Below are 72,089 nucleotides of genomic sequence, written 5' to 3'. Positions count from 1 at the left end.
TCCATATGGCGCCTGACGGAGCCTCGTGACCTTCACGCACGCTGTGCGGCGAACAGTGCCAGTATTTGCTGAAGGAGACCTTGTACATTAGAGAAATCACATCACATTCAAGCGCAGTCTTTTTCAATTCCAAACAAAAAGAAATAAACATAAGTAATAAAAGCAAAAACAGAGCATCGACAAGAAAAAGCCAACAAGACAATCAAAACAAAAGAAAGAAATATACATAATAAAAGCAGAAACAGAGTATCGACAAGAAAAAGCTAACAGCACAAAACAGTTTCTCACATTCTTTGGTGACGTCTCAGGTAACATCAGGTTGAAAACGTTATCAGGGTATAACTCGCCAACAACCACGATTGAAGGCCAGTCCTGGTTCTGAGTTAACATTCGATATGAGCCAGCTCGTATTGGTTGCCTTTTTTGTTTTTTATTTCTGGTTTTTCTTTTGAGGTCACGATAAAATGAAAATATTATCGCGACATTTGATAATAATCTGTAGCCTTTAGCAGTACTGCTTCTTTCACTTGTTTTTTAATAGAAAAGCGTGTTTTGGAATCATTTGCGATGGAATGCAGTTCTGGAAACGTGTTTAGTAATAACGGTAGCTGATAATCTATGGACTCCTCACCGCAGGTTGTTCTAGCTCGTAGTTTCACGTATTTTTCCTCTCTTAACTTATGACCACAGTCTGGTCTTCTATATCTCGTAAAGAAATTTCCGTGTGATTTAATTTTTAAATACAGGTAGTTTGCCAGACTCTGCTGGAACACATAAGTAATGGGCAATACTTTATATTTTAAAAACAAAGGGAATGCATGTTCATATCGCGATTTATTTGCTATAAATCTAATACAGTTCTTTTGCAGGCCGTACAGTTTTTCTAAGTTACCCTTGCTAGTGCTGCCCCAAACTAGTATGCAGTAGTATAGGCGGGAGAAAATCATTGCGTAATAGAGTTTCTGCTTAAACCAAGCTGGCAAAATAAACCTTAACCTGCTGAGGAGGCCAAGCGTTTTTGAAACGTTTATCCGCAGTTTTGATACGTGATGTGTCCAGCTCAGATGTTCATGGAAGTACACGTCTAGGAACTTATGTATATCCACTCTATTAATTTGATGGCCCTGAAATGTTAACCTTATATTATTGTGAATTAACTTAATCCTTGCTCGGAATATTATATAATTGGTTTATTCTACATTAAGCGCTAGTTTGTTTGAGGATAACCATGTCGACAGAATACAAAGCCACTCATTTGCCGTATCCATTACTTCCACAAGATCGGGACCACTAAAAAATACATTTGTGTCATCTGCGTAAAAGTTAATTTTAGGTGTCTGCGGTATCATTACAATATCGTTTATATAGAGAAGGAACAGTAATGGTCCTAAAATTGAACCCTGTGGCACACCATATTTTATAACTTGCAAACTAGATTTATCGTTACCAAACCCAACGTACTGGAGTCGATTCTGCAAATAACTCTTGATTAAACGTAGCGAAGTTCCACGAACACCGTATCTTTCCAGCTTATAGAATGAATGTCATGCTTTATGGAGTAGAAGGCCTTCTTGAAATCTAAGAATATGCCTACTGTGTAAAGTTTATTTTCAATGTTTGAAATGATTTTTTCTTTTATGTTTAACAAAGCAGACTCTACTGATTTACTTTTCTGGAACCCGTACTGTTGCGGTTTGACAACGTCCTTGCTGTATAAGTAGCTACCCAATTTACTGCTGATTACGTGCTCCGCTATCTTTGAAAACATCGGAAGCACGGAAATAGGACGGTAGTTCCCGAGAACGTTCTTGTCGCCTCCCTTGTGTACCGCGCAGACGCGGGCAATTTTCATTTTTTCAGGAAACAAACCATCACGCAAGATACAGTTACAGATGTGTGAAAGAGGTAAGCTTAGCAGGTTAGCCACCGCTTTCACTGGACGAGCTGCTATTTCATCGTACCCGATAGCACAGTTGTCCTTGAGACCTTTCAGCACAGATTCAACTTCATACGGCGTAGCTGGAGATAAAAACATTGTATCTGCCAACCGATCATCAAAATACAATTCAGAGTGGGCGCTATCGCAATTATGCGTAATGCCCGACGTTAGAAATAGAGTATTTAATTTTTCAGCCAATGTGGAGCCTGAATAAGCAATGCCATCAATTATGAGTTCTTGTGGGGCAGTATGCGCATTTTGCGAAAGAAGGGATTTCATTAGAGGCCAAGCTTTTTCAGGGCAGCCGTAAACCGTCGTAAACTTGTTAACATAATACTCTTTACGGGCTTTTTTCAGGTCAGTATTAAGCTTGTTTCTAATCTTCTTATACTGCAGAAGTTTACTTACATCTTTAGCCGCCGCGGTGGCTGAGCGGTTATGGTGCTCGGCTGCTGACCCAAAAGACGCAGGTTCGATCCCGGCCGCGGCGGCTAGAATTTCTTTGGAGGAGAAATTCTAGAGGCCGGTGTACTGTGCGATGTCAGTGCACGTTAAAGAACCCCAGGTGGTCGAAATTTCCGGAGCCCTCCACTACGGCGTCTCTCATAGCCTTAGTCGCTTTGGGACGTTAAACCCCATAAACCAAACTTACGTCTTTAGTCCTGATAAATTCCTGAAATAACCCGTCTCGATTATTTATTCTTTCCAAAAGTTCCCTTGTAATCCATGGCTTTCTTCCTTTGCGACATTTAACGACTTTTTCAACAGGAAATGCTGCTTCATAGAATTTAATTACTTTGTCAACAAAAGCATTGTACGCATCATTGGCATTCTGAATGCTTAACACTTCACTCCAATCTGTATTTGATAGCATGCTACCGAAAAGGATCATTCCATTTTCGCTGATGCGTCGTCGATGAAGCTGAGTTCGAGGCGTCTGATTTTCAATAGGGTGGAAAGAGAAAAAAGGCATGTGGTCACTAATACCAGTTCCTAGGACACCTGCACAGACATCTTTTAAACAGCTAGTAAAACACAGGTCAATGAGTGTTTCACTTCTGGTGGTCATACAAGTGGGTGCATCAATAACATTTTTCAGTCCAGCTAAATGCGCTGATTCAAGAAGTGCAACTCATGATGAGTCTTTGCACAGTACATTAATGTTGAAGTCCCCCACAATAATGACGGGAAGACCTTTCGATGTGAGATATTCCGTGAAATGTTCAAAAAAGTTTAAGAACACGGGAAGGGATCCGGAAGGCGGGCGGTATAACACTATTATAATAAAACCTTTGGAATTGATTGTAAGCACTTCGTAGTCAATGGCGACCACAGAGTATTCTTCCAAGACAGTATAACTGAATGTATTACAAATGTATAGTGCCACACCACCACCCCTTTGGCGGTCGCGACAGAGGGCTTCACATCTGTAACCATCAAATTGGACAGCATCATGTTTGTCAGTAAACATGTTTCCGTAAAGCACAAAACGCTAAATACATGTTTCAGGGATATTAAATAGCTAATTACTTCTAGTTGTTTGCTACGCAAGCTTTGCGTGTTCAGGTGAAAAACTGAAAGGAATCTACGCAGTGGGTGTAGATGGATGAGAGCATCAGCGAATGCCTGTCCGTCATAGTAGCCGTATTGCGGAAGGCTGTGACATGGGTAAAAGCCACTAACAGGGAATTCGCGTCTTTCAGTTGATCTTGCAGAGATCATCTTCAGTCTTTATCAGGATGGCCAGTCACCTGCCCTTTTCCTAACATAGATTCTTCCGTTCCTCTGCCAAGAAAATTCATACGACTTCTCGGTCGCCCTTGTTTTGACAAGCCAAAAGAGCTTCTTATTTTGCGGGCTCAAGTTATCGAACAGTCTGATGCCTGGTACTTTTGTCCTCAAGAGTGATCGTTTATCATCCCATTGGTTTTTCAGCGTACGGGAAGAAAACCGCACTAGCACTGGAGGGACTTAGTCAGGTTTGCAAGGGAGTCTGTGAATTGCCTCTACGTCTCGCGTTGTTACTTCCGGGATTTCCAGTTTCCGTGCGATAGGGTTTAGTTTTGCCAGCAAATTTTCATCTTCGGTATAATCCATCCCATGAATTTCCAGGTTCTGTCTACGGCTATACTGATCCAGGTCGTTTATCTCTCTTTTCAGTTCTTTATTTTCTTGAAGCGATGCATCCGACTCGACTTTGTCTACCCTTTCCCTCAGTTCAGTTATCTCTGTTTGTTGGGCTGTGACGAGCTCTACTACGCTATCATATTTGTCCGATAAGAACTTGACATTCGTTTCAGTTGCTTCCACAGTTTCTTTCATGGTCATAAGTTTCTCGATTTTGCTCAGGAGGGGGAGAAGGGCTCCAATTTTCTTGTTCATATTGGCTAGCCTCGCCACAATGTCAACATCATAGTCATGTTTAGACTTTCCAGTGTTCTGGCTACCTCTTAACTTCGAGGCTTTGCAAGTTGGACACAGCCATGACTTCCCTATGTCAGGCTTGGCCTTTACGGCTGCCTCTCCCACTCCTGCGCAACTCCCGGCATGGTATGTGAAAGCACACTCAGAACAGCTTATGGCAGTGGAATCTTTCTCGATGGCTACGTGACATGCCAGACAGATATCAGCAATGTCCTCATCAGACATCACGCCAAGTACACCACTAACAATAGCAACAGCAGCAGCAGCGGCAAAAAAAACTATTGTTTGAATTCTTACGGTAGACAAAAATACAACTAACATGTAACAGCAAGAGGAGGGATTAAACGATGGAAGGAACTGCCGCCACTGCAGCGTGCTATGTGGCCGCGCCGGGGGCAGAGCTGCATTCTTACAGTCTTGTCCGGTGGGGACGTAGCGCTTGCTTCCCTTGTAGTGCAGCTATTTGTCGATGGCGTGCCAGCTGATCATGCGTGCACGTGGTCAGAAGTCTGTAACAGCAAGACGAAGGATTAAACGATGGAAGGAACTGCCGCCACTGCTGCATGCTATGTGCTGCGTGCTATTTCAGAGCTGTCCGTTGATGCTTTCGCATATCTGGTTCCATTGTTGGATTTGGAGAGTAAGTGTATGTTCCTCGATTCGCCTCTCGATTTCAGCGATCTTTTTGCGGAGTCGCTAGTTGTGTTTTTGCTTCTTCCAGCGTTTTTGGAGGCCTTTTTGTGCCTTCCACAGGTGTAAGAGTTTTCAGTCTGCAATCTGCTCCTCTTTCTCAGCTGGCACCGCAACGCCAGTGGAGCTGACATCCTCGTTCAGGGAGATAACCCAGTCGCTAAGGGTAGAGCTCTCCTTTGGAGCTGTTTTGTTGCGAAGTTCCCTGAACTTGTCCCAATCCATGGTTCGTATTTCTTTAGCTTTATTTTTGAGTTTTTTCTTGGGGAAAGTGATGCTAAGGTTGGAATGATCACTACCAAGATTTTGCCCGGTGTTAATCCACTTTGCGTTCTTGACGTTTTTAGAGACGGATAAGTCTGGAGATATGTCTACACGTACACTGTAACCCATGCGTGTGTGGTCGCTCCGTTTGTTTAGCGTTGTGAACCCTAGTGACTGTATGATTTGCCAGAGCAGGTTTCCTTTCGGAGTTGCTTTGGTATATCTCATGCTGGGCGTTGAGAGTTCAAGCCTCGCACAATTATTAGCTAAGCTCAAGCAGCCAGCTTTATTGCGTTTATCAGCAACTGTGGGAGTCCATTGCCTTTGTTTCTGGGAGGTTTGTACACATTAACGATGAAGAGATTTGAGTCTGCTTTTTGCCTTGACACTATTTCTTCAAGTAGGATGTATTCCTCTTCCGAATCGTTTACAAAATGTTGAATCGCGGTAATATTTATATGCACCAGAGTGGCTGTGAAGGAGCCGGCTGCGTTACTAGTGTGATAATCGGGTGGAATATAAGCTTTATAGCCTGGCAGCGTAGCCCTGCCGCTAGCTTCTTGCAATGCAATGCACCGGAATTGAGCAAGGCATGGCAGCTGTTTAAATAGCCCAATATCATGTGACAAGATACGCGGATATCCGGCCGTGAAGCCACAATCCTCCCATGGTGCTGTGGTCACGTCGAGACAAGGCATACGAGGCCATACAGCACATCAGTCACTGCGGAAGGGCGTCTGCCATCGTCCGCGCTTCCGTCCCACAGCAATGGATTGCTGAACAGCGATAATCGTGGATAGAAGCAATACACATTTACCACATTGTGCCTGCTGCCTCGAACACGCTTAAGGAAAATACTGTGCTGCGATCCTCCAATAACCTAAAAAGGCAGCGCAGCAAAAGCCTTAGATCTGCGCCCTTTGTTTTATTGTGTGCTCCTGTACAGATTTGACATTCTCCGAGAGGAAAGTATTGCAATGCACGTAATGGACGTTGGAAGAAACCCTATACATCGTAAAAAAGCTTTCCTCTCTACCCCTGTCTTCATACTTGTATATACAATGGATTAACGCATGCAGGACTTTTAATTGCAAGAAAACAATCAGGGGCCACTTTTTCCTGCCATTTTCTCGTACTACCTCTGTGCGCAACAGCTAAGTCCGAGCATCGCACGCATGCTCCGCACGAAAGGAAAAAATATTAGAAATCACAGTGCAGTACGGCACGCGGAAATGGTGCCGTAGTGAAACCGGATGATGGGATCGGTCTATTATTGACCGTCCAGCATGCGAGACGCTTGGAAGTGCAAAGATGCATCCGTCAATGCTCGTAGTGAATTCCTCTTTTGCGCAGTTGGCCACCAAGACAGCGTGTATTAATACGACAGTTTTCAAGTCTTATGAGGACTAAATTGCGTCGTTGGTGGGATATCTCGAAGTATTGAAAATTCAGACGTAAAGCGAGAACTATACATTGCATGTACTTTCCTTCATTGCATCTGTATCACCACGTGTAGACACCTTCGGGGCACCATCCAACTATTAGCTGAATGATCCAAAAGAGTTGTATGTGAGCAGGTAGACATGCAGGGCTTTGCGAACAAAACTATGAAATAACATCACAAACATCGATGCAATGGCATCAACATCCTATATTTTGTTCCCTGTCTTCATGATTTTTCAGCAAATTTTCTATCTGGTCAAAATTGTTGACATTTATCGAGGACCGTCTGAGAGCACAGCGCGATGACCAGGAATTTCTACGCCAATTGAAGCAGAAATTATGTCTCTTCGTGTTCCCAAATTCTCCCAATCTCTTCTCTGTTACGTTGTTGTGAGCACTCAAGCAGAGAACAGCTGTTTTTTTTTTCATTGTACGAAAAACATTAAAAAATTGGACTTTGACAGTACGCGACTCTAATGGACTTGCCCTACATTAGTTTAACTAAGACTCACAATCTAGCATTTTTTAACTTCTGAAGAATAATAGCACGAATTTCCAGCCAGAGATCTATCAAGCCTCGTGTATGAGCAGGTGAGCAGCTATATTTGTAGATGAACACTCGGAGTCGCGTGCAGGTGAGCTTACGAGCGCAGGTAGCTGACGCATATCATTGCCACCTGGACCTACAACACCAATGTTTGAGCGTAAAGTCTCATCTTTTAATATGAACAAAACATAATAGACCTAGATTGCAGTGACTTCGCATTCGTTCCCCAGACTAACCACCTATTGCCTCGACCTCTACGCCTCGATTCTTCAAAGGAAGAGTGCTTCGACTTTCTCTTCCAGAAAATGGCATGCAAGTCGGGAGGAGCACGCTCTGCTATCCTATTTTGTCAAACTCTTTTATATACATTCCATCTGATAATTATTGCCAAAAGTGCGGACCCATTCCAGGTGTGCGGGAAAAACCTCAGTGAGTATCACAAGATTGCCGCTCATTCTTTGAATTTGTGCTCATCGTTAGCTGTGCTCTGGCTTTTCAAATGCAAATTTTCTTATTTATTCCTCTGCCAAATTTGTCACCAAATACAGAAGACAACAACGATAGAAGCAGTCGCTGCGTCACTGATCACAGCAGTATTTTGCGGGCTTAGGGTGCACTATTTTCACTGCTTGGAGTTGTGCTCATCTCAACGCTATTCTTGCTTCTGCGAAGTTATTCAACATCTTGCGTGGCATAGAAAATTCTTCAGTAACTTGGCGCACACTCGCGTTGTCTTCCAGTGTTAATAGCCGCGTAAGGCCTATTCTCGATGAAGGAAAGCGCACATTTCATGCCGCATTGCGAACCAGGAGTCTTGCTTCAAGCCCCAGTGCGAGTCAGTACGGATACGCGGAAGCTAGAGAAGTTTTTTTTTTCACAAATTTTAGCTGCTTTCACCTCTCAGCCCTATAGAAAATTTTAGCAAAAGAAGTGATTTTGTTCTCCGAATCAATCTTTTGAACTGCGATAAAAAGCACAGGAACATATATATCGACAGGTGCGGTGTGTACAAGTGTTTTTTCGTGTGAAGCTGCCGCCGATGCTCACCCGAACTGCTGACCCGGAAGATGCGGGTTCGGTCCAATCTTGAGCTGTCGCATTTCAATGGAGGCGAAATGACATAGCCCTTGTGCTGTGCAATGTGATTGCACGTTAAGAAACTGCAGGTGGTCGGAATTATCCGGACCCCTTTACGCAGGCATCCCAGTACAATAAAGCCTCAAAACCGAGCATTTCGATGGAGGCTGCCATTCATGATTGAAAGAAATAAATTGTGTTCACTGCTTTAGATCACAGCTCCTTTGCGACCACAACCACTTCACAATACACCATCTGATGATCTAATAGAATTTCATGAATGACTTCTCCCTCTACTGAGTTCTCACATCGTTACAAAATATTCTGTTGAAAAGTCTTTGAAACAATACTGGTGAATTTCGGCAAATTGTTTTAAAATTTTCTTGATATGGCTCTCAGCCTGTATTGAGATTCTTTTCTAGTGGCCAAGTACTTATTCACTTCGGCGGGTTTTATCGAGCTGTCACGCAAAGCGCATGAAAGAGCCATTTTCTCTGCAGCAAGCTAGGGAAGAAGTAGCTGAAATAATAACTTTTCGGTATTCATGCGGTGTTAAATTACACCGAGAGTCCCAGAGCAAAGAAAGTTTCTCGTTTGTTCCAATTGTTAAGAAGCAATTTTGCAGTAAAGTGGGCAGCTGTTTTACAACAGATGTGCTCCTGAACGTACATGGCGCTTACCTCTTAGCATTATCTATCTTTGCAAGCGTCATCATGTGCCCGACACACCTGCAATATGCCGTTTTCTGGACAAACAATGGCGCGTCATCGTCCTACATATAATCGTACTATGCATTATTCTCTGGGAACAAACTCACTAACGCTTTCTCTGCACCGGGGTTGGGGTTGAAACCTTTCCGGAAACCGACAACAAAGAATTGCACTGCGAAGAAAGTACTACATCCACTCATACCAGCACCGGTGACAGGGCGCAATCGCAGATATACGCGGATACGCAGGCTTCTGCGGTGACCTATGTACATGAAACACACAATGACTGATCAGATTACATCACAAAGCATCAGCCATAAATTCGAGAAAGAAACACGTAAATACTCATAACACCTAGCTGCTGAAGACCGAAAAATAAAACCTGGCTCCACCGGCTCCCTGGAACGGTCGAGTGGGCATCAACCAAGCCCGCATGACGGCGCATAGCACTGCTGCCAGTGCAGCTGCCTCAAAACCAAAAATCAGCAATACTCCTCAACCAGTGTTTCGTTATCCTTTGTTAAAATTCTAATCTGTTGATTCCTATTTAAGTTAACCCAAAAAAATGTAGAAAATGTCGCTGTGTCAAAAATCCAAGCCAAATGTCAACGGAAAATCAAGCCCAATTAATGTAAGGGCATGCAACAGATATATTTCGCTAGAGCAACCCAATCATAGTGCTACGTGTTGCGCTTTATTTCTCTCAGCCATTCGGTACACCCTGCCGAAAATTGTTTCTTTTTGGAAAGAAACTGAAATGTCGCACCAAGACTTCGATCAAAAGAATGATACTTGGGAGTCGACTGCATTGCAAAAAGAATCGCTGTAGTGTAGGAGAGCGCAAATGTAAATGCTTAGTAACCCCTGTGTTATATACCTTGTTAAACTTTTCACATTATGGCTCGTGGTCGAAATTTCAAACTCCCTGGGGACGCGCCCGTTGTTGCTTTGAAGTCACCTGGTTGGCTGCCAGAGACCAGCCCTGGTGACAGTCAGATATTAACTCTTGAGGTACATTCTTACACCGCTTGAAAGATTATGACATATAAACGCTTCATTTTTCTTACTATTAAAGGATGCCTGTTCACTGGGGTCAATAGAGCTTCGTTACCCAAAGTGAGAGTCACTGGCAGCCGTTGCTAGCGAGCAGTGAATCGTGATAGAAAATGTGAACAGATTTGAAGCCCTTTATGTTGCCTAATTCGTCAGCGCCTCAAAGAATTCGCGAGGGAGGAGTTTTTTTATTAAAACTGAGTCCTAATTCTCTTCAGTCTGACGCCGATAACTGCGGATAATGGAGAAGTCCATGCCTGACATGAACTGCGGCTTATGCTGGCTCTAATCAGCTCTATTAAGAATCAGTGACTCTAACACATTCGCTCCCGTGTTGCATAACACCCTGAACGAAGTCATGCCTATTGCCGCTATGTTTATTGATAAGTTTCATGCCCCCCCCCCCCCTCCCTCCAAGTCACTCGTAAATGTTTTGCCTATTTTCTCTGCAGACCCTCGGGACAACGCAAATGCTCTGCGGTTCGCAACGAAGATGCTTTTTGCTTGCAAATCTGGGGTGTTTCGGGCGAACGTTCATCCGGCTGCGGTAAAGGCACGTCATACATTGTACCCGTGTATATTATTATATATCGTCTTGCCTTACCACATGTTCTGTTTACAGTCGGCTATTAGGCGGGATAGAAAGACGTTTTGTGCATGCGTATTTCTACACCAAGCAGGCGTGAATCTACCCCAAACCGCGAAAGCTCGCAGCCACAAGGCCTGCAACCGTTCCTTTTTTTTCCAGAGTGCCTTTGCAGGGCGTCATCGATTACCGTACTACGGGGGCACCTCGTCACTTAGTGCAATGCAACTGAGACGCAGCTGATTTGAAGTATATATTTCATGTTCTCTTTGATTACCTGGCAAACTTTTCCTTACCCAGGCCACCATAAGTGCTCTCGAATCATTTCCCGTTAGCCGTGCTTTTTTCTCATCCCACTTCACACTCCAGGACAGTCGTCATCCCTCTAAACGGTAGATCGCTCACCACATTAGAATTTCTGTGACGACTGTGACGACACATTAGTGGTCCATCTTTATCCCGGTAAGGTCGTCTTGGTCAAGACAAAACTATTTTCGGAGAAAGCCGAATTGGTTTGCAGTTATGGCTGCCTTTGAAGGCATTAGCCTAGAAGAGCTCGTAGCAAATGTGAAGATGTTTCTGACGATAAAGCTGCCTTCCAAGCCCCTCACGATTCACTTTATCGCAGGCTGCATGACCACATCCTGTGCAATATTCGAAACTTCTTCATAGTTACATCATAAGAGTACACGTTTCACTTCTCCGATGGTTGCCTGACACTTCGGCATTGCCTGAAATCACTGCGTTCATGAAGCCGCACGATTTCTGCACACAAATAGCCTTACTGTAACCATCGCTAGCTCCAGGGTTGTCGTAGTTCCTAGGCGCCTAGGTACGCCAGGGGCTGGACCGAAAATTGCCTCATAGAATAAAGCGTAATTTCTCCAATCACGCATTAATGTCCTCGTTTGTCAAATTACAACTTCGTGTGGCATCCTGTCAAATGCTACGTTAAGCAACTCATCTTTGCCGTGGTTGTCTGGGCGTTGATTTCACAAAATGCTGCTGATTCAACAATGGTTTAGCTAACACCGTTTACTTTCGTCATACCTCGTGAGAGAGTAAGGCATTCGCTTTCGAAAGACCTAGTCTTTAGTGCGGAGTGATATTGTGCTGCGAATCGTTTGCTACAGAGCATCGATACCCGCCTCCCGTTGCGGACTACAAAATTACTACTCTGGTGACACCGATTGTAATCCTCGAAGGCTTTCCAAGCATTGCTGCATTTCGAAGGCCCCGAAAACCCGCCGCTGCAATTACATCCACATTTAAGGGCTTCCGTATATACTTAATCCCCGTCTTTCTTCTTTCCAATCCACATTTCAATACCGTGTAGGAGTAGCCATCAGGAACGGTCTTCTCATCTGCCTTTCCCCTTTCTCTATTTCTTTCTCTCTTTTTCTGACCCTGAGAATTGCGGCTAAATTGGAGTGCAGATACCATTTGGTGCTTTTAGCTGCCCTTTCTCTTGTTTTGTGCCCTAATCGTTCTGAGCTGTGGTGAATGTTTAGCACAAAAAAAAACGACTTCGCAGGAAACTGACAAGATGTGCGCTACGTGGAGATTGTGCTATGCCTACGTCAACGACAGCAGACAGGTGAGCGCACGGTGGCGAAAAACCTTGGGAGCTACATAACACTCACCGCTGGCCACTTACTTTTGCGGGAACCTATTCGTTTTTGCAGAATCCTCAAGCTTTCAAAGAAAGTGCATATGAATGCGCCAGGACCATCATGAAAACTTGGGCGAAAGTGTTCCCGGCAAGCGGCTTCTACATTTTTATTTATTTATAGTCATTTTAATCGGATGTCCACATGTTATGGGAATGTGTTTGAGTGTCTAAAAAACAAAACCTTGGCTAAACTGCATTGATATAGTTGTGGGACCTAAAGTCCTCGCATGAAATGAAAATTAGATTTTACAATCGCTATGAGAATTAACCGTATCTTGAAATAACATTAATTTATGTCGCTGAATATCTAACCCCCTTCGTTTTCTTCTATGACATGTGTTCTCTTCGAAACCATAAACAAAAACTGTATCTTTACAACCTAGAAGATTCTTAATAGGGAGCATTATTCGTATTTCTGTGATAGACTCAAAGGAAATGCACCCAAATGATCAACCGACGTTTAAAATTTTTATTTCCATATATATAACCAAGAAAGCACAAGTGACAAAAATAATTAAAAAACGCCAGCCGGCATGCAACTGACGATTGTATACATCTTGGGCATACATGATGCGGACGAATGCTGAACGACACTCAATTTTTCACCGAGGTGAAAAACTGGGGCGCTATTGCTTGTAACGATAGATGTCTGTCAGAATTAAGGTTTCTTTCTCTCTGAAGCGCAATTTACACTTGCATTCCGCTTATATATAGCAGCTTGCCAGGGACCACCACCACATCTTTTTTCAATGTTCCTTATTACTATGGTATTTTACGGCCATGTGCAACGATGAATACCGAAAAACTCACCGATTATCTTGATTAGTTTGCACTCCCGACCGTGCTGGCATGCGTAACAAAGGGATTGTTTTGCCGTTTTGCAGTAGAAGCTTATTGCGACAAATTTTGACTACATTCATGTATTTTCTTTGAATTAACAGGAAGTTGCAAAGAAGCACAAGTTAAACGTCGAAGAGGCACTCGAGATATTCCACGTAAGGAGCATCGTTCTTAATGTAATCACTGTTTAGTTACACACATTGCTCAATTTCTCCGGTTCAGCCATTTTTATTGCTGTCCGCTCAGGCAATTCCAGCAATTATTAATTAGAATGCCTATCAGGGGACTAGCTATAAAAAATCTCTTGTATGAATTAGAATATCTTACATACGGCCGTAGATATTGCTTATTCGTTCTACTGCACGTGCGCAAAATACAAGCTAACGTTAATTTCACATGCTATAAGCCGCTATTGAAGCGCCTGAAATAGTCCCTGAAGATATTGTATCCTTTCATATGACAGTATTGAATGAGGGACATATTCGTCGGTAAACGGATTATCTATAACGCTATATAGGCTAGATATCTTCAGATGATTATGAATAATTAAAAGTAACTATTGGCTGCTGTGCCGCTCAGAGGAAACAGAAAACATTACCTGGGCCTAACAACATGTTTGTTCCGGCTGAAAGTTCTCACAGAAGCGAGATTTTCCGGTCTGTTTTCTTTTATACGAAGCCAAGGTGAAATTCCTGCTCGATTCGATCTAATTCCTCGCAAATCGTCGTTGTCTGCGGCGACGGTGAAACAAAACCGCAAGCTTTCCTGGCGGGGCTGCCAGAAGCAACATCCCGCTCCCTTCGGTGGAACGAGCGCTCCACAGTGGCTGTTGACGTGCTGTTGGTGTCAAAGTCTGTATTTGCATACAAATATAAAGGGGAAGGAGAGCGGAGAAACGCAAGGGGAACAACGCGGGAGCGTGGTTGATCTGAAAGTGTTTGCTGCCTGTATAGTCAATATTGAGCGCAGAAAACATTTCTGGCACGAGAATACGCCAACCCCCCCTGCAGTCTCCTATGCGTTTCTCCACAGCTTTCGTTCACAGAAGAGTTCTCTTTCCCCCGCAATGCGTGTGATGGCGTTACAGGTGCCAAGGCTGAAAAAGATTGCGGCTTCGCTCGCCATCGCCGCAGACGACGCGGATTGGCGAGTAATTATGACCGAATCAGGTGGGCACCCCACTTAAACGTAGTGAGGAGCAGAAGAGACCGCCAAATTTTGTCCTTCTGTGAGTTTTGAGCCTATGTACAAACGTGGTTAGTCCGAGCAAATTTTGTTTTGATTTTCTCTGAGCGAAGCCACCGTCAGTATGCTAAGGTTCTGTCTGGCAAACATCAAGTCTTCTAGCAGGTCATAAGTATGGTCAAGCTAGCGCCTATGAGACATTTTTTTTGTATTGCAGGACTGCGTTGTGAGTAATTTGCCTATGGACGTTCGTTATATGCTCAGAACCATCGCATATATAAAGGATTTTGTAGCCCGCTAAACTTACACCTGTATAATTTTCAAGCAAATAAAAATATTTTTGTTGACATGTGAGAAACGTTTCCTCCTCAACTACACTATTGTGAGTAGCTTTCGCAAATGCTTTCAAACCTAAAGTTATATAAAACAAAAATACAATGCTGTATGTTAAACCTATACGTGGATTGTTTTAACAATCGTGCATCATGCAGTAGATATTTCTTACCAGCAATGTCTTCACTGCTTACTCTTCTACGTTGCATGTTTGTGTACTTTGTATTCCCATATTTATTGTAACTACGGTCACGTAGATGGCGCTCTCCCAGATGGCTTTTCTGCGGATAATGTCAAGACGTTCGTGCGGCTGATTCTTCGCCTGTGAACAAGTCGAGATAGTCCCAGGAAGACGACCTAACGTAGCATATACGCTTCCGCAGGAGCCTAACACCTACACATGTTTAAACTTTGTCCGGGTTTTCCGTTCCTGCCTCTTGTGTTTTTTTAATATATATGCCACAGTGGAGTCAGCATAGTACGAGCTGGACAGCTAAGTCTCCTATGGCCAATTTACGTGTTTCCGATTTGTGCTTTTGCCGATAGCGTTACAAGCTGCCACACGTTAGCAGACTGAAGATGCCCTCTCGGAACTTTTTCCTAGCAAATTAGGGAATCGGCATATGCCCTTTGACAAGCCAAATCCCCCGTATTCTCCATCCTCTCGTCGGATCTCCTAGCAACCGCAGTCGTCCTTCTTGGCCATCATGCGAGGGAGGATAATCAGTGACATATTCAAGCGCTTAGACCGCGCAGAAAGAGTACAAAACCGGGCGAAATATCCATGCAGAATTACACGAAAATCACTGCAATGAATCTATGCATGCACCAACTTTTCATTGCGGGGAAAAAAAAAATCCATGGCCACTTTTTCCTGAGATTTTTTCGTACAACCTGCGCACGAAACAGCAAAATCCAAGCATTACACGCGTGCATCACACGCAAGGAAAAAAAATTTGAAAACGCAGTGTATTACGGCAGGAGGAAACAGTGCCCTAGCGAAACAGTGTGATGGAATCGGCCTATATTAGTGACCGTCCAGCATGCTAGAGGCTTGAAATTGCAAAGATGGATCCGTCCATGCTGGTAGTGAATCCCTCTTTCGCGCCATTCGCGATTGCTGTACAGCGTGTATTAATGCGACAGCTTTCAAGCCTCATGAGGACTAAAATGTGTCGTCGCTGGCATAATTCGCGGGATCGCAGATTACGTCAACAGACGTCAAGCGAGAACTATACATTAGATGTACCGACACTGCGACTGTATCGCCACCTATACACGCCTTCGAGGCACCATCGAACCATTAGCTGGAGGACCCGAAAAGGTGTATGTGAGCAGGCAGACGTGTTGGGTGCTGCAAACAGAAGCATGGAATAACCACACAAAGCTGTATGTGACGGCATCAATAGCCTCTTTTTGTCTGTTTTTTCCACTTTTTTCAACAAATTTTCTATGCGGTCGAAATTGTCGGCCCCTAATAAGGACCATCTAAAAGCGGAGCGCGATGACTAAGAATTTCTGCGCAGCTCGAAGCACAATTAATGTCGCTCCTTGCTCACAAATTCTACCAATCTCTTTTTTCTTATGTTGTTGTGGCCCTTAAAGCAGAGAACGGTTGTTGTTTTTTTTTTGCATTGTACGAATAACATTTAAAAAAATCGACTTTGTCACTAAGGTGCTCTAATGGCCTGGTCCTCCGTTAGTCTAAACATACTCACATAGTTGCATTTTTTAACTTCTAAAGAACGGTAGCACGAATTCCAAGCCAGATTTCGATGAAGCCCCATGTATGTCCAGGTGAGCAGCTTCCTATGTAGATTAATGTTCGGAGTCGAGTGCAGGTGAATTTACAGGCGCAGGTAGCTGAACGAATATTGTTGTCGCCTGGACCGGCAACAGCAATGTTTGAACGTAAAATCTCATTTCTTAATATGAGCTCAACATAAAAGTTCTAGATTCCCGTAATTTGTCATTCGCTCCTTAGACTAACCGCCGAGCGCCTCGCCCGCTCTCCCTTAGACTTCAAGTCGGGAGGAACGCGCTGTGCTATCCTATACTGTCAAACTTTGTTATACCCTTACAAAAATGCTTCTTGAGACAGTGTTGAAGTTCTCATGCGCAGACTCAACACGCCATGTTGAATTTTTGTTGTTACCAGGATGGGCTAGTGTTGGTGAATTGTTGAGGCCGAGTTGAAACTCATTGGAAAAGTGGCCACTGTGCTAGAGTTGAGCATTCTCAATGAAATTTCTGCTTTGCGTTCATGTTGAATTCATGTTGGAATTACGGGAGTGAATCAACACGCCATTCTGAATCTTGGCTGGGGTAAAAAAGCAAAAAAAATCCTGGGAATACATTCGTATTGCGCCAGCTGGACCGACTACCAATGCAATTTTCGGCGGTATATTCATATTTATTGCTGCAATTTCTCGTTAACGTGAAGCCGTCATCCCCTGTGACGTAGTGCTCCACACATACGCACAAACACGTATGCATATCAATATATATATATACATACATACACCTTAGCCCTACACATCCATCAGATAAAGAGCATGGGACAGTACTGCACACGAGGCTATAGAAAGAACTCACAGAGTTCATCTTACGATCTTAAGTGCAACCTCGGCTTCGAACTTGTATAGTCCTACTCAGGGGTGTCCGGACCTGCGCAGGTTGTAGACTGCCGATCAGCAAAGTTATGTCAGTTACTACTATTCATATTTATTTATTTTATGTGTAGTAGAAGTAGTGAAGTTCATATGCAACGGTCTATTATTTGACGACCTTGATTCATTCATAAACAACTTAAATAAAGCATAAATCAGCGCCCTTTTTTATGAGAACACATACGAATCATCCAAAGCAGGTATGCCTGAATTAGCATATTGCACTTTCTTCTATGCAAGAAAATGACTTTGAGCGGTTTATGAGAGTTTTAACGGGTGCTGCGTGCGTTCTTAATATGTGTAATGTGATCAGGTTCTGTTTACACGATGCATGTCGAAATGATTTCATTTAGTTAGGCTTAGAAACGGCTGCCTTGAGATGATTCAACTTAAGGTCAACAGAAATTGCTCAACAGTAAATCTCTTGACTACGCTCAACAAAAATTCCGTGTAGCAGGTGTTGAGTAGGCTCAACATACATTGAGTTCATGTGGGCTTCCAGTTGATTCAACAGGAGCTCAACAAGGCGTCAACTGAAGCTCAAAAGTCATTTTTGTAAGGGTATGCACTGCATCTTATAGTTGTTGTCAAAAGTGCGGACCCATTACAGTGTGTGGGAAAAAACTCAGTCAGTATCGCAAGAATTCCGCGCATTCTTTAAATTTGTTCTCGCCCCTTGCTATGCTCAGGCTTTTGAAATACAAAATTTCCTTATTTGTTCCTATGCCAAATTTGAAACCAAATAGAGAAGGCGACAGTGATAGAAGCAGTCGCTACATCGCTCACCACCTTAGTATTTTGACGGCTTAAAGCGCAGTATTTTCCTTGTTAAGAGTTGTGCCCATCTTGTCGTTATTCGTGCTTCTCCGTGGTTATTCTACATCTTGCGTGGCACAAAAAATTCTTCAGTAACTTGACGCACTCTCCCGTTGTCCTCCAGTGATAAGACCCTCGTAAGGCCTACTCTCTATGACGGAAAGTGCTATTTTCGTAGCTCGCTGTGGACCAGGAATTTTGCTTCAAGCCACAGTGCGAGTCAGGCCAGATGCGCGGAAGCTGGAAAGAAGCGTTTTTCACAAATTTTAGTTGTATTCTCTTCTCAGCCGTGCTGAAAATTTAATCAAAAGAAGCGATTTTGTTCTCCAAATCACACATTTTGTACTGGAGAAACTCAGAGCACAGGAACTAAGATATCGACATGTATGGTATGTAGAAGTGCTTTTCGATTCAAGCCGCCGCCGGTGGTCAGTAATTATGGTGCTCGACTGGTGACCAGAAAGATGAAAGTTCGGTCCAATCTTCGGACGCGTTGCTGCCTTGAATTCACCTCATTGGCTCCTAGAGACGAACCCTGGTGACAACCAGATATTCCGTCGCAAGGCACATTTCTGTACACTACTGAAAGATAAAATAAAGGACGAAACGTACACGCTTGATTTTTCTGCATTATAGGATACCGGTTCACTCTAGCCAATAGAGCAGCGTTCCTCAAAGTGAGAGTCGCTCGAGGCCGTTTCATGCAAGTAGTGAACCGTGATAGAAAATGTGGACACACGTGATGCCCTCTATAATGCTTATTTCGTCTGCGCCATAAAGAATTCGCGATAGAGGAGAATTGTTATTAAAACTGGGTCCTAATTCTCCTCACTCTGACACAGATAATTGCGGATAATCAAGCTGTCCGCGTCTGACATGAACTGCGCCTTACGCTGTTGCCAAGCAGCTCTTAGTAATCAGTGATGTTGCAACATTCGCTCCAGTTATAGACAACCATGAATGAGGTCGTACAACTTTCGCTATGTTTTTTCAGAAGTTTCATGCCCCCCCCCCCCCCCCCCCCCCCCCCCCCCCAACGAAGTAACCCGCAATTCCGCTGCCTATTTTCTATGCAGACCCTAGGGACAACGCAAAAGCTCTGCGGCTCGCAACGAAGATGCTTTTTGACTGCAAGTCTGCGATACTTCGGGCTGACATTCATGCGCCAGGTATACAGGTACATCGTTATATGGTACCAGTATACATTATTATATACCGTATTGCCTTACGATATATTTTGTTTGCGGTCGGCTAGGGAGCGTGATAGCAAGACACTAAGTGCATGCGTATTTTTACGTGAAGCCGGTGTGAATCTACCCGAAGTCTCTAGAGTACGCAACCGTAAGGCCTGCTACTCTTCCTTAGTTTTCCCAACCGCCTCTTCGGGGCGGCATCAATTATCATACTACGGCAGCACCTCGTCACTTAATGCAGAGTTTATATACTGTATCTATCGCATGCTCCCTTTGATTACTTTGCTAGATTTTCTGCACTCATGCCACAGTTAATGCTCTGCGAATGACTTCCTGTTACCCGTGCCCTTTTCTCATCGTACCTCACACTAGCACCAAGACTGTTGCTCTCCCTGTAAAGCGTGCTTCACTCTGCCACTTCAGAATTTAAGTGTAGTGCCAGCCAAGGCCGACAGGCTGTGTACACTGAATGCACAGTGAAGACTACCAGTGGTTCTTCTTGGTACCGGTAAGACCGTCTTGATGAAGACAGATGTATCTTTGGTGAATGCCGAATTAACTGGTATTCTGGCTGTCCCCTAGGGCATTAGCCGAAACGGGCTCGTATCAATAGTGAAGTTTTTTCCTACGATAAAGCAGCCTTCTAAGCCCCACACGATCCACTGTATTGTAAGCTGCATGACCACCTCCTGTGCACAATTCGAAACATCTTATATAGTTCAGTCATAAGAGTACACGCTTCATATTTCGAATGGTTGCGCGAGGCTTCGGCATCACATAAAATCACTGTTCTCAAAAAGTCGCAAGATTTCCCCACAGACGGAATTATCTCAGTTTAACCATCGCTACCTCCAGGGTTGACGCTCTTGGTAGGCGCCTTGGTGCACCAAGGGCAGGGCTGCCTATTGCCTCATAGAATAAAGCGTAATTTCTCCTATCAAGCATTCATATCCTCGTTTGCCGAAATACAGCTTCGTGTGGCATTCTGTCAAAAGTTGAGTTAAGCAACTCAGCTTTGTCACATTTTTTCAAGGCGTTGATTTCACAAACTGCGACTGATCCAACATTGGTTGAGCTGACACCGTCGCCTTTCGTTGTACCCTGGGAGAGAGTGAAGCACTTAATTTCGAAACACGCAGCCTTTAGTGTAGAACGATATTGCGCTGCGCATCGTTCGCTATAGGACATCGATACTCGCATCTCGTTGCGACCGCTATGGTTCCACCGATCGGCATCCTTAAAGGGTTTCCAAGCATTGCTGCATTTCCTGAGGCACACACAACCCGTCGTTGCAATTACATCCACTTTAAAGGCTTTCTGAATGTACTTAATCCCTCTCGTCCTTCTTTCCAGTCCATATTTTATTTCTGTACAGGAGTAGCCAGCATGAACGGTGTTCTCATTTACCTTCTTCCTTTCACTCTTTCTTCTCGTTTTTGACTTTAAGAATCGTGGCTAAGAAGTTGGAGTGCAGACAGCATTTGGTCCTCCTGGCTTCCTTTTCTCTTGTTTTTGTACCTTAGTGGTCTTCAACTGTGGTAAATATTCAGCAAAAGATAACGACTGCGCAGGAGACTTACGAGTTGTGCGCTGATTGGACATTGTGCTATGCCTATGCCAACGACAGCAGACAGGTGAGCGCACGGTGGTAAAACACTGTGTGAGAGACTTTACATTCAGCGCCGGCCCCTGACCTTTGCTGGAACGTATTTGTTTTTTCCAGAATCCTCAAGCTTTCAAAGAACTTGCATATAAATGTGCCAAGAGCTACATGAACATGTGGGCGACTGCGCTACCGGCAAGTGATTTCATATAAGAGAACGAATAAAGTTATATATATATATATATATATATATATATATATATATATATATATATTGTAACGGCATACGACCTTCGCAACCAAGAGCGCGCTGTGGTATACAAATAAAGAAGAGGCGCGGCGCGAGCGCGAGGAGAAAGCGCGCGGCGCTAGCGCGTGAAGCAGAGAACAAAGGGGAATCGCCGCGCCGGTTATGTCTGAGTCCACTGTGTCTGAGTCTCTGTGCCTTCTCAACCCGCGCCACCTTGCCTTTCCCAACCTCCTTCTCCAGCAGCTTCAGGTTCTCTTCCGCAGTTTCCGCGTCCACATAGCGCGCAAATGCCCTCTCTCCCTTGACAACCAGGTTAATGATGTCACCCGACAGTTCTGTGATGTCACCTGGCCGAGCTCCCCGTGCCATGGTGATGACGAGGCTACAGCTGTCTCTTTTTTCTTGGCTGTCGATGCAAGACTCTGGAACATAGTCTTCTAGCTTCAGTTTCTTGGCGTCGCTGCCTCCAGCACTGTGCTCGTCATCGGCCGCCTTCCGTTTGCCGCTTTTTGTTGCACCGTCAGCTTTTTTGTCTTTAGCAGCTTTCTTGGACTTTTTAGGAGCGTCACCTTGCTCCTCTTCATCATCCTCTTCTTCCTGTTCTTCTTCCTCATTAGCTGCAGCCTCCTCTTCCTCCTCATTCACCGCTTCATCCATGCCGGCATCTGCGTCCTCTCCGTCCTCGTCATCTTCCATTTTATCGTCCTCGTCTTCATCCTCCTCGACGGGGACGACCTTCTTCACGGGTTTCTTAGCACTGGCCTTGGCAGGCGCAGGCTGTGCCTTAGCCGCCGTCTTCTTCGGAGGCATGGTCTACACCCGAAAAAAAAAAACCGTCCAGGAATGAACTGAATTCGCGGACGTCAAGCGAACCCACCGACGCGATCAGCACGTGGGACAGAAATATATATATATATATATATATATATATATATATATATATATATATATATAGGTTGCGAAAGCGTGAAGTACTAGACTGCTTATAAGAATATATAGCGAAGTATACGCTTCGTTAAAGGAAACATTTATTCAACTCGACGTTTCGATCGGAAGACCGATCTTCTTCAGGAGTGATTTTACATTGTGAATGCATCCCCTTTTATAGGGGCGGGCACAGAACAGGAAAGTGGGAAACACAAAGCACATAGCAGAAAAATACGCATAAAAAATTATTAGAGGCAATGCGACCCACACACACATAAAAAAAAAAGAAGAGTGCGAGGAACAGGTACTCAGTCAGAAAATACAACGTCCAGATGCGGCCTCTGCCTTGTTAAGCACCACAGGCTTGCTTATTGACAGTCGTGTCCAGCTGGGAGGTGCTCGACAGGTGCGTGGCCGTGCAACAACTTTCGTAGAAAAATGCGAAAACTTGTTCCTTCTCCTGGCCGCGAGAGCAAAAAAATAAAATATGACCCTCCAACAGAGAGAGCAGACAACAGAAAAAAAAAGAAAAAAAAAGGAAAATGAACAGAGCAAGGAAGAAACCTCGAAAAAAAAAGTGAAATAGGTAAAAGAAAACCTTTAAAGTAGTGGTTTTCTTCGCACCCAGCTATAGTGCACCCACCCCTGGTTGAGGGGAAGTATTGGAAGGAATGTAAAAAAAAATATATAAGAAAAAATCTATAAAAAAAATGTGAGATTAAAAAGGAAAAAAAAGAAATTGTGCGGCATTCGCGTGACCACAAGGTGAGCACACCCGGGGGGGAAACGGCACAGGTGTGGCACAGGTGTGGCATGCAGAAAGGGGTATGACCTCAGACGACTTAGTCAGTGTTGCTTTGTTTAATTTCGTAGGCCCCTGACCTCGGAAGAGAGGTGAGGGTGCCGTAAGTTTCATTAATGCCATTTTGCGCTGTGTTAAATTTAAAAATAAAATATGATTCTCGTTGCTCGCGCTCACGAGTGTTTTTGAAGCCACTCTGTAGTATTGTTACTTTAAGTTTGTCAAACTCGTGACCTTTCTCGCGGAGGTGTTTCGAAAGAGGGAGGTTGGGGAGGGATTGGGTATGTGAGCGGTGGTTATTAAATCTGAAACGGAAGGAATTGTCTGTTTGGCCTATGTATTGCATTCGACAGTCGCCACACTCGAGCATGTAAACCACGTTGCTGGAATCGCAATTCAGGTCTTCCCGGATAGAATGCTTGAAATTTGAATGGGTGCTTTTAGCCAGTGCCGTGGTTTCCATGTGTTTGCAGACTTGACATCGGCTTTTTTTGCATGGTGTGCAACCTACAGCTCTCGGTTTATTGACTGTCGAATGGACAACATGGTTTTGCAGATTTTTTGGTCTCCTATATGTTACTTGGGGGACCGTTGTGAAAATATTTGTGAAAGACGGTCACTCTGTTCTATGATATTAAAGTGTTTTTTAGGATGTTGTTAATATTCGGGAGAATATTTGTGAAGGTTAGTATAAGATTACAGCGCTGTGATGATGGCTGAGATTCCCCCGAAAGGGGGCCTTTAAGGTAAATAAACTGAACTGAACTGAACTGAACTGATTAATATTAGTTGCTTCTGCCTTTTTAATGGCATCGTTGGTTATAGAAGACGGGTAATGTTTTTTTAGAGTGTCCCGCATGCGATTAGCATTTTCGTGAAAATCTTCCGATCGTGAGCAAATTCGTTTGAATCTGATGGCCTGTGAGTATGGGATTGAAGTTTTGCAGTGGCGTGGGTGGCAGCTGTTGAAATGAAGATACTGTTGTCTGTCTGTGGGTTTTTTATAGACACTAGTGATTAATGTACTTCCTTCTACTCGAACCAGAACATCCAGGAAGTTAATTTTATTGGTTGAGTAGGTGTGTGTGAAAGAGATATTGGGATGGATTTTGTTGAATGAGGTGATAAAATATATGAGTTCGTCCTCGGTTTCTGTCCAAACTATGAATATGTCATCCAGAAAGCGTTTGTAAAAAGCTGGTTTTGTTGGATATGAGGACAGAAAGTCAGATTCAATTTTGTTCATAAATATGTTGGCGTAATTTGGAGCCATTTTTGTGCCCATAGCTGTACCGCTAGTTTGAAGATAATATGAGTTGTTGAACTCAAAGGTGTTAAGTTTAAGAACCAAATTTGCAAGTGTCTCGACGGCACTTGGACTAGGGGAGTCCAGAATTTTGTATTCTTTATATGATCCAACCATTGCCTGAATTCCGTCGTCATGTGGGATGTTAGTGTAAGAAATTGTGCGCGAATGCCGCACAATTTCTTTTTTTTTCCTTTTTAATCTCACATTTTTTTTTATAGATTTTTTTCTTATATTTTTTCTCTACATTCCTTCCAATACTTCCCCTCAACCAGGGGTGGGTGCACTATAGCTGGGTGCGAAGAAAAAGCACTACTTTAAAGGTTTTCTTTTACCTATTTCACTTTTTTTTTCGAGGTTTCTTCCTTGCTCTGTTCACTTTCCTTTTTTTTCTTTTTTTTTCTTTTTTTTCTGTTGTCTGCTCTCTCTGTTGGAGGGTCATATTTTATTTTTTTGCTCTCGCGGCCAGGAGAAGGAACAAGTTTTCGCATTTTTCTACGAAAGTTGTTGCACGGCCACGCACCTGTCGAGCACCTCCCAGCTGGACACGACTGTCAATAAGCAAGCCTGTGGTGCTTAACAAGGCAGAAGCCGCATCTGGACGTTGTATTTTCTGACTGAGTACCTGTTCCTCGCACTCTTCTTTTTTTTTATGTGTGTGTGGGTCGCATTGCCTCTAATAATTTTTTATGCGTATTTTTCTGCTATGTGCTTTGTGTTTCCCACTTTCCTGTTCTGTGCCCGCCCCTATAAAAGGGGATGCATTCACAATGTAAAATCACTCGTGAAGAAGATCGGTCTTCCGATCGAAACGTCGAGTTGAATAAATGTTTCCTTTAACGAAGCGTATACTTCGCTATATATATATATATATATATATATATATATATATTGAAAGGGGGTTCACGTACTAGTGACCTCAGCTATACAGTTCGCCAAACAGCTGAGCGGACGGCAGCAAAATCACAGTCAGTCTACACAGCCAGAGAGCTGGAGCCGCGCGCGCCGGCACACTTCGTCGTCAACTTCTTCGTCTGCCATCGAGGCAACCTGAGGCGCATTCATAATAGTTCAGGCGCGTTAATTGTAATTCACTACAATGGCCCCGGGATGGAAGAGGAGCCATCCTGGCGACCTATGGTGCTGGCAAGAGGAGCGGGTCGTAATAAGTCTTGAGGCGACTGACATGGACAAGCTCACGGCCGCGACGACGCAAGTCCGAAGAGGGTGTAAGCGGCTCTACAATATAATTAACAGGGGATGTTGATTCGACGACGCGGTAAGGGCCATGATGTTCTCTGCGAAATTTCGAAGACTGTCCTGGTGTAGTGGAGGGGACCCAAAGCCAAACTAATGAACCTGGAGAGAAAGCGTGCGCGGTTTGATGGGCATCGTGTTCATGCTTTCGGCGACCTTGGGAGTCCGAGGTGAAAGAACGGGCCAGTTGGCGACATTCCTCGGCGTGCTTGGCGAGTTCGGAAAGGGGCGTGCATTCGGAGGCGTCCGGAGTGTACGGCAAAACCGTGTCCATTGTGGAGGACGGCTCACGGCCATACAACAAGTAGAAAGGGGAAAATCCGGTGGTTGACTGGGTGGCGGTATTGTATGCGTACGTCACAAAAGGCAGCACAGAGTCCCAGTTAGACTGATCTGACGAGACGTACATGGTGAGCATATCGCCGAGAGTGCGATTAAAGCGCTCAGTCAGCCCGTTAGTTTGAGGGTGGTAGGCAGTGGTGGTCCGATGAATGATGCGACACTCTCTGAGGAGGGCTTCCACCACGTCCGAAAGAAAGACACGGCCTCGATCACTGAGCAACTCGCGCGGCGCACCATGGCGGAGAACAAAATTGTGCAGCAGGAAGTGGGCAACGTCACGAGTAGTGGCAGCGGGTAGTGCGGCGGTCTCTGCATATCGGGTTAGGTGGTCGACGCCAACAATTATCCAGCGGTTCCCAGATAACGTGTAGGGCAGCGGGCCGTAGAGGTCGACGCCAACACGATCGAATGGGCGAGCCGGGCACGGCAATGGCTGCAAGGGGCCGCTCGTACGTGGCGCGGGAGACTTGCGTCGCTGACAGGCGATGCAGGAGCGGACGTATTGGCGAATGTACCCGTACATGCCCCGCCAATAATAACGCTGAGATATTCTTTGAAACGTCTTCAACACACCGGCGTGGGCACATTGTGGGTCAGCGTGAAACGAGGCACAGATCTCAGAACGTAAATGGCGAGGTATCGCGAGGAGCCACCGTCGACCATCTTGCGTGTAGTTACGGCGGTAGAGCAGGCCATCACGGAACGCAAAATGTGGTGCCTGGCGGCGTAGAGTGCGCGAAGGCAAAGCAGTGTGAGCGTTGGTCACGACGTCGATGATCGACGCAAGCCACGGGTCTTTGCGCTGTTCCGCAAGCATATCAGAGGCGGTAAGAGGCGAGAGGACGGGTTCAGGCACGGATGAGCATGCAGCGGCGGTGGGCAGAGGAGATCGAGATAGAGCGTCGGCGTCCATGTGCCTACGGCCAGAGCGATATACAACGCGGATGTCGAACTCCTGAAGGCGGAGAGCCCACCTGGCGAGGCGGCCGGCCGGGTCTTTAAGAGACGACAACCAGCAAAGCGCGTGATGGTCCGTGACGACATCAAACTGGCGGCCGTACAGATAGGGTCGAAATTTCATGAGTGCCCAGACGATCGCTAAACATTCCTTCTCCGTAACGGAATAGTTGCATTCAGCCTTGCTGAGCACCCGACTCGCATACGCCACGACGTATTCCTCATAACCATCTTTCCGCTGAGTCAGGACAGCTCCGAGGCCGACGCCACTTGCGTCAGTATGCACCTCGGTAGGGGCTCTCGGATCGTAGTGGCGAAGTATGGGCGGCGAGGTAAGAAGACGGCGCAGTGTGGTGAACGCGTCTTCGCATTCGGGGGACCAAGCGGACAGGTGGTTGTCTGTTCCAAGCAGTTTCGTGAGTGGCGCAATGATCGACGCAAAATTGCGGACGAAGCGCCGAAAATAGGAGCACAGACCGATAAAGCTCCGAAGCTGCTTCATTGTTGTCGGCTTGGGAAACTCCGCAACAGCGCGAAGTTTGGCCGGGTCGGGGAGAACGCCTTCCTTAGATACAATGTGACCCAAGATGGTTAGCTGCCGGGCGCCGAAGTGGCACTTCTTCAGATTAAGCTGTAGGCCGGCGTCGGTGAGGCAAGTCAGAACCTGCTGCAGGCGCGTGAGGTGAGTGGAAAAATCTACCGAAAAGACAACGATATCGTCCAAGTAACAGAGGCACGTATGCCACTTCAGCTTCCGTAAGACGTTATCCATCATTCTTTCGAATGTAGCTGGCGCGTTGCACAGGCCGAATGGCATAACGGTGAACTCGTAAAGGCCGTCGGGGGTAACGAATGCAGTCTTCTCACGGTCAGCGGCAGCCATCGGGACCTGCCTGTAGCCCGAACGCAAGTCAAGAGAGGAGAAGTATTCGGCGCCTTGGAGACAGTCAAGAGCGTCATCGATGCGGGGAAGCGGATAATTGTCTTTGTGGGTAATTTTGTTCAGTCGCCGGTAATCGACACAAAATCTGATAGAACCGTCTTTCTTCTTGACCAGCACCACCGGAGAAGACCAAGGGCTGTGAGAGGGACGGATGACGCCACGGTGCAGCATGTCTTCAACGTGCTCACTTATCACTTGACGCTCAGCCGCAGACACGCGATAGGGGCGCTGCCGAAAAGGCGGGTGGGAGCCGGTCTCAATGCGATGAGCCACGGTTGATGTACGGCCTAAAGGCTGATGGGCTGCATCGAAAGCGAAGCGGAAAGTGTGGAGAAGGGCTGAAAGCTGCTGACGGTAGGTGGACGGAAGAGTATCGTCGATGGCGGCGCGGAAAAGTTCGTCAGGCTCAGGTTCAGTAGCGAGCTCGGAATGCATGGCGTTTAGAGAGGGACCGCTGGCTGCCTCGTGGACATTAAGGGCAGAGAGAAGGCAGACAGGTTGAATGCAGCCAGGGGACTCACCAGGTAGCAGGGTAAGGGCACACGAGGATGGATTGTAGAGCAGCATCTTCGTGACACCCCGCCGAACATCGAGGACAGCAGAAGGTAGCGGCAGGTTCTTCCGGCGTACAAAGGAAGCAGACGGCGTAAATAAAACGGTGTCATCCGACGCGGCACGGCACGACAGGGAAACAAGGGCAGATGCTCCCGGCGCTACTTCAACATCTTCAGCGATAGTGACCTTGAGTGGCAAGGGGGCAGAGGTTTCAGTAGTAAGCTCGTCAAACAAAGGGGAAAATTCAACTTCAGCGCGGGCGCAATCGATGACGGCGTTGTTGTGTGACAGAAAGTCCCACCCGAGAATTATGTCATGTGAGCATGAGGACAGCACCAACAATTCGACTGTATACAATATATCTTCAATGATGACTCGCGCTGTGCACGAGGCGAGAGGGGCAATGCACTGTTCACTAGCGGTGCGGAGCGAGAGACCCGTAAATGGCGTCGTGACTTTGCGCAAGCGGCGGCAGAGTTTTTCGTGAATCACTGATACTGAGGCACCCGTGTCGATAAGCGCATGTACCGGCAGTCCGTCGACGATGACCTGAAGAACGTTGCGTGGGGAAAACGGAGGCCTTGAGCTTTTCGAACAGCGCGCAGTTCTTGCCTCCGGAACTGCGGATCTTAGTTTCCCTCTTCAGCGGAGGGAGGGCGACGGCGCATTGGTGACAGTGAGCGACGGCGCGGTGATGGAGAACGTCGGGTCTCGTAAGCACGACGGTCGGGGGCGTACGCGTCTAGCGGCGAGGATGGAGAAGCCGAATAAAACATCTGGGATGGATGCACAGGGGTTGAGATGGTCGGCGATGCCACCATGCGACGGCGACAGTGGCGGGCGACATGTCCCGCGTACCCACAGGAGTAACAGATGGGTCGGTTATCCGATGTGCGCCAAGGGTTGTAAAGCCGCTGCGGAGACGGCGAAGAAACCGGGGCTGGTCGTAGAGACGGGGCGGGGCGCAGGACGGGCTGACGAGGTGGAACAGTCAGGGGCACGGAGCGCGCCGCTGCTTCTGCGTAGGTCATCCGGGCGGGTATAGGAGATGGTTGGGGATACTGAGCCTCGGCGTAGGTTAAGGGAGCAACCGAAGGGACTGGATGTGCAGTAGGAATAGCCTCGGCAACTTCATGGCGGATGACCTCCTGCAATGGCGCCACCAGAGGAGTCGCAGCGTCGTGACTGGAGGGCATCAACGAGAGCTGACGCGCGACTTCCTCCCGAACAAACTGCTTTATCTGCGGTGACAGTTGCGCCGGGTCGGTGTCAGATGTGAGGGAAGCAAGCGATTCCTGCTGCGAGAGCGGAGAACGGGTGAGGATGCGTCGCTTCCGAAGTTCGTCAAAGTTCTGGCAATGAGTAATGACTTCGGCGACTGTGGTGGGATTGCGTGCCAGAAGCATCTGGAACGCATCGGCGTCGATTCCTTTCAAAATGTTCTCAATCTTGGCGCGCTCAGACATAGAGGCATCAACTCGTGTGCACAGGTTCACAACGTCCTCTATGTAGCTGGTGAAATTTTCACCAGGAAGCTGCGCCCGACTCCGCAGGCGTTGTTCCGCGCGCAGCTTGCGCACCGCAGGCCTGCCAAATACATCAGAAAAATTGGACTTGAAAGCTGACCACGTGGGGATGTCGGATTCGTGGTTTCTGAACCATAGGTTCGCAACGTCCGAAAGGTAGAAGATGACGTTGTTAAGTTTGAGTGCATCGTCCCACTTGTTATGGGTGCTCACCCGTTCGTACGATGCCAGCCAATCCTCGACGTCATCGTCGCCGGTGCCACTGAAGAAAGCGGGATCACGCTGCCGCAGCGCTCCAGCGCACAGAACGGGCGGGGTGGGTGGTGCAGGACTGGGCACGGAGTCCTTAGGCATTGTGAGCGGCGGGAGAAGACGGCTGCGAAGGTCCAGGGCGTCAGACGACCGCAACCTCCACCAAATGAAAGGGGGTTCACGTACTAGTGACCTCAGCTATACAGTTCGCCAAACAGCTGAGCGGACGGCAGCAAAATCACAGTCAGTCTACACAGCCAGAGAGCTGGAGCCGCGCGCGCCGGCACACTTCGTCGTCAACTTCTTCGTCTGCCATCGAGGCAACCTGAGGCGCATTCATAATAGTTCAGGCTCGTTAATTGTAATTCACTACAATATATATATATATATATATATATATATATATATATAGGTACAGTATTACGACAAACGCGACTGTTCTTTTAACGTTTATTTTGCCAACAGTTTCGGGAATGGTATTCCCTTCGTCAGGGCAGGCTTACAATGAATCCGTTTCGTATATATATATATATATACGAAGCTGACGAAGCTCGGGTGCGCGCTTGCGACCGCCGGCCTGCTGAGCAGCACTGCTGGGACAGGGACTGTGCCCGACCACACTAACTGTGCGATTTTCCACATTAAACTTGGTGCAGGTGCTCCTTGTTCTCCCCGTGGATCTACGCCACGATGCCCGGGCTACCAGGCTCTACCACGACGTCAGCACGACCCGACAATCTTCAGCGGCACTGACGACACCGACGTAGAAGATTGGCTGGCCTCCTACGAACGCGTGAGCGCCTACAACAAATGGGATGACGTCGTTAAGCTCATGAACGTCATCTCCTACTTGACCGACGTCGCCAACTTGTGGTTCCGCAACCACGAGGCGGATTTTACTACCTGGGCGGCTCTCAAAACCAGCCTGACTGACGTCTTCGGCCGCCCCGCTGTCCGAAAACTTCGTGCCGAACAACGTTTGCGCAGTCGTGCCCAGCAGAATGGCCAGAATTTCACCAGCTACATCGAGGACGTTGTTGACTTGTGTAAGCGGCTCAATCCATCTATGAGCGAGGCTGACAAAATCAAACACATTCTGATAGGGATTGAGGACGACGCATTTCAAATGCTGGTGTCTAAAGATCCTCAAACCGTTTCAGACGTCGTCTCTTTGTGTCAGAGCTACGACGAGCTCCGAAAACAGCGCCATGCCACCCGGCGTGTCATTTGCCCTGACGACAACCTTTCGAGCTTGGCGGTAGGCGGTCCTGCTAACGATCAGCCGACCCTTCTTCAGCACATCAAGCAGTTTGTGCGAGAGGAGGTCGCCCGCCAGTTATCGCTGGTGACCTCCCAACCCGCCCCAACGCCATCACTATCACCTTCGATTCAGCGTGTAATCCAGGAGCAGGTAGCTGAGGTCCTGCCGCCCACTAATCCACCTACTCTGGTCACTGCAACGTTGACATACGTCGCACGCTCCTCTCATGACATCATCCTCGGGTGGGGCTTTCTGTCCGCGCATCACACCATCATTGACTGTACACGTGCTGAAATTGATTTGTCGCCGCTGTGTGATGCTCTTGTGGATGCCTCCCCTGTTACCGCCGCGCCTATTCTCGCCGCTGACGACGTCGACGTGCCAGCTTTCTCTTCTGTTCTCGTGCCGCTGACTTGTGCTGCCCTCTCTGACCCTGCTGTCCTTTATTCACCCTCACCTCTTTGTGCGCACCGCAAGTCTGTTTTGCTCCCTCATGCCGCGCTCACACTTGCTGGTGATTGTGGCGCTCTGTACGTCGCGAACCTGTTGCCTTTCCCCACCACTTTACTTCGGAGAGAATCGCTTGGTACGATTGATGTCATCGATCTCGACGACGCTTCTCCTGTCCTTGATGACCCTGACGCCCATGACATCAACGCCCTCACTGCTCCCGCCGACGTCGCCGACCCGTCCTCCCCGGATATGTTTTCCCATTCTGTCGATGCCGCTCTACCACCTCACCAACGCGCCCAGCTCATCGCTTTGCTGCAGCGCTTCCGCGCATCCTTCGACTCTCCTCAAGCACCGTTGAGTCGTGCCGCAGCGGTTCGCCGCCATATCGACACTGGCACCCATGGACCCTTGAGCCAACGCCCCTACCGCGTCTCCTCCACCGAGCGCCGCATAATTCATGAACAGGTGAACGACATGCTACATCGCGGCGTGATCCAGCCCTCTCACAGCCCGTGGGCTTCTCCGGTCGTGCTCGTCAAGAAAAAGGAAGGATCCATTAGATTCTGCGTAGACTATACTCCGTTTCATACATAGCTGTCAACGCTGCCAAAGGTACGAAAGTAGTCCGCTGCAAAAAACAAGCAAAATGTATCCATCCGCCTCGCGTCGTGGCTGAGTGGCACGAAGCGCGCGCCTGTGTGTTCATTTTACAAAAGGCCTAGGTTCAGCTCCTGGCTCGGGTTTTTTTTTATTATGAAATTCGCGCACGGTCCTGACGTCACAGTGCGCGAATTTAAAACGGGGCCAATTGTACTTTGGCTACTAACCATGGAGGAAGAGGAAGAGGACGGAGCTGTGCTGACGTGTCTCGCATGGGCTCCCGCCTCGAAGCCACTTTTCGGCATAAAGAGTCAGCCTTCGGGCTCGAATATTTTGGACGACATCCGGGCCATTGTCCAGTGCCTGCTGAAGCCGGATTTTGCCAATCTACGGACACCTAGGCATATTGCCGGCTGACTGCCGGCCTAGCCATCGAGCTCGACCTAGCTCGTGACCTCTCCGCCGGGAACTGAGCTCCCAGGGACCTGCAAAGATGGAGTACGCCGTGGAAGGCGAGAAAATATCAGCGTCGGAGCTCGAGGACGGAAAATGGGAAACCATTCTTCGGTACCGCGACCGACAACGAGGCCTGAAGAATAAAGGGCCCGCATCAACCGACGACGAGCCTGCGCAGGGGCACGGCCAAGGCAAGTCTAATTCCAATTTTCCATCGCGAAAGAACGGGAAAAAGCTACTTGCACTCAGCAAGAAAGCCCTTCTCCCGCGCTTACCGACCGATGACTACAAAATCGTCTGCCGACCACAAGGTTGGAATTTGAGGGACTTTGCGCCCGGACTACTACTCTTCTGTGCCTGCGAGGTGGCCAGGCTGCCTTATGATACGGTGAAGAATGAAGACATTATCAGAGTCAATACGGCCAACAACACCTTCACGCTATGCACGCCCGATCGTCAACGGGCGACTGCATACGCCAAGATTGAAAAACTGAACCTCCAAGGTCAAACCTACAACGTGACGTCGTACGTGGCGGCGCCCGAAGACTCGGTAAAAGGGGTCATTTACAACGCCTACGCGGGAGACTCGCCCGAAGCGGTTCGCCAAGGCTTCGGAAACAGAAACGAAGGAATAGAAGTTGTGGATGCCCGAAGGATCGGACAATCCAGAACAATACAAATCACCTTTTTTGGAAAGAAGCTACCCAGCCAAGTAATCTATCAGTGCGGCGTCTTTCGGGTCCACCCCTTCAGGGAGCAACATGAAGTATGCTACAACTGCAGGAGGGTAGGACACCGGGCCGATGTGTGCTACAAACCTACAACGAACCTTTGCCGCCGCTGCGGAGAAAATCACTCGCCTCCACCTGAGGGAGAACAGCCAACCTGCCAACCCGTCTGCATCGTCTGCAACGGGGGCCACATCACAGGCAGCCGGAACTGCAAATTCCGGCTGATCAACAAGAACAAACAAGGAACGCCCCATGGCAACCAGGCACCCAAGCAAGGGGACAACGACTCATCACTGCACGGACACCAGTCTAGGTCCAGGAAGAAGGAACAGGGTGCTACCGGAAAAGGAGGAAGCCACAGCCGGAACAACTCCAGCTCCTTCCCACCCCTGGGGAACCCTGCAGGGAACGACAAGAGAAGCTCGAGCCGCGGACGCAGCGATAGCCGCTCCAATAAAAAGGTGAGCTGGCCAGCAGAGGCCTCCCAATCTATTGACGCTCGAGAGAAGGAGTTTCAGATCCAACTACAATCCCGAGACAGAGAAATTGCCAGCCTTAAAAAAGAGTTGGCTGACATTAAACGCCTGTTACAAGCGCATCAGGTACGCAATGCCACTGCAGCTAGAATGCCACCCACCGCGTCCCTGGCTTCGACCAATTATGCGATGGAAACAGACGCTATTTCCCACACTCCCTCCACCGCGTCCCAGTCTTCGGCCCATAACGCGACGGACCCAGACGCCAGAATAGCAACTAAAAGACCGCTTCCTACAAAAGAAGGCGAGGAATCCAAAAGAAAGGCCGAGGCTTCGGAAGCCGACACCCCGCAGCCATCGAAAGCGCCTACCAAACTCAGGGCAGACATCAATACTCTGTCAGAGAGAACTAGCGCTATATCAACAGAACAAGCAACCTTCCAAGGCCTCGTTACTACCAAATTTGCAGAGATAGATATTCGCTTTGCAACACTAGAGGGACAGGTATCCCAAATAGCCACGTGCATGCAGCAAATAATGGATAGGCTTACAACTATCGAGGCCCGCCTACCCCCCATCTTGGATCTGTCCACGACGCCACAACCATCTATAACCCAACATGGCACCACGCCAAAAATTTGAAATTTGGCAATGGAACTGCAGAGGCTTCCGCCGCAAGCGGGCCCACTTGCAGCTCCACATCCAACAAGCACCGTCTGTTCCAACCTTAGACGTGATTGCATTGCAAGAAGCTAGCGGCAGGGCTACACTGCCAGGCTATAAAGCATATCTGCCACCTCATTACGATACTAGTAACGCAGCCGGCTCCTTCACAGCCACTCTGGTGCATAGAAATATCACCGCAATTCAACATTTTATAAATGATTCGGAAGAAGATTACACCCTACTTGAAATAGTACCAAGGCAAAAAGGAGACTCAAATCTCTTCATCCTTAATGTATACAACCCGCCCAGAAACAAAGGCAATGGACTCCCACACATGTTGATAAACACGGTAAGGCTGGCTGCTAGGGCTCAACTAATAATTGTGGGAGACTTCAACGCTCAACACCCAGCATGGGGATATACCAAAGCAACTCCGAAAGGGAACCTGCTCTGGCAAATCATACAGTCACTAGGGCTCACAACGCTAAACAACCCGAGCGACCACACACGCATGGGTAACAGTGTATGTGTAGACACATCTCCAGACTTATCCCTCTCTAAAAACGTCAAGGACGCAAAGTGGGTCAACACCGGGCAAAACCTTGGTAGTGATCACTTCATCCTTAGCATCACCTTCCCCACGACAAAACTTAAAAACAAAGCAAAAGAAATACGAACCACGGATTGGGACAAGTTCAGGCAACTTCGCGACAAGACAGCTCCAAAGGAGATCTCTAACCTTAGCGACTGGGTTATCTCCCTGAATGAGGATGTCAGCTCCACTAGTGTTGTGGTGCCAGTTGAGAAGGAGGAGCAGATTGCAGACTCAAAACTATTACACCTGTGGCAGGCACAAAAAGGCCTCCAAAAACGCTGGAAGAAGCAAAAACACAACAAGCGACTACGCAAAAAGATTGCTGACATCGAGAGGCGAATCGAGGAACATACACTTACTCTCCAAACACAACAATGGCACCAAATATGTGAAAGCGTCAATGGACAGCTCGGAAATAAGAAGACATGGCATCTTCTAAGACACCTGCTCGACCCAGAACAAACACGTCCCGTGCAACAAAGTCAACTGTACAGACTCATACATAAATATGAGGGCACAACTGAAGACCTAATCAAAGAGCTAGCAGAACGTTATCTAAACACGGATGATGGTACCACACAACCAGACTACCGGGGGACTCCTAATCCAAATTTAGACGCAGACATCACAGACGCAGAGGTCTGGTACGCAATTGGAAAACTGCGGACAACATCTGCGGCAGGACCAGACAAAGTAACAAATAAGACTCTCAGGAACTTAGACGCAACGTCGATCGCGGCGGTTACAGACCTTATGAACAAATACTGGCATGCAGGCAACATACCACCAGAGTGGAAACACGCGAAAATCACTTTTATTCCTAAAGCGGGTAAGAAACTCAGCACTGAGAATCTACGCCCAATTTCATTAACATCATGCCTAGGCAAACTCATGGAGCATGTCATCCTCAATAGGCTCCAAAACTATGCGGAGGACATGAACCTCCTACCTGAAACATTGTTAGGATTCAGGGCCCAACTATCTACCCAGGACATACTCTTGCAGCTTAACAAGGACATAATTGAAGCTGACGAGGGAACAGGAACGAAAGCAATATTGGGTTTAGACCTTGTTAAAGCTTTCGACAACGTCACCCACAAAGCCATTTTGACAAACTTGTCAGAAATCAACCCCGGAGAAAGGACGTACAACTACATCCGATCCTTCCTCACTAACAGAACAGCAGTGATAACGGTCGGAACAATAGAGTCTGCCCCAATCACACTAGGAAGTAAAGGAACGCCACAGGGCTCCGTCCTGTCCCCTTTCCTTTTTAACCTCTCCCTCATCAAAATTCCCCCCAAACTGGCACAAATACCAGACCTACATCACACGTTCTATGCAGATGACATCACACTTTGGGTAACCAAAGGATGCGAAGGCTACATAGAAGACACACTCCAAGCAGCAGTGGACATCATTGAGGCATGCGCATGGGAATCCGGCCTCACTTGTTCAGAGCAAAAATCTGAACTCTTCGTGATCCGTCGTAAACAAAGAGGTAGACGTACCACAACATCCCCCCCGCAAATAAACGTCTATGTTAATGGACGACCTGTCAAAGAGGTACAGACCATGAGAATACTGGGGTTGTATTTACAAACAAATGGAAAGAATACTGACACACTCACTAAGCTAAAACGCACGGTAGAAGCGACGGCGCGATTAATCCGCCGCATAGCTAACCGCAGACAAGGGGTGAGGGAAAGAGATTTATGCCGCCTAGTGCAGGCCTTTGTGCTAAGCAGGATACTCTATGCCACCCCTTATCTCAAATTTTCGAAAGCAGAAAGGGACAAATTGGACAGTATGATACGGCAGGCCTATAAGGCTGCGTTAGGACTCCCACTAAATGCCTCAACCGACAGGCTTATGAGGTTAGGAATACATAACACCTACAATGAACTGAAAGAAGCCCATTTAATGGCTCAAACAGCGCGATTAGCCAATTCCAGAACTGGCAGGAGTATTCTTACCAGGCTCGGAATTAACTTTCAACCTACGAATAACGATGCTAAAGTAGACCTACCCCGCGACTATAGGACGGCCCTACTAATCAAACCACTCCCCAAAAACATGCACCCCTTACACCATGAGGGTAGAAGACAAGCACGAGCCAAAGCCTTACATAACAAATACAGACAGTGCGCTGCAACACTTTATGTAGATGCGGCAGAATACAAAAATACCAATGCCTTTGCAATTGTGGTTGTGAACGAGAATGGCGACCAAATCGTCTCGGCGACAATCAAAACGAAATCCTCTGAAACGGCAGAAGAGGCGGCTATAGCCCTCGCCCTAGCACATACCCAAGGGAGCATCATCCTCAGCGATTCCAAAATGGGTATCAATAATTTCGCTAAAGGGCGAATTACAAACACCTCCCTTAGAATCCTTAACGCAACCAAATTCTCACCAAATTATTCCGAATTGATATGGGTCCCAGCCCATTCGGGGAATCCGGGGAACGAGGCAGCCCACAATAAAGCCCGAGGTGTCGTCGACCGGGCAGTGGATGAGTCTGGCTCCCTGAATTTCACGAAGGACTCCATGATCACATATCATGATCTCACCAATCATTTTAAATTAGAGAGGAGAATTTTCCCCCCTCCAGACAAAAGACTTACTAAAGAACAAGAGGTTACGTGGCGTCGTCTACAGACGAGATCGATACGCACCCCATCACTCCTCGCGCACATTTATCCAGATCTTTACAGCCAAAACTGCAAACACTGTGGCCAACGTGCTACCTACGATCACATCCTGTGGGACTGCAAAATAGAGCCACCTCCGGGTGATCTAGTTACAGCTCCTTCTCTCGAGCGGTGGGAGACCGTGCTGGCTAGCTCTGACCCCAGAACGCAAGTTTTGGCGGTGGAGTGGGCTGACAAAGTCGTCGAGGGCTACGTACTCTCGACCACTTAACGCGACCTCTTGCCAAGCTCTTCCCGGCGAATAAAATGTTTTACAATCAATACTAACCATGCAACCGATTAAAGGGATCGTATAGTGATGCTCCAAGTAAGTTTGACTGAGTTTAGTTAATTGCTTACTTAACCAATTGGTCTAATTAACCTTTCTAGTCAGACCAGATAAACAAATAAAACCGAGTAAGAAATTGGCCGAGCTTGGGAATCGAACCCCGGTCTCCGGAGTGCGAGTCGAACATGCTACCACTCCGCCATGCCAGCTCGATGGTTTGGAATGAACAAAGGTGCGTCTAGTGAATACGGTGTCTTCGTTCACTCCCATCTTCCTCCCTTCCCGTTACGGCGAGGTTTAGGTGTTCACCGAGATATGAGTGACAGATACATTTCCTTTCCTAAAAAAACAATTTACCAACGAGCAAGGTGTATTTGTGCCCGTTTCAGATTGGTTCAAATTGTCGTGACGTCACCGCGCGCGAATTTTGACGGGTGTCCACCGAAATATGTAAGACAGTTACTGCGCAACTTCCTTTCCTCAAATACAATTTTCGACTAGTGTCGACTGAGATATGTGAGACAGTTAATGCGTAATTTCCTTTCCTCAAACACAATTTTCATTTTCTTCATTACGGCCCCTCTTTCTTCTTTCACTCACACTTCCTCCCTTCCTGTACGGATCGGCTCAGGTGTCCACCGAGATGAGAGAATTACAGCTCCAGTTCCTTTCCTCAAAAAGCGTTGCGTTCCAAGGGCAACGCATCGCGCCGAACGGGTGGTGGCGTTCCATGGACTCCGTGGCAGCGCTACAACACGCTGTCGCGTTCCACTCCTAAAGGCGAAGCTTAATTAATTGGCAGTTAATTCATGCACCAACAAAATGTGCAGTGAACAATCGCATAGCAGAATGCAGCTCTCAGGCTTTCGCCTTTCCACACTTTAGCCGCTAAAGTTCCTCGTAATTTTTTTAACACTGAGAGAGCTAGATATGGTCACCTTGCTAGGTCGTTTTTGCGGTGATCTTATTCCAGTAGCCATACCTTCCTTCTTTAACCTCGCAACTGTCCAAGAGCTCACCCCACCCCGGTCATCTCGCCCACAGTTTCGAGAACTTCACGCATATTCTTCTCCGGGAAGCGCTTCCTTACGCTAGAGTAAACTTCGACAATAACCTGCTTGGAGTCTTTCGAAATTTTCGGAGACTTCAACAAAATTACTCGGAAGGACGTCTACCCCCTGCCTCGTATAGACGACGCGCTGGATTGCCTGCAGGGAGCAAAGTACTTTTCTTCGTTGGATTTGCACTCTGGGTACTGGCAGGTGCCGATGGCCGACGTCGATCGCCCGAAAACAGCTTTCATCACGCCTGATGGGCTGTATGAATTTAATGTGATGCCCTTCGGTCTCTGCAACACGCCTGCCACTTTTGAGCGTATGATGGACAGCATCCTCTGTGGCCTTAAATGGCAGACATGCCTCTGCTACTTGGACGACGTTGTCATCTTCTCCCAGAATTTTGCGTCTCATCTGCTTCGCCTCGAGAGTGTCCTTCGCTGTCTCAGTGACGCTGGCCTGCAGCTAAACTTAAAAAGTGTCGCTTCGGCGCTCGACAGCTGACTATCCTAGGCCACGTCGTGTCCAAGGATGGTGTACTCCCGGGCCCTGCCAAGCTCCGCGCAGTTGCTGCTTTCCCGAAGCCCACATCCCTGAAAGAACTCAGAAGCTTTCTTGGCCTTTGCTCCTACTTTCGCCGTTTCATCAAGAATTTTGCTGCCGTTATCACCCCGCTGACGCAACTTCTCGCTGGTAGCCACGACTTGTCGGCTTGGTCCCCTGCATGCGACGAAGCTTTTGCAACGCTGCGCCAGCTTCTCAACTCTCCTCCAATCTTGCGCCATTTCGACCCTTCCGCGCCAGCTGCATTGATCTCGGTGCCGTTCTAGCTCAGCGGAAACCGGGTTTCAATGAGTACGTCGTTGCTTACGCCAGCCGAGCGCTCACAAAAGCGAAGACTAATTATTCCATCACAGAAAAAGAATGTTTGGCGATTATTTGGGCGATCACAAAATTTCGTCCTTACTTATACGGGCGCCCGTTCGATGTCATTACCGATCACCATGCCCTTTGTTGGCTGTCGTCACTCAAAGATCCATCTGGCCGCCTCACTCGTTAGACTCTGCGTTTACAAGATTACGACATTCGGGTCATTTATCGTTCCGGTCGTAAACACTCCGACGCCAACGCTCTCTCGCACTCCCCTGTGACCTCTGAGCCTGACCCACCATCTATTTCCGGCCTCACACCTTCTCTCGACCCTATTGATATGGCTTCTGAGCAGCGCAAGGATCCTTGGATTACACCTCTTCTGGATTTCCTACCGCTCACCGCGCCTCCATTCTAGAGCGCTCCATCGTCAAGCCCATCACTTTGCCGCACGTGAGCAACTGCTGTACCGTCGGAACTACCTCCCCGATGGTCGCAAATGGCTGCTCGTGATTCCAAGGCATCTCCGCTCCGCCATTTGTGCCAGTTATCATGATGACCCGCAATGCGCTCATGCCGGTCTCCTGAAAACACTTACCCGCCTACGCCTTCGGTATTATTGGCGGGGCATGTACCGTTTCGTCCGCCAGTACGTACGCTCTTGCCTGAAATATCAGCGTCGCAAGATCCCACCACCGCACTCACCTGCTCCTCTGCAAGCTTTACCGTGTCCCGCCCGGCCATTCGACCGTGTTGGAATTGACCTTTATGGCCCTCTTCCCATCACTGCCGCAGTGCACCGCTGGATCATCGTCGCCATTGATCATCTCACGCGCTATGCCGAAACTGCCTCGTTGCCAGCTGCGACGGCCTCTGACGTATCCGGTTTCATACTTCAGCACATCATACTTCGTCACGGTGCGCCTCAGGAATTGCTCAGCGACCGAGGTCGCGTCTTCTTGTCCGGCGTCGTGGAAGCCCTCCTTCGGGAGTGTCATATCGTTCACCGCACGACGTCTTCGTACCATCCGCAGACGAACGGCATGACCGAGCGCTTTAACCGGACCCTCGGCGACATGATGGCCAAGTACATTTCTGCCGATCACTCAGACTGGGACCGCGTTCTACCTTTCGTTACATACGCCTACAACTCTGCAACGGAAGCCACTACTGGCTTTTCCCCGTAATTTCTTCTGTACGGACGCGAGCCTTCCTCCATCATGGACACCATACTCCCTTACCGCCCCGATTCGTCCGAATTTACAACCGTCTCTCAGGCCGCTGCGCATGCCGAAGAAGGCCGTCAACTCGCCCGTTCCTTTACTTCACACGACCAGCACCGTCAGAACAGCTCCCGCGCCGCTTCTCCCGGTCTGCCGCCGCCTTATCTTCCGCACTCCTTGGTTTGGCTTTGGGTGCCCTCCTCCAGCCCAGGACAGTCTACAAAACTGCTGAGCAAATACCAGGGCGCATATAGCGTTGTTCAGCAGACATCGCCAGTTAATTATCTTGTGGAGCCCATCACGCCTTCGTCGGACCGTCGCCGCCCCGGCCGTGAAATCGTGCACTTACACCGCCTGAAGCCCTACTACGACCCAGCTCTCGTCTCGTGCCCTTAGGCCGCCAGGATGGCGCCTTTTCACCCCGGGGGTATTGTAAGAAAGAGAGTTGGGGTTTGCTGCCTCAGCGGCCAGCGCTGCCGAAGGAAAGGAGAGGAAGATGACAGAAGACGAAGCTGACGAAGCTCGGGTGCGCTCTTGCGAACGCCGGCCTGCTGAGCAGCACTGCTGGGACAAGGACTGTGCCCGATCACACTAACTGTGCAATTTTCCACATTACAATATATATATATATATATATATATATATATATATATATATATATATATATATATATATATATATATATATAGTACCGTATTTACTCGCATAATGCTCGCACCCCCCCCATTGCCTATCGAAAATTGGAATTTTTTTTTTCCTCGCATAATCATCGCATCCCCAACACGGCGACCGGGAGCACTTCTTTGTCCGTCGCTTCTCGTTCTTGATAGCTTCCGCGGTCACCTCATGGACTCTGTTCGCGCGAAGTTGACGGAATTGCGTACGGACATCGCAGTAATACCAGGTGGCCTCACATCGATGCTGCAGCCTCTGGACGTGTCTTTGAACAAGCCGTTCAAAGATAACGTTCGGAGGCTGTATGCAGAATGGATGGCCGAAGGCCAACACGCTCTTACGCCGGGTGGCAAGATAAAGAGGCCATCTGTGGAGCTGCTGTGCAGCTGGGTAGCAGATGCATGGAGCATGATTGGCGCTGACGTGGTCGTGAAGAGTTTCAAGAAAACTGGCATTTCCAACGCCCTGGACGCGACAGAAGACCACTTTGTGTGGGACGAAGATGAAGAGGGTGAAGCTGAGGAAGCCGACGAAGCAGCGACCAGCGATAGCGATGGCAATGTCGACGTGGACTCCGCGGACTCTTAGTGATGGTGATGTTGCGGGCGGCCAGCCTTCGCAAATAAAGTGTTTCTGCAGCTAGTGTTTGTCGTCTCTGTGGTTTTCTTACAAACGTAAGTCCTGCTTGCAAATGAAGTTTTGATTAAATTTACAATAGCTGGCTTGAGAACCCCGGTTCACAGCCTATTTATTTGCTTTCAGCACCCCAAAGCATTGTTCAAAAATTTTCCCCGCGTAATTATCGCACCCCCTAACTTCGCACCGATTTTCTGCGAAAAAAAGTGCGAGGATTATGCGAGTAAATACGGTAGTAGTAGAAGACGTTTATTCGGCCAAAATTTACAGGCCGAGCATATCGACCGCCTGGGCGACCAGAAGTCGCTGTTCTTCCTCCCCTTCAGCGCCATGCCAGTCGAGCCAGGTGGTCATGGATAAAGAAGGTGGAGGGTAAGAACCCGACTGCTGAGCAGCCGGGCAATAGAAGAGGCAATGGGCAAGGTCCGCATAGATACAGGGGCAGTTGGGACAGGAAGGGTCCGATCGATAGCGATAGAGAAAGAGGCGAGACGGGGTGATGATTGCATTCATTTGAACGTGCCGAAGAAGGCGAGCCTCCGGCACTCTGAGTGATGGATGAGGGGGAGGGTAAAGGCGTTTGTCGAGGCGGAGCTCGAGGTAGACCTCTTTTATGGTGTGGCGAAGGGTGAGTCTCCCACCGTCCTCCGAGGGCTTGGGCCAGGGGATCAACGGTGCCCGGAAAAGTGTGTCACGGGCGAGCTGATGAGCCAGCTCATTGCCGTCAATCCCTGAATGCCCAGGGACCCAGCGGAGGAAAACGATGGAAGGCTGCAAAGCGGAGACCGCTCGTTCGACCTCCTGTTGAAGAGAAGGGGTTAGGGTGCGTTTCTGTATGTGGTGTAAAGCGGCTTGTGAGTCTGAATAGACTGTGTACTCTTGAAGAGAGGGAAGGAGGGCAAATGACTGGAGGGCATGCGCAATGGCGAGGACCTCGAGGGACAATGCATCCGGAGGGCGTAGAAACGGCCCGCTGGTGTGAGTTTCAGGAGCGGGGAGGTGGGGGTGGTACAGGGCTTAGCCGCAGGAACCTCGAGGAGCCACGAAGGAGGCATCCGTGTAAGCTACACCCTGGGTATCAAAGAGAGGGGAATGGTGCTGTGCGGCCGCATGACGACGGCCGGCGTGCAGAACGGGGGACATGTTGGACGGAAGGGGGAGGAACCGAAGATTGGGAGCCGGGGTGGGAATAGGAGAGGTAAACGGGGCGCAGGGAATGGGCGAGATACCCGCTTGAGTCAGTAACCACTGACCCTGACGGGTAAGGGAAAGCCGGGCAATCTGCGAGTCATGATGGAGAGAGAGCAGAGAACGGAGAGGATGAAAGAGGCCTGTTGCAAAGATCTTTGCAGTAGAGGTAGTGATAGGGAGGTTGAGAGCTGCCTTGTAGAGGCCCACAAGGGCAGTCTCAAGAGCGTTAAGTTGAGTCTGATTGAAGGAAACGTAGGGTGCAAAGTACAAGACCTTGTTGAGGGCCAGCGCGTGGGCAACTCGGCACGCATGAGCCTCGTGGAGACCTGAGCGCCGAGTGACCACGCGCCGCAGGAGGTGAGTTACGGAGTGGCAGGTGGTGACAGCACGGTGGAGGGCTTGCACGTTCTTGGCTGCATGCAAAGAAAAGCCAAGAACTTTGCACTGCGTGACGACAGGAATGGGAGAGCCAGAAAGGTGGAGAGAGACGAATTGGTTGTGTGAGCGCTGGTATGAGGAATGGTTGAGGAGAAGGAGCTCGGATTTTTCAGGAGCAGGAGAGAGGCCAGCAGTGGTGAGAAAGGAGTCGATGAGATCTAGGCCACGTTGCAGGGTGTCCTGTACGTGACCGGGAGAGCCAGACGAACACCAGAGAGTGATGTCATCGGCGTAAAATATATGATGCAGGTCGGGAATTTCAGCTAGCTGGGAGGCGAGAGGGGCCATAGCAAGATTGAAAAGGGTAGGAGAGAGAACAGCACCTTGAGGAGTGCCTCGGGTGAGGTTGTGGGGGTCGGACAGATAGGTGTCGACTCGAAAGCGAGCGACACGTTTAGAGAGGAATGAGCGGATATAACAGTACATGCGGGAGCCACAGTCTAGGGAGGAGAGTTGGGAAAGGATGTGGTCGTGGCAAACACCGTCGAAGGCCTTGCGAACATCGACGGTCACAAGTGCGTGAATTTGAGGGGGGGTAGGTGACAGAAACGTGTGCTGGAGAACCAGAAACATGTCCTGTGCACAGACGTGGCGTCGGAAGCCGATGAGAGAATGAGGGAAGAACTCCCTCGTCTCGAGAAAATTAGAGAGGCGAGTCAGGGCCATTCGCTCAAGGGTCTTACCAACACATGATGTCAGGGAGATTGGGCGGAGGTTAGAGAGAGAGGGAGGCTTGCCCGGCTTTGGAATCATAGAAATGAGGGAGGAGGTCCAGGAGCTGGGCAGGCAGCCGCTGTCCCATGCATCATTGTAGGTTTTAAGGAGGAATTCTTTGGCGCAGTCAGGAAGGTTGCGAAGTGTGGTGTATGTAATGGCATCCTCACCGGGAGCCGAGCGTGTAGCATTAGCAGCCAGAGCCGATTCGAGCTCCCGGAGACTGAAGGATTGGTCCAGATCGGGGTTAGGTCCACCGCAGTACACCGGGTTGGAGGGTGCCAGAGGGGGCGGGAGATAGAGAGAGGCGAGCTGATCAAAAACATCGGAGGGAGTTCCTTGAGTGAGGGCTTTAGCTAGAGTGGGAGCAAGGGCAGGCTTAGTGCCAAGGAGGAATTTGAACAGAGACCATGTGGATCGCGAGTGCAATGCAGAGTCAAGACGGTCACAAAGAGCACTCCAACGAGAGTGCTCGAGTGAGGCGCAGTGGGCGACGATCTCGGCCCGCAGAGCAGTGATCCGGGAAGAAAGTTGGGCATTGTGGGGTTGGCAGCGGAAGGAGCGTTGAAGACGTTTACGGCGACGCAATAAACGGAGTAGGTGAGGATCTGGGTCTGGGACTGGGTGACAAGAGCGAACACGACGGCTACTGAACGTGAGCGCTGCAGTGATGCGCGACGTCCAGTCGTCGTAGGATTGAAAGGAGTCAGAGGCGAGATTAGCGCGGAAGGCGTGCCAGTCAGTATGAGTGACCGGATGACTTCGAGGGATGTGGGAAAGAGAGGTGGAAATGTGGACAAGATAGTGGTCACTGAGAAGAGTTTCGGCTGTCACTTGCCAGTGAAATGAAAGTGAACCCCGAGAGAAAGTGAGATCGGGTGTCGTGGGACGCTGTGAGGCAGTGCCCGCTCGAGTAGGGGAGCCAGGAGTATTGAGAAGGGTGAGGTGGCGTTCCTGGGCCAGACAGTGGAGGAGGCGGTCGGGTTTGAGGGTTTGAGGGTAGCCCCAGAGTGTGAGAGGCATTAAAGTCACCACCAAAGAGGAGATGGGAGTTAGAAGGAAGAGAGTGAAGGAACTTGCCCAGGGCGGAAAATAAAGAGGAGGTAACAGGGGGGTTGTAGAAAGACAAAAGGGCTAGTGAGACGCGGGAAGAAGGGTGGTAATAGACCACACCAACTAAATACTTAAGAAGGACGGAAGGGATATCAAGTGGCTGCACGAGCACGTCGCTACGTACATAAATAGACGCAAGTGGTGTGGCCGTAGTGGCATGGTAGGCGCGGTAGCCTGGGACAGTGCGGGCCGCCCGGGTGTCCTGGAGAAGGTGAAAATGGGGCAGGGAGGGGCGGGCGATTACATACTGGTGGAGGGGGGTCTTATTATGGCACAGATTTCGGCAGTTCCACTGCAAAATCTCGAGGTCCTCGCCAAAAGCCATTATGATAGTGTAGAGGTAGAACTTCGTGAGGGTACGCGTTCCTTCTTTTTGGCCGGGGGCAGTGACTCATGCAGGGATTGGAGCGTAGAAGTGAAGGATTCTAATTGTTTGGATTGTGCTTGGAGGGTGGTAAGAATCTGCAGAACCGATGTCTCTAGCTGAACCAAGCGAGCGTGGTGTGCCTGTGTGGTGGTTTCGAGATCAGCCAAAGGGGCGACCTGGGCGGTGGAGGAGGGAGTGGTGAGTGTGGCAAGGTGCTCATTTAGCTTGGTAACCTGGGAGGTAAGAGAGCAGGTGGTTCTCTGGAGGGTTTGGGTCAAGGCGTGGATCTGTTGTAGGTCGTGGGAAATTCGCTGTTGCTCTCGCTGCTGGCGTTCCAGCATAGCGAGCCGGAGGTCGAAGGAGCGGCTCTCGTCAGTCAGGGATGGAGAGGGTGGTGCAGTGGAAGAGACGCTGGAAAGGGACGCTGGAACCGAGGAGCCTTTAACTTTGGCGGCGTAGGAGCCTGGTGGTGACGTGACCGGAGCTGACGGAGGTTCATGATTAGAGGAGGAGGAGGGGGTGGGTTGCGTGGCCCGGCACAAAGCTAGGCGCCGTAGGTACGCAGCTTTGGCACACTCGCGTTGTTTACCGAGGAGAAAGGGGCAAGTGGGGTCGAGGGAGGAGTGGGTGTTTACCTGGCAATGAACGCACCAGGGCTGGGCACATACATGAGCGGAAGGGTCGGCGGGTAGAGGAGCAGCACAGCGACGGCACTTTGCCGGAACGCTGTGCTGTGGACACTGGTGGGCGCGGTGTCCAAGAGCGAGACAACGGGTGCAGGTGGGAGGCTTAGGCTTATGGGGACGGCACCGGAAGGCAACGCGTTTGAAATACACAAAGTGGGGGATTACGGTTCCAGCGAAAGTTATGAGCACCGACTGAGTGGTGCCCATCATACGAGCAGCAAGAATATCGGTTTTGAATGATTCGATATCATGCATGAGGTCATCAGGGGTGAAGTGACCACCGACGTTATGGATGACGCCGAGGCATGAGATGGGAGGATTAGGGGCATATGTTTTAATGGTGATAGGCTTACCGTGAAGCTGAAGATGCGTGATAGAAAGCAGGAGGTGGGCGGTGAGAGGGGAATGAGTTTTTAAAAAGACGAGGCTTTGGGCTGGCTTGGCCTGAAGGGTAATCTCCGCACTGCTCTCGGAGGACAGTTGTGCAGCGGAGACGACTGCGGCGAGGACGTCGTAGAGCGGTATCTTGGGGTTGAGGGTGCCAGGGGGAAGCTGGATGCCAACTGTGATGAGCTCGGTGCGGGGCCGGGTGGCGGAGGCAGGCTTACGGCAGGCACCGATGGTGGTCCAGCCGACCTCAGGGGCCGGAATGAGATGGCCGTCGACCGGGGACGCCGTAAGGTCCATGTCTGCTGTGTCGTCAGCCTGAGCCGCAATCTGCGACGCAGGTACCAAGGTGCTGGACTTGCTGTCAGCGGGAAGTGTGGTCCGAGTAGGTGCGGCGGCACTGGCGGCGGCGACGAACGCAGTCGACTGCGATGCGTCTGTGGGCCCGAAGCTCTTGGCTTCCCTTAATGCGTGGAGTTGGCCAGCAGTGGACGCCGCGGCGGTGACGAACGCTGCCGGCTGCGTTGCGGCTGTCGGTTCGGAGCTCCCAGCGTCGGTGAACGCGACGGGAATGGGCGCGGTGGTGTGGCCGGTGTTGAACGCAGCCGGTTGAGACATGGCTGTAAGCGTGGTTGGATTAGGCCCCGCGGCGGCCGCGTCGGAAGAAGTTGACACCGGCGAGGTATGGGTGGGTCTCGGCTTCAGGGGCTTGTTGAGACGCTGCATGCCAGAGGTGCAGGCGCGGCGCGTTAGGGTTAGTGAGGCGCCGCGCCGCAGCAGATTTTTGGAGGCGCTTGGAGCGCCAGCTCGACAGCGGGCCGTGATGCGAATGGTGTCCTCGTGGTGCGGATGTCTTCCTGACGCGATGGAGTGCAAATCCAGGGGCGGGCAACGCCCTGGACCAGGCCAGGGGCAGGTGAAAAACGGAGCACGATAGTCAGCCAGCTAACCAGTGCGGCGCCACCTAGCGGATCCTATATGTATATATATATATATATAGGTTGCGAAATCAAAAATGCGAGAACTTGTTCCTTCTCCTGGCTTCGAGGGCAAGAAAAAAATAAAAAATATATAAATCTGACCCTAGAACAGAGAGGGCAGACAAGAGAAAACGAGAAAACGAAAAGACCAGGGAAGAAACCTCGGGAAAAAAAAACTGAAATAGGTTTAAAAAAAAGCGTTTCAAAGCAGTGCTTTTTCTTCGCACCCAGCAATAATGCACCCACGCCCGGTTGAGCGGAAGTATTGGAAGGAATGTAAAAAAATGTAAGCTTACATAACAAAAGTAAAAAGGAAAAAAGAAAAAATATATATGTGGCATTCGCGGGACCACAAGGTGAGTACACCCGTGGGGGGGGGGGGGGGAGGAACGGCACAGGTGTGGCATGCAGAAAGCGGTATGACCTCAGACGACATAGTCAGTGGCGCTTTGTTTAATTTCGTAGGCCTCTGACCTCGGAAGAGAAGTGAGGGTGCCGTAAGTTTCATTAATGCCATTTTGCACTGTGTTAAATTTAAAAATAAAATAGGATTCTCGTTGTTCGCGCTCACGAGTGTTTTTGAAGCCACTTTGTAGTATTGTTACTTTAAGTTTCTCAAACTCGTGGCCTTTCTCGCGGAGGTGTTTCGAAAGAGGGAGGTTGGGGAGGGATTGGGTATGTGAGCGGTGGTTATTAAATCTGAATCGGAAGGAATTCCTTCCGATTGAGATTTAATAACCACCGCTCACACACCCAATCCCTCGAAGAGAGCAGGTCGAAGAGGTCTTCGAGATATTCCACGTAAGGAGTATTGTTCATAATTTAATCGGTCATTAGTTAGACCTAATGCTCAATTTCTTGATTCAGCCATTTTTTTCCTTTTATAGTGCAATTCTAGCCATTAATAATTAAAATGGTTATAAGGTACTAGATCGTACAAAATCTCTTGGATGAATTAAAACAACTTACATACAGCCGTACATATAGTCTATTCCTTTCGTTGCACGCCCACAGAATGTAGGCTAACGTTAACTTTACATTCATTATATTCATTATATAATCTGTAGTTAGAGCGCCTGAAGTAGAGCCTCAGGATATTGTATCCTTTCCTTTGAGAGTACTGAATGAGGGACATTTTCGTTGGTAAGCGGTATATCTTGAACGGCATATAGACTCAAGATCTTGAGATAACTATGAACAATAAAAAGTAACTACTGAGTGCTATGTCGGTTAGAAGAAACTGCAAAAATTATCTGGGCCTAACAACATGTTTGCTCCGGCTGAAACTACTGACAGAGGTAGTATTTTCCGGTGTGTGTCCTTTTATACTAAGGAAAAGTGAAATGCTTGCTTGATTCGATAAAATTCACCGAAAATCCGCATTGTCTGCGGTGTTGGCGAAACAAAACGACAAGCTTTCCCGGCGGTGGCGCTGGAAGCAATACTGCCCTCAGTCCGGAAGAATGAGCGCTCTACAGTGCCTGTTGGTATTAAAGTCTTCATTTGCATACATATTTAGAGCCGAAGGTTGTGAAGAAACGCAATGGGGACTATGCGGTTGCGTGGATGATTTCAGAGAGCTGTCTGCCTAGTTACTGAAAACTGAGCGCAGAAAACATTTTGGCACATGAAAGCTCCAATCCCCGCTCCACTTGCATTCTCCCCTGCGTTTTCCTACAGCATTCGTCCACAGGAAAGCTCTCTTTCCTCCGGAGGTGGCGCGATGGCGTAAACGGTGCTGCTGCTGGGAAAGCTCGAGGTTTAGCTCGCTGTCGCCGCAGATGATGATGATTGGCGAATAGTTATCACAGTATCAGGGGGTACCCCACTTAAATATAGTAAGAAACAGAACAGGCCTCCAAATGCTATCCTTGAGAGAATTTTGATCCTGAACAAGCATGGGGTTAGTCCAACCAAATTTTGTTTTGGTTTTCTCTGAGTCACGCAACGGTCAGTGTCCTACGGTTCTGTCTGTATGTGACCCACATCCAGTAATCTGGCAGGTCATAAATGTAGCCTAGCTAGCGCCTACTAAACGTTTCTTTTCTATTCCAGGACTGCGTTGTGAGTAATTCGCCTATGGACTTACGCTATATGCTTAGAATCATCGCATATATTAAAGATTTTTTAGCCGGGTAAATGAGAACTTGTATAATTTTTAATAGAATAAAAAAAATCTGTTGAAGTGGAAGAATTGATGCATCCTCAACCTAACTGTTCCAGGCAGCTTTAAGCAGCTTTAGAAAACGAAAACACAATCCTTTGTTTTAAACCTATGCGTCCATTGTTTTGACAATGCGCGCATCTTGCAGGAGATATTGCTTACTAGCCATGTCTTTACTGCTTACTCTTCTATGTTGCATATTTGAGTACTTTGTGTTCCCATTTTTATTAGAACGCTACCATCACGTACTTCGAGATGGCTTTTCGACGGATAATGTGTAGGTTCGTGTGGCTGATTCATTGCCTGTGAGCAAGTCGAGGTGGTCCCAGAAACACGATCTAACGTAGCATATACGCTGCCGCTGGAGCCAAACACCTACACATGTCTAAACTTTGTCCGAGTTTGACGGTCTTGCCTATTGTGTTTTTGAATATATATGCCCCAATGGAGTCAACATAGCACGAGCTTGCCAGCCAAGTCTCCTATGGCATTCGCCATAGGCGTGTTGAACTGGTACCGCAATTACCTGCCAATTTTTTCCTCGTGTTTTCGATTTGTTCTCCTACCGATAGCCTTGCAACCTGCCACACGTCAGTAGATTGAAGATACCCCTCTCGACGCTTTTCCCTAGCGAATTAGGGAATCAGCATGTGCCCTTTGGCAAGAGCGTAGTCTTCATCCTCTCGTCAGGCCTCCTGTAGACCGCACTCGTCCCGCTTGGCCGCCATGTGACGATAATCAATGATTTGCTCAAGCAGTTAGATAGCACAGGAGGAGTACGAAACCACACGAATTAGTCGTACAGAACTCCCCGCAAATCACTGCACTTTATCTCGGTAGATGATGCACATTGCAATGTCCAGTAATTCCTGTTGCCGTAGAAAATCGATGTGTAGATGTATTGAAGAATATTCTATGCGAAATAGAAGTGAACAGGCCTTTGAGATTTTTCAAGGGGCTGTTCTAAAGGATTTATTCTCCTGTTCTAAAAGGAGTCGCTGTGGCTTTTTATGTCAGCTGGATCTCCAGCGTTTACTTATGTCTCTCTTAGAAAAATACTCGTGAAGCATCAATCTGTTAAACAGGGGAGTGTCATGCACTTTGGTTCAAACTTTCAAGCAGCAGTGATGAGTTCGTAAACTTTGTCAGCATCTAGATATCTGGTCGGTCAATAGCTTTATTATATTGTTCGGTTTTGCAGGGAGGCTGGTTACAATTCAGCGAAACCGATCAGTCATTTCCATGAAATAGCAGTATCTGGTGAAAAGTCACCTGTTACATGAACATTCTCTTCATTCACTTTTGAAGTGCATGAGAAATGTTCACTCTTCTTATAGAACTAGCAATTTAGCAATGATAAAGTGGCAGCCTGAGAGCGAAAACTCCCCTAATCTGATCACAAGGTGGATCTTAGACAGTGAGAAACGTTGGCAGCGGCAGGTTGCTAGTAATATTTACGCCTTATCTTCAGTTTGTGCTTGTGTTTCTTGCGAGCCTAGTATTTTAAAGAAGATTATGTCATCCCGTCATTTCCTACTGTCAAGTTCGTCGCTTCGAGATTTCAACACCTAGCTTTCTTTGACAACTTCAATAGCAGGCCTCGCCTCCTGTTTACTGCCTACGAACGTTTCCAACCACAATTTTATACTTTCTAATTCCCGCTGCCAACATTCACAAATGAGGTATGAATCTAATGTTGCGGACACCGAATTTTTTCTATGCCTTTTTTTTATTCCTCGTCAGCACAACGAAATGTGGTATCCAGAAGTTCGAGGTCACAAAGGATGAGCCCAAATTAACGCTTTTCAAATTCTTTTGTTACTGAGATTTTATTAGCAGCTTTTATGGTAGTGTCTTCGTGTTCAGTCGAATGTTTTAAATCAGCTGGTCTGTTCTATGTGATTTGAAAGCGGGATCTGGAATCAGTCCTAGTATTTTCCTCAACATCTCCCGGCAGAAATAACAATACACCACTGTGAATAGATTCATTTAGCAAGCAAAAGAACACACACAGAAGCAGTAGTAAAATGCGATTTTTTCTTTTTTCCTTACAAATAAACACTGTTACGCACTTATGACAATAAAGGGCGCTGTTCCAGCGAATGTGCGCACCATGCTGCGCCTGTGACTAACAGAGTGATTAAGCTTTCCTTTGCCATAAACAGCGGCCACTACAGATGTCGGCGAATAAGGTGACGACCCGAAGGCGGAATAACTTTCAGCGATCGGTGCAGCTAAGAAGTCTCCAGTCTCATGTGGAGCACTTGGAGGCTACCAAGGGTCATTCCTCGGTGGGGAGGTCACTAAAGACGGTTTCGCACGGGGTAACTCCCCACGCCAGGAACGACAAGAGGACCTGAAGCACGAATAAGAAGGGTGGTATGCTACTGAATGCTCGCCTGCCCGCGGCGTGGGGAAGCAAGCTGCAGGGGGATAAAGCACAGCACTGCTGTGAAACAGGACAACTTTATACGGCTCGACAAGCAATCAGTAGCCGGTTTGGAAACTTCGTCGGTGCCAGCACTAGCATTTGAGTCGTAGCGCAGCTCGCGAGGTAGCTAAATGGTTCACTCTTGCGATGGAGTCAGCAGTCAGTTACGCGGCCACAGGAGCGCGCTGCCAAACTAGACAAACTAGTGGTGGGACCTCAGACGAACGTTCTATCAAATGGCGATGGCAGGGAGCCGGATGATTGCAAGACACAGGATTAGCGGGAAGAAGAGACAGTTGTCGAACAGCTTCTTGGCGTACCAAATCTTGGATCTTTGGCAGTAACCAAGAGTGCTCATCTGCAGGTGTCAGGCGGCTAATTAACTCAACTGACGCGAAGAGCTGGCGAGCTAGTAGCCTTGCTTGCGCAGCTGGGCGCAGCTCAGACCGATACCCTCGAATTCAGCAGCACTGTCTCCGACACCATCATCATCATCATCAGCCTGACTACGCTCAGGGCTGGGCCAAGGCTTCTCCCATGTATCCCCAATTAACCTGGTCCTTTGCCAGCTGCGACTGCCGTTAATCTCATCTGCTTATTAAACTTTCTGGCGCGCCCTGCTACTCTTGGAATCCACTCCCTTAGCCTTAAGGGCCAGCGAATACCTCGCCTTCGGATTACGTCCCCTGCGCAAGCCCATTTCTTCCTCTTGATTTCGGCGGGGATGTCATCAACCCGCGTTTGTTTCCTCACTCCGATGGCTTACAGTCTCTTGAAGTTACACCTATTATCATTTTTCTTTCCATAGTTCGCTGAGCTGTTCACTTAAGCTGAAGCCTTTTCGTTAGCCTCTACGTTTCTCCTCATAGGTGAGTACCGGTAAGATACAGCTGTTCTACACTTTTTTCTTTTGGGATAGTGGTGAACTGCCATTCATAATTTGAGAGAGCCTGTCATATGCGCACCACCCCATTCCTATTCTTTTATTTCCATCTCTTGATACGCATCTGCGGCCACACTTCCGCTAAGTAAACCCATTCCCTTACAACTTCTAGCAGCGCGCTACCAGTTGTGAGCTGCTTTTACCTTACGAGACTGTTGAGCATGGTTTTCTCTAGACAGGAGCATTGAATGGGGTCATCTTAATTCCTTTACAAAATACTGTTTATATTGTCAGCCTCGAATTTATGGACGTTGACGTCGTTTCACAGGATTTACGACATATTCATTGTAGCTCGTACAAGTCTCGCCTAACTGCTGTGAAATGTTGAGCAACTGCTGTTCGGCGCTCAGTATTAAAAGCAGGACGACCGAACACTTCGAGAGGGTACTCTAGGAGAGTGGTCCGTGTGATTCGAGTTTAAAAAGCCACAAGCTGGTAATGCTGGTAGAAATGAGGATTGCATTCTTCCGTTGTGTTGCGTCGTCGCATTAATTGTTTAGCGTGTCCCAAGATGTAAACCAGTGTTTAACATCACATTCATAAGTCTTGCTGGAAAAAGACTGCCAGATGATAATACAGCCGCGCCCATTTGTGCAGCTGAATTTTTGGCACCTTCAGGCATATTAGTGGTCGATAGCGTGCGGCTGAAGAGTTCAGCCTCAAGGCATCTCCGCAAATTTTGAAACGACGCTCATTTCGAGAGGCTCGGGATGACTCGAACTGCCGCGAAAGCACCCTGTAATCAGCGATTACGGGCAGTTTATTGCGCTCAGCGATGACAAAGTGGCTAGAGAAATCGCCATTGTCTTCTTTAGGACTTCTTTACAAATTTATGTAAAAACAAGATATAGCGGTGCGCTACGCTCAGCTCCACGTTCAAGCGCAGAGCAGGCGACAGCCATTCTCAGATAAGGCGACCATTGGTTACTCCCTTAAATCACGGATTGCAAAATTAATCACGGAGTGCAAAATTTAAACGTTCAGTGCAAATCTATGTAGCGTACGCCTTTTCACCTTTCGACAGTGAACGCCGGCAGTGAAGGCTAGTGAAGAATGTTTTTATAAACTCGTGTTTTTAGCTCAGTAAATCATCTAGCAGCAGCACTGTTATATGCCCCGTCATATGACTGCATTTGTAAGACCCAGGCATGTAGATTTTTTTTTTTTCAAATCATTAGCCAGCAAACATTCACCATCAATATAAACCAATAGTGTTAAAGCTTAGTCAGGATGAATGGGTCGTCGGTCACATAACTGCCATGCTTGCAATTGCGTCACCAGACCGGAAGGGACAGCTCCACGTTTCGATGTGTCTACATTATCTGTGTAGCCACCTTTGAATATCCTCGAGGAGACATGTAATCTCTAGCCAGATGAACTGAAGAGATTCCTAGCAGTGCTCTAAAAGACGTGTAAGGATCCGAAGACACAACCATGAAAAGGTCACATAAAATTCGTTTGAAAGGCTTCAACGACCTCTAAAGCTATCGACCTCCAAACACATAATGTAATCAGGTTTTCCTATGAATTTTTTTGCCTGCTGCCAGCCTACTACAGCGACTGCAGAAATTATGTTTGCGCTATGTATGAGAATAAACAGCCTCTTCGACACTCACTGCTAGCTCTCAATAGCTGTATTAACAGCTTCACTTAACGAAAGGAAACCTTCCGCTCTAAAGACACCCATAGAATTAAGCAGTCTCGGAACACCTAACACATAGTTATCATTCAACACCTATAAGAGGCGTACGTGCACTCTCATTTACTAATATAGTTACGTCAAGAATATGGCATGTTCGACGTCGTATCGACTTCTATACATATGAAAGCAGCATAAGCATCAACGCCATTTACAGGAGATGAAAGTGTTTTAATGCATGAAGGCTGCGGTAGCGAGCGGTATGGCGACTGTGTGTGTGATTGGTGTCTTGAACTTTCTTTGACAAGCGCTTCAAAGCATGAACAAGAAGCTTAGCTTTAGAAAGCGTGGCTATAGCTAACGGTAAGCGGCAATTCAAAGAAAAGCTGATATACTTGAAGTACTCAGTTTCGGCCCGCACATCTACGATATTTGCATACTGTTGACGGCATCTGTCATATACAGGGTAGATATTAAAGTGAGACACAGCACGAAAGCAGAGATTGTCCCCCCGTGTTGCATCCCATTTTCGCGAATAGAAAGTCATCGCCATCTTCCTTCGATTATTCAGATGGGGAGAGGACCAGGCGCTCGGCTGACTCAGCAGCGGAGAAGTGACGTGAATCTGGACCTTTTTAAACTCAGCTGATCCTAAAAAACGAGACTTTCAGCTCAGATATTGTCATCGTTTGACCACGTGGCGTATTTACGCGTCAGGTACCTGCGAGTCTCGTTCGGTTCACCTCGACTAGCGCAGCTTCGCACCTGCTCATACACGAGAGTTAATGATCTCGGGCTTCAAACTCGCGTTGCCATTTTCCTTACCCTAAATATCTATCGAATGTTCTGGATAAAGGTGGACCTCATAATAGCTGCACGCTGTACCAATGACTAAAAAGGATTATTTTGTTAATGTCATTGATGAACCGCAAATACAGTACTCACGCTTAAAGAGCCGCAACTATGTAAGGTGGAAATGATTTCCTCAACTTGCGAGCAGCCAAACGACACCAGTTCTGGGGTTCGATTAGATATGCCCGTTTATGGTGATGTGCTTTCGGGGAATTTTGAATAATGGCCAACAATTCTGACTTCAGCAGGACAGTGAGCACTGTTAAGATGGCCAATGGAGCTAATGAGCTAATGAGGATTTCGCAGCGATGTACGAATGGCAACCTATCTATACTCTCATACCTTCTGCATGCTTTTCAGTCAGTAATACACTAGTTTTATTCTTCGGCATCATAACTCCACCGTTCCGGCGGTGCATTTTGGTACTTATAGTATTTGTCCGAGTGTCCAAGAGACCGGTTTACATTGTAGTCAATGACTGGGTTGTCCCTGCGCCGTGTTTCTGAACACGTAACTTAGTAACTTACACGTAACAGTAACTTAGCAATATGGACGTATTTCGGCATGACCGCTATACAATGAGCTATACGTGACATGATGACAGTGCACTTAGGGCTCCTGCCTGCTTTAGCAGGTTTCCCAATTTCTCCACTATAAGTACGAGGTTGACTTTGGCACCGAAACCCAGCAAGTCCGCTAGGTCAACTGTTATGCTCCGACGGATGTCTTGGTCCAACACGTTTGCCAGCTTCTTTGCTGAAATCACTGTTACTCCGGATACGTTGAGGGAGCTCCTGGTCCCCTGTCGGAAACATATGAACGCAAAATACTACAGACACCTAGGTGTATACGAACACTACTAAATGGATAGGAGGAAATCCTCTGGCAGCAGAAACTTTTGCGGTATCTAAAGAAAGCAGTCAGAAAGAAATTTAACAGAGGCATTGAAAGCTGAAGCTCTGATTGAGAGTATTGGAAATCAAGGTATTCCGGGGGCCGAATAGAAGTCACAAAGAATATCTCGCACAAAGAAGCAATTTACTTATCTTTTTATAGAAGCAAAAACAAAATGCGGGCTTCTTCCAAGTGCAAGGTAATTTTTTCTTGTGAAGAAACCTTCGAGCGAGCTAACAGTCCCTCTTCGATTAAAGGGTGCAATGGATAGGACAATACAGAGCTGACAAATCATTGGCTGCAAATGTGAAGTTCACCACTTCCAAACATAAGCATTGATTTTAAGGTCTTCCTTATAAATTAAGATTTGGGAATACAATTTTTGATAAGCGAAGTTTATTATAAATATGTTCGACAGGCAAGAAACCACCTACGTGCCGATGGGCTGGAAAGAAAAGTTACTTTGACACATTGATCCCTGACGAAACGTGCATTTCTGACGACGGTAATGCCTCTGATCGGGAAAGCAACAAACACAGCCTACTCCTCGACTTATCAAAAATTGTACCAAACACCTAAAATTTCTTAGAAACTTTCCAGAAATCATCTCACCCTCCTTTTATCTAATTGATGCCCGCATCGCTGACGCCACTCAGCCCTGTCAACTCAAATTGCAGATTCTGCAGTTTTTTTTCTGCACGCTATGTTGATTATTCAAGGACCTAAATCCTCGATGTGGGAAATGCTTACTTTTGCTCCTCAGACAATTAAAAGCGCTGAACTGCTTTCAGCTCCCAACCTGTCGCAACATATTTTCTAAATGAAAATGCCATTTCATACGGCTGTTTGGACAGCCTATAAAGTTATACCACTCTTCAACCTTTATTAAGCCTTTGAAGGTATTTGAACTTGTTAATATGAAGTCGCTGCTACTAATCGCAGCAGAAAAATAAAACATATACCAGCTTGCGGCCGAGGAATGAATATTTCTATGGATGGATTAATTATGCGGCTTGTACTGGTGCCTGGAGTTCTTTCTTTGCTTCATATATACGAGCACTCTGCATTTGCAAGCATCGACAGTTTTTGGTTCACATTTGAGGATCAACTTCTATCTTTGGCCTCAGATTTTGTTTCAGTTATTGTGGTTTTTTCTGAGGAGTGCGAACAGAAATCGTGTTTTATTAGAGCTCTACTTTTATCGATTTCAAGGAAAAACTCTTACCCAAATACAAGTGTGACGCGTAAGTACGGTAATCGAAATCCCGTCGGAGTTTGTTTTTTGCCGCGGAACTTCATTCGTCATAGACAAATGTGTCCACAAAAGTAAATTACAACAATCTCGAAAGGAAACCGTAGTTTTGTTGAGAAAAGTTGTACGTAACAAATGGCGGAAAACGACTCCGCAAACAAAGGTTTTCACGAAAACAAAAGTGAGTTTTTTTTTAACCTTAATGTTTTCGCGCTAAACATACGCAAACGCTTGTGTTGGGAACAGTTGAAGAGCATTTTTTTGCCTCTTTTATTTTACCAGTAAAGGTTCGCAAACATGTAAAATACAGTACACGTGCCCCAAAAGCATATTTAAAAAAAATAATAGGACAAGAAACTTGAGAATTGAGGCTGAAAGTATTCCAACGTAATTATCGTTCCTCCTCAGTACCAACACTATAACTTCTTACTTCTAAGCAGTTGCTTTTTTTTATATTCAGGTCCAAAAATCAGTTCAAACGTTAAACGTTCCTGAAATCGCGCCCTTTCACATTGATTTAAAACCATCGTGTTCCAATTATTTTTCTTCTCTGAAAAATCATTACTGCCTCGAACTTCTAATCAGCAATAAAGTCGTACATTTTATTGCCTTCAGCCATGAAGCTGAATTCCTAATTTAAAGAACACCTCCTTCATTTACCAGTACTAAATATGGCTCGTTAAAGAATACTTCGCACAAATAAGGCTTCGATCTAGTTCATTTTGTTGCATTTCACTTTTTACGATGGCGCAATACCACAAAAAAACTTGAAGCATGTTTTTTGGAAACGTTGTTAATTCGCCAAAACATGAGTATGTTTCTCTCGCCGTGTGACTTCCATAGGTTTAGCTAATGAGCGTCACAAATTCGTCGTACTTCAAAGGTGTTTCCAGACGATCTGCTTGAAGTTCAGTTTTATAAAAACGCTCAGCTCAATCATAAGGCGTCTTCTGATCAAGTATAGTTCCTCTAATAAGTGTTAGTTCAAAGTTGCCCGATGCAATTTTGTTGTCCTTTGTGTTTGTGGTAGACGAAGTATGCCAGGAACGACCCTTAAAGCCAGAAATGTGAAAATTCTGTGCATATATCGGCAAGCTAGTGGCTGCTGCGTCCAAGGAAAGTTGCAGAAATTGCCAGAATGATGCAATCTTCGCCCTTAAGAAACTAAAATTCAATAGCGGGATCGAGAAGCTACCGGGAACTTAGCTCTCCAATGAGTTCGCTAAAGAGTTGGACCTTCGTTATAGTTACTTAAACAACATTAAAAGAGGGGCACAGAACTACTGCACAAAGGTACGCAAAGCCTATTCACCAGCATTTCTGCATTACGTAAGGAAGAGCTAGGGGTAGAAAATCTTGGTTTGCAATTTTACTGCCTCTTGTATTATACCCCTGGGTATTTAAATCCAGTATCACCATACCATTGGCAAAAAAAAATTCGTTTTTCACGTGTGTTTCCCCGTCAGAAAACTGGACACAAAGATTCATTCACTAGTACGTCCCACAAATCTCGCCAGTCGGCTGGTGCTTGTGCGAATCTCACACGCGGCTGTGCCTATGGGACGCTTTTAATTATTTTTTGAAATTGTGTTACCACACTATGCACCAGAAGCACACATAGGACGGTCACCGCCTTTGCTTCACCCCTCGCATTCTTATGCTTATGCATTAATATCAGTTTAAGGTCCTTCTGCACGATAATCACACTAAACTCCAGAACACGATGGGATAGTGAAAAATGGACAAGATTGTACGCGATAACCAGATGCCCAAGATATAAGAAAAAAATGCAATTTAGACAATTCTTATGAGGCTACACAACAGTACTGGAATGGAATCAGTTCTAGAGTTGTCTATATTATTGTGTGCGGCCATTTGCTGTGGGAATAATAACCTGAACGCTTGCCTTTAGTTGGACATTACAGTTTACGATAACACGGATGTGCGCTTGAAAAACACTTTTATTCGAAGACGATAGCGCTTTGACTGAATCACCTTCGTGAAACACATTGAAACTTAAATTAACACCTACGTTTAGTATACATTTGATCGTGCAACGTAGGATCAAAGCGAGCTTAAAAAGCTGTATACATAAGAGACGGCAAGACCAGTGGAACAATAACCACTCGCAACATCCTGGGCTAAGCAACTGAAAGAATTTGTGCCATCTGATATTACCATACCCCGCTACGGCATCTTCCTTAGCTTAAATTAACTGACCAGCTACAAGTACCCTTTCACGCACAGGTATAGACAATCACATTCGGTAGAGTCGCCGGCTTAAAAGGGCAATTTTTATGGGTTGTCAGTAGCGATATAACATTCGTATAAATCAACAATAAACAAATAAATGTGATATTAAAAGAATGGACGCAAAAAATAAAAATTGAAAGGTAATTTCAGTACCCGCTTTTTTTTCTAAATCAAGAATCCTTATCGTGGACGTCTGTAACTTTCAAGGGAAGCAGCCGCAGCTTGCATGCAGCGCATACATATCTCAGCAAAAATTTTACAGAGGAAATAGAGGTTTCCGAGGGCGCATCTGTATGATCGTGAGCCGATATAGTTAGTTAAAACAAATCGCAAAGACAACGGCCGCTATATTGATAGCAGGGACCAAAATACCACTACTATGTCAAGGATTGAAAAAGACGGTTGCTAAATCAAAAGTGCTCAAAGTAACCCGATTTTTCTCTGCACGTCTTTTCAGTCATTCTTCAGAAAACCCAGTAGCGTTGCTTTTAAAGAGACGCCAGTATGATGACCATGTAAAAGGACCTGTTTGAATTTGCTTTAGTCGGTTTTTTTTTTTATCGGCAGCCAGACTTCCCACAATGCACAAAATTTATCAGGCCAAAAAGAAGCTGAAGAAAGGGCCCAATTACTTTGACGCCAGCCTTGACTTGGCACTACACGGGGTATAAGCATCCAATTCCTGACGGTCTTCATTAACGACAGGAATCAGCTTATCTGAACTTGAAAAATAAAGGACTGCAGTGAACCGACTTCCGCCGACGAGTTCTTAACTGCCTGCAAACAAGAACCTGCAAGCAAACGCAGACTAGGTTCTAGTACCAATCGCTTCAACTCCAAATGGGCGCTAGTCTAGTTTCCCGAAACTCATTTGGCATCTCCTTCGGCGGAAAGCTTGTCCCTGTCATTCGCGAGTTTCTTTTCCATCCACTCTTCATGCTCGGTAAAAGAGTGCCCTAACTCTCGCTTTATTTGCATCAATCTCTCGAGATCATTTCCCGCACGTGCCACATACAGGGACTCTAAGGCCTCAACCGGTTAGAAGAGCAAAGAAATAACTACACAGAATGTTCACTACATTGTGTGTAGTTTTCTGCTACGGATTTCTGCTACGTACGTAGGAGACGACGATCAGCGGCTGTGCCGCGGGCCAAAGTGCTCGCGCTTGGCCCCCTCCGAACAGACAACCCGACAACAGACGATTTTGCTCGGGTCTGGTAACTATCTAATTAGTGCCCGCGGCCTAAAATCGTGCCAGGGATGACTACAAAAATGTTGCGAAGCTCGTACCCTTGAACACGCTTCGCGTCAAGGAGCTGGGCCCCAAGACTTATACACCACATGTATGCTACACAAAACCGTTCACGGACACGAGACAAGGGAACATACAGTAGGTATTCACAGGGAAAACATGGAACCTCAAATGTATTGTGCAACGCTTAAAAAACGCGGTGTAGAGATTTGAGGCGCTCTAGATTCATAATGGAACACTGGGCTGATGATTGGTGCCGGTGTTGGAACTTGGCTGGGACGGCCACTCGTCGAACACAGCAGCTGGCGTCACACTGGGCCATCTCGGCACGGCACTTCTAGATTAACAGGGACGCTCAAAACAACGCATCGGCTGGCCTTGCAAGGCACCGCAATGCAACCCTGCTGCCTCTTAGAGGCCCAGCTGTCCATCCCGAAAACCGAATTGTGTCTGGTCAGCGGACTGTTTGCACTCGCCTTCCCGCATAGCGTTCCTCTTCTTTTACCGCTTCCTAGCTTCATTCTGCCTTCCCAAAAATGACGCCGGGTCTCCGTGGTTCACAAGCGGTCACGTATCACAAGGAAAAACCTTGAATTTTTATTCATTTCAATGTTTCACAAATCTAGGGTCAGCTAGTTGCAGATTATTTAAGACACGCGAACGCTCTGGTAAGTTACTAAGAACCAAGCCTTGGAATATTTAACTAATGCGTATAAAGCTTAAGGCGCGTGCTCCCTATGACTTTCTGAGGTCTTTTTTGTAATGTGGACGCAGACCTGACTCCAGCAAAATTTCTTGGCATATTTCATCGCTGCTCCAAAGGACGTAAACTTATCACGTGAAGCCAGGTTCCGAAATACTTTTCTGCAACTCCTGTGGACACTGATAAAAACACATTCCCCATTAGAAAGCAGTTATTGATGAATCTACAACTGTACCTGCAGTTGCTAAATGAGAAAGAGAAGGCAGAGATAGCTACTTACCACTTATTTGTGATATATTTGCGCTAGTGTAGAGCCCACACTGTGAAAAAATGCTCCGCTGTACAAAGGAACCGGCTGGTGATGCTTTGCCGGAGGGTTTTCCGCAACATGAACTACGGTCTAAATGTCAAAAACGGTGACTCCGTATGACGACTGTCACATTCTTGGTGACGGAAAGTACTCGAGAACAAATACACAAAAACACTAAAATACACGAGAACAAAATCGTTTTTCGTAACGAATAATTCTGTTGTGTTCTAATTAAAGGTTCCGTAATGTGTATGCATACTTCCTCCGCTCACATGGAAGTCATTTGACCTAGAACGGAAATAATCAGTATTGTAATTATGTACTATCGAGAGCAAAAATAACAGAATATTAGTTGCACTGAATGAAATCTTCCAGCTGAAATTTCGGCCGTCGGATTTCCTCTTCTTACGCGGATTTCCTGGTGGCAGGGGCTCTTCATCGCTGTCATCACTCGACAAGGCACTCAGGTGGGCTGCTTCCTCGTTGTCACTATCATTGGAGTCCGAATTCATTGCAGTTCTTGAATTTCTTTATCTGTCAAAGCGCGGACGCATGTTTCCCGCTGCCTCGCCATAGCTGCTCTTCTGAGACCAAAACGAAGCGACACGGAAGTGGAAACATGCGCTCCATCTGTTGTTTAAAATTTACCCTACAAGTACCATGTTTATGGGGCCTCTCCATAGATGGCACAAGATGCTTGCATCGTTTTTTTTTACACTATTATCGGGAGAGAGAGTGAGAGAAACAACTTTATTGCCATAGATTGGCGGGATTTAGGGCAGGTGGGTTTGGTGTGGCCCCCAGGTGGGGGCGACTTCCTGGGCCCACGAAATGAGTGCCAGTTGGATGCTCTTGTCTGGCCTTTTGAGGAGATCGTTCCATCCGTCTTCAGAGGGAGCTGGCAGTAAGGTTCGAGGGGGCGGATTTCCCGCGCAACCCCAGAGGATGTGAGCCTGGGTGGCGATTTCTCCTGGTAACAATTTTGGCAGACGGGGTCGTATTCCCCATCTGTGATGAGTGAAAGTCTAGAATGGCTAAGGATAGAGTGTGTCTGCAACCTGCGGAGCAAGGTGACTTGCGCTCGATTCAAGTCGATGTAAATTTGATGTTTAGTATGACATGTAATTACTTCTGCATTAATAGCGAGCATGTAAGGCCAATACAAGGTGCTTCTGAACTTCGCCGCCTAAAATTTGCTTGTGAGACTGTAAAATAGTGCTAAAGTGCAATCTATAGAAACTCTATTGCACGCTGAATAACCAACAAGAAAAAAAGGAGGCAATGCTATCTTCAGTCATTCAAGACAAAAATGATGAGGCATGCTGATGCTGCTACTTGAACAATAGAAAATAGTAACTATTGCTTACTTACAATAAACGCTTTCTCTTAGCAAGCAATGAAATAGAGCTATAACTCCTGAAACCTCTCGTCATTCTTTTTACGAAAAAGGAACTCAAAGGCTGGAATGCAAGAATCCCTGCCGTAAATATATTTTCCTCACACTTGGGTTACACAAGCCAAGGCTTTTAACACCATGTACTTTTGCATGTGTTCATTTCGAAGCATTATCCGGTTGAAGCGACACAAAATATTTACTTCCCCATGAACCCGTGCATCTAGCATAAACATAGAAAATATTTTGACACTGCAAAAAAATACACCACCATAGTGGCGTGACTGACACACAATAGGCTTCGGTGACAGTGCAAGACCATAAGCTGAAATTATACACAATATGCCTGTGACACTACAGCGGCTAAATCCTTGATAGTAGTATTTAACCCTTTCACTGCCAGGTTTTTGTTTTACTCGCCACTGCACACTCCGTGCTGGTGTTATTCCTCATGTTAGTTTCCTGGAAATTTTATGCTAGTAATGCACTTGGATGCTCTGCGGGCCATTTTTATTCGGGATAATCTTATAGATATTAGTCCCACTGAATGAAATCATCCAGCTGAATTCTCGGCCGTCGGATTTCCTCTTCTTACGCGGATTTCCGGGTCGCAGCGGCTATTCATCGCTGTCATCACTCGACAAGGCACTTAGGTGGGCTGCTTCCTCGTTGTCACTAGCATTGGAGTCCGAATTCCTCGCACTTCTTGAATTTTTTCACCTGTCAAAGCGCGGACGCATGTGTGACGCTGCCTCGCCATAGCTGCTCTTCTGAGACCAAAACGAAGCGACACGGATGTGGAAACACGCACTCCATCTGTTGTTTAAAATTTACCCTACAAGTTCTATGACTTTATGGGGCCTCTCCATAGATGGCACAAGATGCTTGCATCGTTTTTTTGCAAGAGTATTATCGGGAGTGGCAGGGAGTGAGTTAAAAAGTCAAAAAGAGCTTACTCGGGAATAGCAGGGGGTGTGCATGTGTAGTTGCCCGAGTTACCTCGCAAGTGGCAATGAAACGGTTAACAGCCACCTAAATGCTCGTGCATGACAAGTAGGAGCGCTTTACTGCGAAGCAACAGTAAACCTTTGCCACTAGTCTAAACAAAAGTGCGCCTCATCGCGACTTCCACCAAACTTTTTTTGTGCAACAAAGCCAGTACACAGGGGGCTCGGATGGCAACGATGCGACATCTTAGGCTATCTTGTCATCATCTTAACATAAACGATGCATGTGCGCTCTGTTCCGGACGCGTGTGCGCCAAATGCAGCCGGTACAGCCAGCGATGACAGCGCCGCCCACCGGCAGGTAGCAGCCACCATTAAGGCTGGTTATAAATATTCATTCAGAACGCCGGCTTGGCATCGCCGCTATGGCGCAGTGGAGCAGAGGCACGTGTTGCGTATGGATGGTCGGCCGTTCGACTCTGCTCTCTGTACTGTAATTTTATTGTTTTTTATTTCATTTTTATTTTTCCCCCTTTTAGGTCGCAAATCGTGATGCATAGTGGCATATAACGCCGTTTAAGATTTAAAAAAGATTTTCTGCATACTTTAACACAGATTATTCAGAGCGCTGGAATATCAGTTTTGAATTTAAACTAAATATTACATGGTTAGTGAGAATAGGTTGGTATAGACTTTTAGCATTATTTAGGGATTTATTATCCCTTTTAGGTAAGCCGTTGTGACAATCTTCAGTCACCGTGATCAATTCACCGTGGTTTCAAGCCTTGTGGCTGTACAGGCTGCAGTTGGCGAATACGCCGTCCCGCCAATCAGCCACGAGAAGACAAAGATGCTTATCAGGAAAGAAGAAAGCAAGAAGCTGTCAAGCCTCACAGTGAACATAGAAGTAGCAGAACCATATAACCTGGCCAATAGTTCGAAGCCAAGCAGCAGAAGAAAATATACCAAGGCCAGGACTGAGCAAACAGAAAATCATGGAGGAAAGCTAAAAGTAGCAACGAGCAATGAGAGCATGCTGGAGCGAAATATAAGCAGTGGCGACAGACAGCAAGTAAGCTCCGATTTGTTGATGGTTCTTTTAAGTATTTGCGACGATGAATTGCAGTGTATGTTTGAGGACCTATGCACAGAAGGAACTGTGGGCATACAAAGAGAAAGCAGAAATCAAAAGTGAAGTCCACTAGACTCTAAAGGGATCAAGAGCCTGTGATGGGTAGAGAAACATTAGAAGTGCTGAGGAAGCTCTATGTAAGCCAAGTAGAGTTCGGAAAGGTAGACCATAAGAAAGAAATTATCAAGACATTCCGAATTTCCTGCACTGAACTCGGTGGGCATTCTTGTTTTTTCGAGCAGCCGCCTAGAGATGTTGCTCAAAAGAAAGCAACATCTTGAAACTTGGAGGCCAACAAAGAGGCTTGAGATTAAATTCAGGAAGAACAGTAGGCCACAGAGATGAAAGTGTTACTAGTAACACTAGACTGTGGAAACGCTGATTTCGGAACAAGCCCAAATTGACAGTTTCTGGCACAAATTAAAAAAAGAAAATGAGCCTGGGCAGGGCATGCAATGCATTGAATGAATCACCAAATGACTCTTAGGGCAACAGATTGAATTTTATGATGGATTTTAAATAACACAAGGGCACCTGTGGCCAAAGAGTGCCTTAGCACAAGGTAATTTTGTCTACACAAGGTGAGGTTATAGACCCATTTCTGAATCATTTCATTCGAGATAAGCACAGCGCCAGACCCCGAAACAGCTTTTACTCATTTTATCGGAACAAAAGGAATTTTAAGCAATGAAAAATACAGAAGAAAACAGCTGATTATAAGCTCGCCAGATAAGATTAGGAGGTTTCTTAGGATAGTGTGGCACTGTGCAGCTGGTGCAAGACACAGATACTTGAAGATCACTGGAAGGGGCCATTGTCCTGAAGTGAATGTAAACTGAGCTATGACGATAATGAAATTCGCTACACTCCTGCTCGAGCTGTTCAGAATCAGCTCAGGCTTCTTGCTTCCAAATGAGGCAAATTTCCTCAGTGTGGGAGGAAAAAAATCTCATATAAATTCACCCAAGAATTGGTATTTTCATGGTATCAGGCTGCAGGTGGAGATGAAGTAATCCTGCCTCAGAGAAGACCTGCGAAGAGCACAAAGCAAAGTTGTCCTACACTGACAACTGTTAACAAAGATTTTAAAGCTGTTTTTCGCTGCACAAACAATGATATCCAATTTGTGTTGGTCACGTGATTATGTTCTAGAGGCGCTCCTAGAAATTCTAGCCAGAGCTAAACTACTGGGTTGTCTCATCTTAGTGTATACAACAACAGTGAAGAACTTAAACACATGCAGAAAATTACATGTGTAATAGGCACATTATGTAAGATGATTATACATATCAGACTTGAAGGCGTCAGACGCAGTGATGGACAACGACGAATGCAGAGAAGTTGTGACAGTTGGAAACATAGAAAAGTACAGATCTGCGTGAGTAAGCACATGAGTTAAGGTGAACACTAGAAAAAATTAAAAAGGTGTGAGGCCAGAGTGCAGAGGACTGAGGCCAGAGTTAAAAGTGTAGTTTAACACAGAAGAGCACCTCCCAGCAAGCCAAAATGAGCACATGCAAGCAGTTACCTGACCACAGAACACGGAAAATAAAACTACTTTTTGGACGGAAGAAAAGCCAAGGCACGTTGCTCATTGTGATGTTGCTTAAAAAGTTGATGTCTAGTTGTTCCCCTTCATATCTGGTCCTTTCACGCCTAGCAACTGAAATGCCATCAAAAAGGAGCATCTTCAATCCCTCTAATTACATGGGAGGTACAAATCTACAGATGTCAGAGGCTTGGTGTCTCATCTTACAGCCTATTTAATTTCGTATATATAAACATTACCGGCATATAAGAGGCATGTGGTAGCCTTGTCGGGAGAGTATTTCATAAGTCTGGCAGCATGTTGTACAGTACTGCCACGTTTCATTATTTACATCGCAGTAGTATGTTAGCTCAGGCTAGAAGGTTTGTAAATGAGCGGAAAAAGACAATATTCATGCCATGTCTTAGCCATATTCTTAGTTCCATATAAAATAAGTGCAAATAAGGAATTCCTCATTATTTTTTGTACGCTTTTTTCTCTGAGCACTGGTCTTTTGCAAATTACTGGGTTCTACAGTCTTCTGTGGCTGTCGACAGGCCCACACGTGTGTCAAAGCTGCCGAGTAGATGATGGGTGGTGCCAGTGCAAACTAAATAAAAGATGGATAGGAAATTCATGCTTCCAGAGTACTTTCAAGAAAAAAAGCTAGTATTTCCTGCTGAGGATGAGGGAACCGCACCGACGGTGCACATCCTCCTTGTCACTGCAGCAATTATGTCTGCTCGCTGCTTTCTGGCAGCGTTTCATTTATCTGCAGGAACAGCAGGCATGAAAGGCCGGCAATAGGTGCCTAATAAATTAAACATTGCAATGAGCAATATTTTGTTGTGTCTGTCTTTTATTATCCATGGAGGAGTTAGCGTTTTTCACTGACGTTGCGTACCAAAGATGGTTGCGTACCTCAAAGTCCGCCCCACTGCGGGCTCTTTTTCTTTTTCTTTTCTTTGTTTTCTTTTTTTCTTTGTTGAACATTAATGCCAGAAGCATATGGAATAACTGCGATGACTTAGAAGGTCTTCTGATCACACAGGACGCAGACATCACAATCATAACCGAGACTTGGTTGAACGCAGCTATTCCTGATTCAGAAGTAATATCCAACACTCATGAGATAGTACGGCACGACCGTAGCAGAAGAGGAAGAGGCGTAGCCATAGCTATAAAAAAGGGACTAGATTACATGGTTATTCCTCATAATACAGGCATCGAAAAGGTTTGGATATTACTTCGGTTTAACAATTTGAACATTTTTATTGGTTCTGTGTATAGACCCCCGGATGCAGACGTCTCGGTTCTAGAACGACTGCACGAATTTTTGTTAGAACATGGTAAAAAATATGCTTATGTAATGATGAGCAGTGACTTTAATTTACCAAAAATCAACTGGGAACTTCTGCGTACTGTAGCTTCATGTCAACATTCTGATCTTTTGCTTGATATCGCCTTTGCATTTAATTTAAAGCTGGTCGTGCAGGGGCGAACACGTACTGCATCAGGTTCAAGCTCCCTTCTAGACCTTGTGTTTATTACCGATACTATTGAAAAACTTGGCTTCTCCGTTGAAATCATACCAGGCATTTCTGATCACAAAGGTGTACTCTTCAAAAGTAACATGATGCGACCGCCTGTCCGTGAGTTAAGAAAACCATTTCTTGACTTCAACAATGCCCTAGACGAAAGTATCTTAGATTTATTGGAACAAGACTACGATGAATTCGTTGAGAAACACGCGGCTGGTCTCATGAAAGTTAGTGACCTATGGGTGCACTTCAAGTCTATTGTACACAAATGTATCACAAGATACGTGCCGACTCAACTTAGAGAAATGAATCGCAGTAGTCCATGGATTACTCGAGAACTGCTCCAGCTCAAGCGTCGTATCAAGCGTCTAGGATCAAAGCGATTTAAAACGGGGCACATTTCCCTACAGTCACTTCGCACAGAGTTGCGCATGAAAATTAAACAGTCTAACTACACTTTTTTTAACGTTAAAATGCATAACTTTCTCACCGTAGGCCCACACAAATTTTGGATACACTTAACAAAGAAGAAGGATACTGTTAGTAAAATTCGTTTGAATTACAGAGAAAGTAAGGATCCTTACGACATTGCATCAGCTTTCAATAATTACTTTTCTTCAGTGTTTTCTACTGACAGTAGGCAGGAGCCTGAATTCCGATCCACGTGCCTTATCTTACCTGACGTACAAATATCTGTCGAAGCAGTTTTTGCAGCTCTACTCAGTTTAGACAAAAAGATTACGTCTCCTGGGTCCGATGGCATTCCAAATGCGTTTCTCTTCCGCTACGCAGAATGGTGCGCTAAATATCTTGTCATCATTTACAATGAAAGTCTTGTAAATTCAGAAGTTCCGGCTGACTGGAAGACTGCAAAGGTCATCCCTATCCACAAATCGGGTGACAAACTTTGTGTACACAACTGCAGGCCAGTTTCACTCCTGTGTACCTCGGGTAAGGTTATGGAGCATTTCATTTTCAAACACTTGATTTCTTTTCTAGAAAGCAGTAACTTCTTTTCTAGTAACCAGCATGGGTTTCGGCGTGGCCTGTCCACCGTAACACAACTAATTCACACAACCAATGAACTTTTGGCATGCATTGATCAGGGTGGGCAAGTAGATGCAATATTTCTCGACTTTGCGAAGGCCTTTGATCGCGTTTCGCACCGTAATCTAATAATAAAACTTAAACATCTATTACAAAATCAGCGTCTTGTTCAATGGCTCGATTCCTACCTCTCTGAACGGCACCAGTACGTCCAGATCTCAGGTTCCAATTCTATGCCAGCTCCAGTTCTCTCAGGAGTACACCAGGGCTCCGTTCTCGGTCCACTATTGTTCCTTATTTACTTAAACGACTTAAACTTTGACTCCCCTGTACGGTGCCGTTTTTTCGCTGACGACTGCGTTGTATATCTGCCTATTCAAAATGCGGAGGATCACCATGTGCTGAATGACTACCTTTAAGAGGTCTCAAGGTGGTGCCTAGTCTGGCAAATGTCACTAAACACGTCTAAGTGCTCAAAAATGACATTTACGCGTAAAAAGTGCGCTCTTAATTACACATTCACAATTAACGGTGACTACCTTTAAGAGGTCTCAAGGTGGTGCCTAATCTGGCAAATGTCACTAAACATGTCTAAGTGCTCAAAATTGACATTTACGCGTAAAACGTGCGCTCTTAATTACGCATACACAATTAACGGTGCAGCTGTCTCCCCCGTAAACGAATACAAATACTTGGGGGTTGTATTCAATAGTAACTTGAGTTGGAGTGCGCACATCGGGCATATAGTTTCAAAGGCGTCCAACAGGCTTTGGCTGTTAAGAAATCGTCTAAGGCACTGCACATCTAAAACTAAATTAGCAGCTTACACTGCACTCGTACGGCCATTACTGTAATACGCAGATGTGGTTTGGGATCCGCACACCCAAGTAGATGTACAGCGCATTGAAGGCGTTCAAAGGAAGGCGCTAAGATTTATCTACAACGCATATGAAAGGCACGTTTCGGTTACTAATCTCTTGAGGCAATCTGAACTTCAGACACTTCAATCTCGTCGCAAGTTGCACCGTCTAAAAATATTGCATGGGATTGTTAATAACTTAACGAACATTCATTTTGAGACCTACATGGCAT

At 46.9% G+C, this 72,089-nt stretch overlaps 1 protein-coding gene across 1 annotated transcript; it reads right to left on the bottom strand.

Moving 5' to 3' along the window:
• Window positions 1–16,066: 16,066 nt before the first annotated feature.
• On the bottom strand, window positions 16,067–22,192 carry LOC149363084 (uncharacterized). Its single transcript, XM_089568432.1, has 2 exons — window positions 21,490–22,192; window positions 16,067–16,117 (listed from the first exon to the last, which is right to left on the bottom strand). Exons 1-2 carry the CDS (start codon window positions 22,102–22,104, stop codon window positions 16,067–16,069), a joined length of 666 nt encoding a protein of 221 aa, XP_089424558.1. The 5' UTR covers window positions 22,105–22,192.
• Window positions 22,193–72,089: the final 49,897 nt, after the last annotated feature.

The sequence above is a fragment of the Amblyomma mixtum genome, chromosome 2, assembly GCF_055824585.1.
Source record: "Amblyomma mixtum isolate Tamu chromosome 2, ASM5582458v1, whole genome shotgun sequence".
Lineage (NCBI taxonomy): Eukaryota > Metazoa > Arthropoda > Arachnida > Ixodida > Ixodidae > Amblyomma > Amblyomma mixtum.
The sequence above is the reverse complement of the archived record's forward strand: the minus strand, read 5'-3'. Positions and strand labels throughout refer to the sequence as shown.

Excerpts from the sequence above, each read along its gene's own strand:
- LOC149363084 (XM_089568432.1), bottom strand. The coding sequence starts at position 22,104 with ATGCCTCCGAAGAAGACGGCGGCTAAGGCACAGCCTGCGCCTGCCAAG. Across the intron at positions 16,118-21,489 it reads AGGTGGCGCGGGTTGAGAAG|CACCCAACACGTCTGCCTGC; the intron begins GCACAGAGACTC and ends TTCTGTTTGCAG.